Genomic DNA, 67,444 nt, shown 5'->3' with positions numbered 1-67,444 from the left:
TTAGTTCAGCTGCTCGTTTTGGAGGATTGCTATAATTATCATTGACTTCATTATAGGAGTAATTATTTTGCCGCCCCCATAGTTTAAATATCTGGACTGCTAACTGTCGTATCTGAGTTGATAAAGAAAAAAATGTGTGATCAAATGTGTGGTCAACACATGTTGGTGCACATATTTGGTTGTTTCTTTAATCTTTAATCAGTTTTTTACCCGAACCCTAATAATCATCTCCTCCTTGACCCCGTCTTATTAACTCAATCTGTAGATAATTTACTAATAATGGCCACACATAATCATCTTACAAGACAACAAGGGTTAGTCCTAATAGACTCCATCTTGAGATGCACATACATATGGAAATGAGGCCCAGCAGGGGAATTTGCTTCAGCTTCTGCTCCATATAACAGCACTCAACTTCTTTTCTGTAGAATTATTTCAAAGAGGTCATCACTTTCTTTTCTTCAGTTCAGTTTCAGGGGAGAACTGGATAACTTACCTTTTTTCATCACTAAAGACAGTTCACAATCTTTATAAAAACAATCTTTAGGTGTGAACGTTTGTGATTATGTCGACTTTTAGATGTGGCAAAATCAAACACACCTTTTTGTCAAGTAGAAATACTGATATTTGTGTACAAACTTTTACAGGAGATGTACTTTAACTTCTCGCTATGAACTGTATTAGAGTTAAAGTATCCCAATGAAGGACATTTCTAATAACTGTTACTGTGTAGATCATTCAACTTAAATCATTTTATACTAAAACAATAATCTTAAAATAAAAAACATTAACTTTGTTAGTTAAGTTAAGTTAAAGCTAACTCCCCTGTTTATAAAAACAGTGTCTCCTTACCAGCCAGTGTGCAGTCAGAGATCCTCAGGCAGGATCCTCCTCACTGTTCAAACTTAAAAACCAAAGGAGAACGAGTGTTTCCTGAACGACCTGCCTGAAGATGTCAGACTACCGACATCCGTGTCTTCATTTAATTCACTTTTGAAGACTAATTTTGTCAAAAGGCCTTCTATTAATTCTTGTTTTATCCATGATGTTTGACTTGTTTAATTTATTTTTACTCTCTCATTTCGTCAGTCATCATTTCTCTTCTATTCCCCATGTCTTCTTGATTTATTGCTTCATTGTTATGAATATGTTTATTTTAATGGTTTTATTGGGATTTTATTGTTGGGTATTTTACTGTTGGGATTTTGATGTTCTGTTCAGCACTTTGTAACGTTGGTTTTGATAAGTGCTTTAAATAAATGTCATTATTATTAATATTGTTATTTATTTTATATGTTTAACTGTTAAACAGAAAGATAGTTAAAGTTAAGTAAAAAAATAACTCATTAATTACAGATACTTGAAAGCACAAGTGCAATAACTAAGTATCTGTCGGCTTCTCCTTTAACTTCTTTTAACTTTTTGAAATCTATTCAAACTAATCAAGCAAACAGCAAACATCATTTCTTTGGCATTGTCAAAAACAAATTGTAAGTGTATCATGGGAAGAAAACTCCATCATATAAAAGAAGCAGGCGTCATTTTACGGACAAATTCATTTTAAAATACAGTTTTGAGATGCTTTTGAAAGCGTCACTGATTTTACTTCTCTGAGTCTTAGCAGGTGCAGCCTCTCCTCTCTCCTTCTTCTTTTATAAAGCCTCCTTGGTAATCTTTAGCTCTTTTTCATACAAGTCAGATGTTAGCAGGTTATTTCAGTAACTTTTCTCCTTTCACAGTCACCTGCCATTTGACCTCGGCCTTGTCCCAAGTACTGAACTAAAGCTTTTTGAGAAGCTTGGCGGATATTGAAATGCTCTTTCAGACGTTTTCTCTTTGCAGTTCTTTGTCTGAGATGTAGGAAAAGATGGAGAAGCCAGAGAGGCCACTTTTCCCAACGATGGGAGCAGTGGAGTTTTTGGGCTGAGCGGTGATTGGTGATGGTGTGGTGGTGGTGGTGGTGGGGGTGTAGCAGGAGGAGGGCAGGTCGGCTGTTCAAAGGCTGGCTTTTTGCATTGTTGGTCAGTTGGGGATTAGGGTCCTCTGTGCAGCAGAATAGCCCCTCTAATTAAAAAGGATAAGAAGGCAGAAAAATAGCGAGAGGCACGGGAGGAAGCAAAGAGAGAGGGAGAAGAGGGGAGAGCAAATTTGCAGAGAAAAGAAAAGAAAAGAAAAACTGTTTTCAGTGTCACTCCTGCAGCCAGGCCCGTCGATTCAGACTGGATTAACTTTACACTCCTCCTCCCTTTTTTTCTCCTCTCTGTCACTCTCTCCCTAAATCTCTTTCTGTCAGTCTTTCTATGTTGCAATTTCCGAGCTTTTTTCTCCACATGAACTATATTTCCTTGAAAGAACAGATAAAGAGAGCATTCAAAGCATTTCGATAGACCTTGAAACCGCTACCAAATTTTGGGTTGTATTCTCTAAACAACAGTAAAAAAAGAAGCAAGAACCCAAATGCAGAGCGTTTTTAATTAACGCTGCAGGTTGAATAAGTTTACAACATGATATTTTATTGTATTTTAGCCCTGCCTCCTGCACCAATGTGTGTGTGTGTGTGTGTGTGTGTGTGTGTGTGTGTGTGTGTGTGTGTGTGTGTGTGCTACTGCTGCTTAGTATTTGCCCTCATCAGAATGTGAATAGAGTTACTGTGTGTTGTGCCCCAGATGCCTGCTGTCAGTAGGTGGGCTGTTTGCCGTGGGGATGCCAGGTTGTGTTTTTGTTTGGCCCTCCTCTGTCCCGCCTGCCTCCCTCCCCTTGCCTGATGGGGGGTCCAGGGCTCCCTGGGGCCAGTCCCTGCTGACCAATACCCAGGTAAGAGGCTTCACAGTTTGGCTAACACTAGCCGCAGGCCGCGGGAGGTTAACGAGGTACCAGCAGGGACAAGACATTCAACCCTCCCCTGGGCAAAGCACAAGTGGTGGAGGTATCTCAATGAAGGGCATGAATTTGTTTTGATGGAGGCCGGCTGTGGAGGGGGCAAAGGGGATTTAAAGGAAACTTTTCTGCAGGTGTAATATGAAAAATCACCCTCAGCTATCCAGGAAAAATTCTCCACTAGGTTGTTGTATTAGCAAAGAGTCTCTCAGCTGACCAGATGTCAGGGTTGAGGTCACAAAAGGGTTTACATTTGGAAAATGTAATAACCCATTTGGATGAGATCAATCAATAGAGTTACTCGAGAGACTGAACTTAGTTTATCCAAGGAAAAGTTTTGCATCCAGTTCAGCTTTGACTGTAACGCACAAGTTTCTATGTTTGTCCACTGTCAGCTTGACTGTGCTGGGATGGATGACTCCAACAACTCTCTTTATCTGAACCTTACAGAAAGACATTAAGACGATAGAGAGACGGAAACTGGGGGTCAATATAGAGTTTGGTATCAAGAATAACTTAGTTTCACGAGGGAGCTAGCTTGCTCAAAGATCATTTTGTTGCCTGCGTTTATTCCTAGCTTTCAGTCAAGTGAACAGTGCAGGGGGCTGGAGTACAACAAGAACTAAGATTAGCAGCAGCCGCCATTGAAAACACTGTAGAACTGCAGCAAAGGCTTCTTCATTTTCCATCACCTGACAACCGAAGTAAAACAGAGATATTAAGATAAACTGAGTTTTTTGGCGAGTTGCGACCCTTGCATTTAAAGGAGAATCCCTCTCCTTCAACCGCTGTAGGATAAAAGTCTACAAAAGTACAAACAGTTTGATGTATTTTTTATGTGTCTGAGTCAATAATGCCCATTTGGTAAGTGAAGGACAAGAAATTCTTCATCATCTAAGCATCTGCGAGTGCTAACATTAGCTAGTTAACATGACTTGACGATGGTATCAGGCCCTGTCAGCTCTCACTGTCACTCAGTGTTCTGCGGTAGTTAGGACTATTTTTACAAGATTAACACAACATTTTATGCAAGTCTGTTCTTCTGTACCTTCACAGGGACAGTAGATCATCTAACAGCAGTAATCCTCAATCTCCTCCTCTCTGGGTTCTCTTTCTCAGATTACATTCTGTAGAAGAACAACCGAGCTCGTCTCCTCGCCGTTTAGTGCATCACATTCAGCAACAACTGAGACCAATAACTTCTCAGTAGCGAACAGCGGCCTTTGTGACGTCCCATAAACATCACATAAAAGCTGTGAATTTTATTATTTGATAGTAACTGCGAGAAAAACATACTAGAAGGGAGCAAGTATATCATTTAGCTTATACCAGCAACTGTAGTTCTCCAACTTGTCTTGGACTCCTTTCAAATGTTGTGTTTCCTCAGGTTGGCTTTGCAGGATGAAGCAACGCATGCCAAGGCAATTTTTATGACTGCCACAGTGAAGTTGTTTGTCTTCACAGATGAGTCTGCTGTGTAATCTGTGAAACTAAACTAAAACACAGAGGTATCATTTTGGAACAGACCTTTTTCCACAGCCACAAACATTGATTTTACCCAAACATGCTTTGTTGCCTGAACTCGACCAAACTTTGACAGTTTGTCAGAAGAAAACTAAACAATCTGAAAGTGTGTCGATGGTCACTTAAAAATCGGCAGGCAGTGTAGTTACAGTTGCAGCTTTGCCAGCAATAAAATGACACACAAAGGAATATGAAGAGTTAGCAGGTCGTTATATTTGAATGGAATCATGACAGGGTGAGCGAGGCGCCAACGCAAAGCAGAGGCGAGTTAGATTGCAGTTGGTTTTGCTTGCTAAGCTAAAATTGACAAGACCACTCAATGCAAGGTGCATCAGACACACTCACTGACGCTGACCATTTGAAAACCACCTTACAGGCAAAATACTGTGATTTAAAGGAGTCCCTTATACAGTCCTAGAGCCCTCCCACTACTCCTGACATCATAAAGCCAATATAATACCTAATTTTCACAGACATGTTGTGAGGGGTATCAGGTACTTGATATGGGAAAAAAGTCATTGTGGGATTATGTTCATGGAAATTCTGATTGCAATATGATTCAGGATTATTTGAGAAGGTTTTTTTTGTATTCAAGCTTCATTGAAAAACCATAAAATTCAGAAAAATGTCAAATTTGTCGGGGTCCAAATTAAATAAATCCTAATTCTGGAGAACAAGGTCTGTAGATGTTCAGTGCTTCATCACAATACTGTTGTTGTTTTTTTTTACACACTTTAGCTAAATCCACGAAAATGACAGCTCCTACTCTTTTTATCTGGCACACTGATATTTGGATAATATTTGGATAAACTGAGCTGCCATAGTGACTTAAGGTGCCTACAAATACATGCAACTCTTAGAAAAGAAATAGCCTAATCTGTGTTGATTTCCTCAGAAAAACACCTGCTGTCTAAAACTCATGCAGACTCTTCTGATAATACTGTAGTTCAATATCCATGGACGCTCCCTTCAGTTTGTTGCACAAACAACAAACCTATCAATAAATCTATCAACGTGAGTGTGCAGATGGCAAAAATCAAGCATTTCCAATCTCCAAACGAGCCCTGTGCCCTGTGTGTGTGTGTGTGTGTGTGTGTGTGTGTGTGTGTGTGTGTGTGTGTGTGTGTGTGTAACAGATGGGGCTGAGTGGGCCAAGACATTGATTTGACCTTGAGTTGGAAATCTGAACTGAAATTATGAAAAATTGAGGATAAAATATTATGGATAGATAGATAGAAAGACAGTGTGTGCTCATACAAGTAACGTAATCTGTGTGTGTAATGATAAAAGGACTGCTGTTTATTGTAATGCTCAACGACTCAAAATCATCGCCACATGTAATCTGAACAACTCGCAGGCAGCCATTACAGCCTTTTTTATTAAATATGTCTAAAGTAATTGAAAAAGCCTCAAATCATATTTGAGTTGTTTTCATGTGGTAAATGTTCCTGATTTTTGATTATTGACATATTTTATCAAGGTTTATGAATTGAATCAAGCAGAAAAGTATTATTACAGCTGTCTCTGTGATTTCAGTATTTATCATATTGTTGTCCAAAGAATCAACATTATGTCTTATTGTTAAAACGTGTGATTTACACTACATACAGAAAGAGATTCAACATTAAACGAGGAAAATAAATGTGATTTTTTAATAACAGCTGATCTAATTAATAAAACTATGTTAGTCACCAAGTGCTCTTATGATTTTAGCAATAATGTCTCGTCTACATTCATACTAACCAGTTGTACATTAGGCTAACAAAGGGCTGCAGGAGGAGGAGGACGCAAATCACTCTTCCTCCTGCCAGCCTGTACTATCACACACACAGTGACAGAGTGTTATATCTCAGTCCCACGATTCTTAGCCTTCAATTCGTCTCCCTGCAGCAGCAGGAGAAAAGCGTGACTCCTTCAATCTGCCCGCAGACAGGAGGAGGGCAGATTGCCACAGACATTAACAAGAGACTTCACCTTTTTACAACCAGCAGCCCGTTTAGCTCAAACGCTCCCCCGGGCTGTCAGATATTTTCTGATGAATTATGAATCAGAGCTGGAGATGAAAGAGCTCTGCAGGAGCCAAGAACAACAAGGGACCAGATCAGTTAGGCTGTTTGTTTTAGAGAATCTCTGAGGGAAAATACACTTAAACAGAACAACTCGGCCAATAATGACCAACATGAAGTCACAATAATTACATCCCCCCCCCCAAATGTTTGGTTTCCTGTTGGCAGCACTGACTTTGTCATTGAACTACATTTTAAACATTTATCAAGGATTCTCTCCAGCAGGTTTTTTTGTAGCAGTCTGTTCATCAGTTGCTAACCTGCTGCTTGTTTGGGAGCATCAACAACAGCCTCCAGTCTGAACTGCTGAGGGCAGGTTGGTCAAAATGGAGTGAAGCTATGTTTACAACATTGCATTAAATACTGGATTTGGATATTTAGCTTTTCAATCCTGTACAAAGAGGCTATAAGCACAAGAAATTGCTTTATTGATTATCCACCCCAAATATTTTTGTTCAAGTAGTTTAACCCAGAAAACGTTACTTTGTTGTGGTTTTCTTTAAAAAAGGAGATCTGAGAAAGTGTTGTGGGGGTGTAGCTTCCTGGGCAACCATCTCCCCCTCTCCTTAAATCTCCTTTACAGGGTTACACAGAATCAAACCGTGACAAATCCCAAAGAAGTTTTTTTTTTTTCCCACTTCTCGCTACAAAAAAATGCTTCAGTTTTGCTTGCTCAGCTTTTATATTTTTAATCTGATGGGAGCTACAGTTCTTATAATAAGTGCTAGGACCGCAATGTTATTTATCAAAATGATCTGATCATCATTTAGCCAGCCCAGGTGCTTGGCTCTGATTGGCCGCTTTAGATCAATGCATTAGACCTGTAACCATCTTTAAACCGGAAAATGTAAATGTACTGTAGCTATAAATATTTTTGGTTGTTTTTATATAATAATGTCATTGTTAAGACATGGTTTAGACCTATTGGGGATTCAGGGGGGCTTCTGGGTTGATGTTGCCTCCACAATTCCACTTTTCTCCAGCTGATGCATCCCCTCACACCTCTGCACATCATAGTTTTTTCTCTCATTTCCATTGGCTGCAAAAATTCCTCTCTCACTCTCTCCCACCTCTCTCTCTCTCTCCATAAATACTGAGCATCTCTCTGTATTATCCGCATCCAACGAACTTAACGGGAGGAAACTAACCACAGCCACAGAAAAACATAAATCTGCATTTAAGAGCGAAAGACACTTTTATTAAATTACAAGCGTCGAAAAAAACGAGGTAAGTAGCCTAATTGTTTTTCTCCTTAAGCAGACAGATGTTATCAAAGTTACTGAGAGGAATATTACACAGTGTAGTGTTTTGGAAGCAGTCAGGTTCACGTTGAGCCTGCAGGGAGGTAATTGGGGAGGCGGAAACTTTTCTGCCTCGCTCCTCTGTGATCTGCAGCGAAGAGGCATTCGAGCGATTAATAGCAGCCCACAACTTCAGATAATACTCTGCAACTGCTGCTGTTTGACTACACACTCCGTTTGTATCCAAGCATGAAGAGAATGGAGGGGGAATACACAAAGACAACATGGAATTGATTGTAAATGATGATTTTTTTAAATCGTGGATCACAGGTTCTATTGAATTTGCAATAAAGGTTCCCGTTTATTCACTGTAAATACGAGTGAGGCATTTTATTTTTTTAAAGAGATTTTATTCTTGTTTTTTGTTTTTAAAATATAGTCTCATATTTATTGTTTAGCCTACAATTCATTATATCAATATCAATATATATATATATATATATATATATATATATATATATATGGCTTAGAATTAAAGATACAATAATACAACGCAGGAGATCAACGGATTTAATACTTCAACTTTTTAACAATGTGTCATAATAATAGTTTAGTTAGTTGATAAATGTTTCAGTTTGGGAAAGTGAGTGTCAGGTTTGGTTGGTCTGTGTTTTGGGGGGGTTGGGGGGGGGGGGGGTGTCTGGCAGTCAGCTGGTTTGATAAATACAATGCCAGGCTTTGTTTTATTTTCGTGACGCAGAAAATTGCGGAGGCCTGAATGCGGAGTCGTGGCTGGCGTCCTGTAATCAGGCCAGCGCGTGCCGTCCGGATTATCTCGTTAATTTCTTACAGAAAGAAAAAAAAAATCTCATGTAGCCGATCATAATTAATGGCTGCATGGGAGGTTTTTTATTAGTATTGAACGGATGTGGAGCGACCGGTAGCTCGGGGTGAAAACAAAGTGACAGATTGAGTATCTTGGAGTGGCCGTTATTGGCTGTATAAGAACCAGAAAGAGGGGAGCACCCCGGGGTCCTGGGAACTTTATGCTACAGGTAGGTGTCACTGGAAACGTTACAAGAGGCCTCAGACAGCAGCATATGGTATAAATAGTAATTAGCTATTATTTAAAAAAAAAAAGGAAATAGGTTATAATATGGCCTAATAAACGCTGGATTTTTTTATTGCTTGAATTCAGTATTTTCTCTTTTATTGGCTTCTAGGCCTGACACTGTGCGTGTTCTCTAGAGAAAAACGTGTATAATTAATTTAATAGCATATCTGACAATATTTACATTTATTTTGGTTGCAATTCTAATAGACACATTATTTCAGATGTTCCCAATAAAGATGTCTTATCCAAAGAAAAAACATGGTTCATGATATTCCTACCAAGAATATTATTGGGTGACGAATTATTCATGAATGTTCAACTTTATATATTTATATGATAAGGATATAAAAACAGACTTTTGGTGTCTACCTTGTTAATAATATTGAAGCAATTTTTCTTGTTTTGTGATTGTCTTTTTTTTTTTTTAAAGCTTTGTCTAACTAAACACTAATGTCGTTAACAGATCTCGTTCCCATACATTTGAGTTTTCCCTTATTTAAATCTAATTTTGAAAGTAGACTATGAGAGTAAAAAGAAAGCGTTTTCTCTCGAACTGTATTTCCCCAGCCGCATGTAGATAACTGTAGATAATTGTAGTGGTCCATCTCTTTGTTTGTTTAGATTAAGATGAAGTGTTTTCCTCTAATCAACACTTTTCGATAGTCTCACCTTCCAAATCTAATTACCGGGAGCGATTCATTAGCGGAGGAGGGGGGAATCACCCCGAGGAGTGTCAGAAATATACCCAACCCACACCTCCATGTTTCGAATTATTTGGTGAAGTTGTCCTTCGTATTTTAATGTCGTTACATTTGAATGTACAAGGGTTTTAGAGGAAACCAACAATAGGCTGAAGTTATAGAAATGAAGATGCTGAGTTGTATGTGAATGCGCGCTCAGTTTGCAGTATTGGCCTCTTTGTTTGCGCCCTTAACTCTTTTGTTATCAGCATTACTTATCGGTCAACAGTGGGCTTTGTTTCTGCAAATGGCCCCCCAATCAGCTGTCTATTTAGCTTCGCCTAACCTGTGGGTATATGCTAATTGAGAGCCCGGTAGGGGCCCACGAGTGTGCGCATTTTAACGACAATGTTTTGTTTTGGTGCTACTAGGAGAGGAGTGTGCTTGGGGAGGGGGTGTTAGTGGTAAGGGGCGGGGTTATAGTATCGGTTGGTGTGTGTGTGTGTGTGTGTGTGGTGGGGGGTGATGGCGTAAACGCCAGTCAGCCAGACAGAGCATCCTCAGTCCAGCAGGGACAGCTGGGGGTCTCCACTCAGCTTTAAGAGCCCCGCGAGTCCGAGGACGCCCACTTCTCCAAACCCGCCGCCGTGCGTAAAACCAGCTCACACAGACCAAACTAAACAAGCATCCTGTTTTATGTCCTGCTGCAGGTGCGTCTGGACGACGTGAAAAAAGCCAAACAGAGACGCGAGAGGATTTAAATACATACTTTTTGCCACATTTTTCGATTTTTCTCCCCAAAGTGGTACCCCTTCGCCCGAACGCCAACATGATGTCCTATCTGAAACAGCCGCCGTACACGGTAAACGGACTGAGCTTATCTGCTTCAGGAGTGGACCTGCTGCATCCCTCTGTGGGATACCAAGGTAATGAACCATAGGGAACATCCATTGTTTAAGGAAAACGATACAGATAAGTTCGGATATTTTGTGCGTATTATGATCTAGAATTAGTAGCTCGTTTACAACATAAGACAATAAACAAAGCCTCAATACATAATTTAAATTTCTCATTTTAAACACTTCAGTCTGTGTAGATGAAGATGAAAAATATACCCTTTCAATTAGCCCCAGAAAATAAAAACTAGGGTGCTATATTCTAGATTCGACTCTTATCCAGATATGTGTTTCAGAAGTTTTTTTTTTTATTAAAATGCTAGTTGTTGAATGTTTTAATGACCATTTGTACTCAATTATTTTCAGGCACCCCTCGCAAACAGAGGAGAGAGAGGACAACCTTTACGCGGGCTCAGCTCGACGTGCTGGAGAACCTGTTCGGAAAGACCCGGTACCCTGACATCTTCATGAGAGAGGAGGTGGCCTTAAAGATCAACCTGCCGGAGTCCCGCGTGCAGGTCAGTCACAAAATACATCAAAACAGCAATGTCTTCTTTTCACGGACGACCAATAACTGTAGAGTGTCGTCTTCATTGTGAGAGAAGTGCTTGAGGGGATGTTCCCTCGGTGACTTAAAAACACTTTTAAGTTGCCCACTTTTCTATTTAAAACATTATATTAATATTAAACACGACTAAAAATAGACTATTTGATATGATTAAAAATCTCTAAATGATATAGCCAATACATTTGCAGGGGTTTGGAGTCCCTTTAATTTAAGAAATAATCAATTCAACATCCCCACATCCATATTATCCCTACTGAGATTGAAGTAGCCTAATTCAAACGCTTTTTTTCCTTGCAGGTTTGGTTTAAAAACCGACGAGCCAAACACCGCCAGCAGGCCCAGCAAACTCAGAGTGGAGTTCAGAACAAAGTTGTCAGCAAACCGGTGAAGAAGAAATGCTCTCCAGTCCGAGAGGTCAGCTCAGAAAGCGGAGCCAGCGGCCAGTTCACGCCGCCCTCCAGCACACCTCTCCCGGCTGTGAGCAGCAGCGCAGCGCCGGTGTCAATCTGGAGCCCGGCCTCCATCTCCCCTCTCTCGGACCCTCTGTCCACGTCCTCCTCCTCCTCGTGCATGCAGCGCTCCTACCCCATGACCTACACCCAGGCATCGGGCTACAACCAGGGCTACACGGGCTCCTCGTCCTACTTCACTGGGATGGACTGCGGCTCCTACCTCTCGCCGATGCACCACCAGCTCTCCGCCGCGGGCTCCGCCATGAGCCCCATGGGCGGCAGCGGGGTGTCCAGCCACCTGAGCCCGGCGTCCTCGCTCTCCACGTCGGCGTACGGAGCGGCAGGTCTGGGCTTCACTGGAGCAGCGGACTGCCTGGACTATAAGGACCAAACATCATCGTGGAAGCTCAATTTCAACGCAGACTGTTTGGATTACAAAGACCAGTCAGCGTGGAAGTTTCAAGTGTTGTGAGAGGAGAGAAATAAAGGGACAATTTCTACAAAAAAAAGCAGACTTTACAGGCGAATTCAACCCTAAAGTTGGGCGCGACAAGTATAAAGGCCCCAACTTCTACCTCCAGGACTGCAGGTCTCACTTGTTGGGTTAATTTATTGAACATAGCCTACTGACTGATTCTCTCGATCTTTGATCAAGGACACGGAACAAATGTGCTGACCAAAAAGAGAAAAGGATCAAAAGAGTCTAACTTGGGTTGAGTTTGAGGAGTAGGTCAGGTTTTCTTCTCTAAGCTCCTTAAAGACTCCCCTCTCTCTTGTCTTTTTTTATTTTGTTGGCACGCTGAAGGGCCCCTTTGATCAAAGCATGTGTGTTGTGGAGAGGGTGTGTGTGTGTGTGTGTGTGTGTGTGTGTGTGTGTGAGAGAGAGAGAGAGAGAGAATGAAAGCAGCTCTGATATGAACCTGGATGCACTATTAATTTATAAGAAATATGTTTAGAAATAAGAGACAATCAGTCCGTTTGCGTGTGCTCATGTCCTTTTATGTGTTTTTGAATTATTCCCCACGTGTTAGATTTCTTTTTTTCTTTGAATATTGTGATTCTTTGTATGCAAGTTTGACACAAAAACCCAGCTGTGAATTTGATTGATTCATTTCCATATCTTGAGTGTTAAATAAATAAATTATTAAACGGACATATTAGTTGAATTCAATAGGGAGTGCAGGTTGAATGAGAAGCAAATAACCTCTGGTTGATTTGAGCTGTAATGTGCTGTGAAAAGGCCACAAACACACTAAATGACAATAAAGACCACTTGACCTGACCCAACACTGTGACTTAAGTGTAAATCCATTTTTATCTTCTTTGTTTCTTTCACTTTTGTATGACCTATTTATTTATTTGTTGTTAATTTATATCAAGTTTATATTAAAAGTCCATGTAGATAGTGCCAAACTTCATCCATTGCAGCGCCACCAAATGTCATGATAATTTCCCCAGACTTTTTATTTCTACCAGATGTTCCTCACAGAACTGGACAGACATCACCAGAGTCCATGATTTCTGTCCAGGCTGTGAGGAATGTGAGTAATGTTCGAGCTATGTTAATCCAGGCTCGTAAAGAGGATAATCCAACATTTGTACTGATGGCTGCTCGCTGGTTGAGGGTGCACCGCTGCTCAGTTCACATGGAGAGAAGAGAAATGAGTTCTGCAGTCCACATGCCAATATAAATACATAATGAAGAAAAAATACACCTGACAGTGAGGTGGAATTAAAGGATGCTAAAATATTTATACTTTTGTCAGTTTGTGATGCAAGCAGAAAATCTGGCTAAATTTGAACTTTGTCGTCTTCAGAATCACTAGAAATACTCAAGTAGCCTGGCTAAATGTCGTGTGATAGAAATTAACAAAATCACTATTTATATATATTTTATTCATCATAAAATATTTTTTTCTGCTAATAACTTGATTAAAGTCAATTCATAGGCCTAGACATCTGTTGCAGAGTTTTAGTTTAAGCGTGAGCAGGTTCAGGGGCTCGCGCATGATTAAGGACGAAGAAGAAGAGGATGATGATGAAGGAGGAGGAGGAGGGGCTCGCGCTATATGTCTAATTACACGAGAGGCTTCTTTAACTCTTTTGTGACTTTTTGCTGCCGTTTTTTAGGCTAAGTGATTTGTTTTCCATTTGACCCCCAATTAGCACGACACACAATAACTGAGAGACAGACAAGTAGACACAAACACCGTCCGGGGTGCACTTTGTTAAACACCATAACAGCCTGTACTCAGTCCATCAGCCTACATCTTTTCTTTGGATGACTTTAAATAAGGTGATTGTAATCGGGTAATTCAGAAATCACGAAAAAGGATTTGGAAGTGGTACGAGCTTTAATACTTTTGAGCTAAAAGTGTCAAATAAATGACTAGACAAATAAAAATATAGGCCTATAAAACTGAAAATAAGGTGAATGTAATAAAGAAAACCACAGTTTATGAAAAGTAAGTCTTATTGATGCCTTTAAAATGATCCATTTAATGCTATTTAAGGGGGGGGTGCCCTTTTCTAAACCTTTAAAATTATAAAAACAGTTAGGCTAAATCTACACGTATATTTAAGCTCTTACATTTTAACTGTGACAAAGTCTGTTGTAAATAAACAGTCATACGCATGTAACTTGTTGTGCAAATGAGACTATGCTGTTTTTATTTGATCCCGTAGTGATACTGAAAGCTTCAACAGGTCCAGTAATATCTGTGCACAGAGTAAGTCGGTGTGCCTGCAGCAGGAGGACCAGGCCTCGAGTAGCCTATCCGGTTATTCGGTTATAATTAAGCACCAGCAGCACTAAAGGGGACATATGGGTCCGGCAGACGCGCTTCATTAATCCTCTCATCGCATTGAGGATGTTAAACAATAAAAAAAAATGATTCTCGGAAGCTTCTTCTTGACTAAGGAAGACACCACACATGTTGTCGGCCGTGCGCCCTGAGGCAGGTTTTCAGCGAGAGGAGCCACTTCACCCCGGCCGGGGATTCAAGGGGTTTCCTGCCGGAGGGAGAGGAGGTCCGACCGGCCTGCGGAGGCTGGAGAGGGCGGCACGTCCTCCATTGTTCACTGGATAACTTTAATCAAGATTTACTGCGGACTAAAAGTAGAATGTTAACAGGAAAACATTGAAATAGTATACCTATTTTATTATTGTTTAAGCCCAAATCATTTAACCTTTTAAATATTTATGTTAAGCCTTAGAGCATGCAAGCTTGAGTTTTTATTTTCCATGGAAAGTTTTTTAATGGGACATTGACAATCTTGTGATCTTTTTATGAATTATTATGGCCCATTTATTGACATAATAATATAGGCTACATTAGTCTAGTGATATTTTGAGTCTGGAGATTAAGTCAATTTGTTTTTAGAAATCTATTTTTTTTTCAGGCTTTGATTATTTATGGATTTTTAGATGTCCTTAATGGTGAACATTAATTTGTTTTTCATTCTCCGTCACTTTCAATACATCAGAAACAAAAATGGGTATTAAAAGAAGAGGCTACATTTTGTTTTTGTTACTGTTGATATTGCCTTATTTGGGAGTTAAAAAAATTAATTCTATTCACTTTTTCTTCTTTAGTAACATCTTTCAAAGTAGCAGTTAAATATAATCACAAGAAGCATTTTATAGAAGCATGGCTGCAAAGCTTTATCTGTTTTGCACCTCAGTCAAACTTAGGTAACATTACTATAGCTGATTCAGATGTGACTGGTTCTATGTAAATATTGTAACATCTGGTTTTAGCAGCTTATAGATGATGATGATTTTTCTATCAGACAAAAACAACAGGACTGGTACAAATCAGTATAATCAGTTATTGTGAGGACACAGAAGCGGCCTGCTTTAAAACATGCAGACATGCGGTTGATTTCAAATGGCGAGAGCTCATTTTAACAGGCTATGATCAGCTGTACAGTGACACTGACAGGCGTCTGACTTTGTCCTCCATGGGGGGATTTAGTGAAAGTACTGGGGCAACAGTGGGGCAATCACGTGAATGCAGAGCAACGGCCGTTTGGTAAAGAGGATATGGAGCCGATTTCTGCATAAAATAAACAAAAAGATCAACTGAAGATAGTTTCTTTTATGAAGAGGAGAACATGGGAGATAAACGGCCAATTTGTTGGTGAGAATTGAACTGAAGACTATTGTTATGCATGAGTACGTGTCCTACATTCCCCGAGAGAGCACGTCTATTACATATCAACACAGAAACACATACATAATTCATCTGCAACAACAACAGTCCAGGAATCTCATTTAAATGAATGAAACAATAGTGTTTCTGTACTCGTGTCAGACTGGCGGTTAAGGAATATGTTAAATGGTTAAAAGTACACAGCTGTAACTCTTTATGACCCGCTCTATCTGTGTTAAGCCATTAGAGTGATTTTATCTCCTGGATTACACAATCTGATGAGATTAAGCTCATTTCTGTCAGATGCTCACGCTAAATGTTGCCATGTGATGCTTTAATGGGACTTAAGGCGACACAAAATGTTCTTTTTAATTGCTCCAAACACTCAGCTATAGGGCTGAACCTGGAAATAGGCTCAGCTGGACTGATGCTCATTCCTAGACTTGTGTTTACAGGAAGAAAGAAGTCATATTTAACTTAGGACAAAAGCAGCTTTATAGCAGCCTAATTCTTTCTTATACTGTGTGTTAAGCTGACCAAAACACTGATTTTATTTGAACCTGATTGTTAAAAACTAATACAACCAGTCAAAATAGACAAGGACCATGAGATAGTTACCCGATGCAGTGCTTGTTTCATTAATCTCTGACGATACAAAATGTAGTCCAAAAAACAAAAAAACAACACTTTGGACTACCTTGTATCATTCAGTTGTTAGGCCCTGCAGTGATGCTCAACTTGAGGGTTTTACCGCATGTGAAGGGTCCCAATATAATTGTTATGGGATGGAGAAAGCTGACTCAGCAGCAAAAATTGTGTTAGGCTTTAAGATGCTTTATCTAATCTTTTTTTTTAAATTAAGCATTTTCAACCGTTACCTTTTTGGAGCTCATTGTGACAAGTTGGTGAAATGAAACACGAGACACTTATTCATATATAATCACAATCTGAAAGAAAGGAGCTGTAAATGTAGAAGTTTAAATAACATCCTTCTGCCTCACATGTAGAGGCATATGGAGCGGCAGGATGGAAATAATGAAAGTGCCAGAACCTAAATATTGATCTTAGCTTCGTTACACCACTTTCAAAAAGTATTAAAGGTTTTTATGTGTGCATATAGATTTACTTGCTGTCATTTTCATTGTTAATGTTTATTAATAAGTTTTCTAATTATAACACAAAAAACATGCAGCTCCCAAAATGTTAACTTTGTTGCACATCGTGACTGTTTTGCAGGCTATCCGACAGTTTGGATTTATTGTACATTTTGGATCGTGGTTTAGTGTGTTTATTACCAGGATTTTTTGGCTCTCTTACAATTTAAGATATAAATAGCTGCAGAAAATGTTAGAAAAAAAACTGGACCTCCTGAGTGTTTGCAATAATAATGGCTGCTTTCGCCTTCTGTCAGTGGCCGTGGCACACTGCGTGCATGGTTTTAATTTCTTGCAAGGAGAAGGACAATCTGCCAAACACATGAGCATTTTCACTAAGAGATATAACCATTGGTTAATAGAATTTTTCAGTATTCCGTTAGAGATATGTGTAGCATACACATAGTGCTCTCATGAAGGGCAGGGGCTGAAATGTTTGTATTCTGTCTTCAGTTTTGAGCTCGGTGAAATGTTGTTTGAGCTCTGAGAAGTATCAGTGTTTTTGAGAGGAGGGTTATGTAAGTTTAGAAAAACACTTTCGAGGTTCCATGGTGAGCAGAGTCCTGCTTTTTAATCATAAATACATATCGGATTTAAATCCTAATCTGCACAGGAGTCTCATCCAATAATAACTAAAATATTTTAACTTGAGCCTGTTATGAACGCATGCATACCACTTATAAAAGAAAACACTGGTAAAATGTAACACTCAATGAATTTTAAATTGGGCCAGGAGGATATGAGCTCTGTGTCCCACCATATGGCTGCAGTTACACATGAGAGCCAAATGAGTAATAATGCTGAAATATTGACATTTGAGGAATACAGCAATGTTAAAACACACACACAGACACACACACACACACACACACACACACACACACACATACACACACACACACACACACACACACACACACACACACACACACACACACACACACACACACACACACACACACACACACACACACACACACACACACACACGCAGACATAAAGCAGATTACAGGTTTTCAGTAAATCCATCATATGTCAGAAGAATGAATTGCCATCAGAGAATTAGTGTTTTACACAAAGTTAATGCCTAGTTAATGTTTCTTTCTCTTATTTTAAGCATCCATTTAGCGTCATGACCTTATGACCTTGGATTAAGTTGCCAGTGGACAACTAGCCAACAAAGCACTCCTGCCCTCATGAGAACAGACCATTAGCAGGAAAATCATAAATCTCCTTATGAAAGCAACAGGGAGATGTCATAATAACAGCTTACACGCGTTTAATGGCCAAGTTCACATCCGTAAGCTGAAGCTGAAAGCATTTTTTTTTTTACACAAACAGATAACAGAGTGAAGCTGAATGGAGGAAGCTCTATAGGACAGAGAGGAAGGATGGGCGGCTACGTGAACAACCATCACAAACACACCTGCATGAGGTTTATGGAGTTTGTTCAGTCAATGGTAACCTCAAACACTGGTAAATGTGAAGATGTTTGTCATGGCTGGAAAACAATTACATCTCTGGGTAAACAGGAACTTATGAGGTCACAGTTCAGTAGATTTATTTTGTTTCATTGTGTTACATTGAAACTTGGAGATGGTGATTGTATTTGTGTCCATTGTTCACAGATACATGTGTGTAGAGTTTATAGAAGAGAGGATTCAGCCACATGCAGGGAAACATGTCAGCATACCACATACAGCATACCAACACAAATGGAGAAGTGCATTAGTGCTTGAGCGCTGTGTTTCTGTTCAATTAGATTATTTCTTGATTTACTTTGTTGATTGTTTTAATTTTCTTTTTAGGTTTAATAAGATAACTTTCAAAACATATTCACGCTAACTAGTACTACATATATGTCTTATTGGATTCCACTCATAACTCCATAACATGGTGCACTATATATTGTTATTAAAGATTGGTGATATAATTTACGACAGTGAAAAGACGTATCACACTTGTTGCATCATGAACTCTAACAGACACACTTATTCTTACAGCTTTATAAAAATATAACCATTTGAGTTACATTTTGTTACGTTGGATCTTTTTTTATGGATTGTGATCACAGGATGTCTCCTGCCTCACAATGATCAAATTAAAATATAGTATGGTAAATATAGTTATTTATACCACACCATATTTGTATTAAAAGTTATTTTAAATTCTATTCCTTTATATAATGTAATGTATAGCATAGTGAGAATACCTTGAAAAAGGTCACATTCTGTGCCAACAGCTCAATAATTGGACCACTTGTAGACACACAGCGACCTCAACTGCCAAACATCTCCTGTACTGATTTTACAACACAGGGGTCAAAGGTCAAGCAGGGCCTCCTACTGCTTGTTAGAAGACCTTACAGTCGAGAAAACCTTAAAAAACAACATACATCTCCATCATGGTCCATATGTACTGCAATTAGAGACAAATGAGACAAATGAGACAAATGAGACAAATGAGACAAATGAGACAAATGAGACATGATTTATTAAGATGAATTAAAAACAGGTGAGTTTTAGGTCAAGGCCTCATAATTACAGTTTGCTCTGACTGCTCGCTCTGCGTCTCTGTGGGCAGATGGAGAGGTGTACAGTGGAGAAGGACGGATGCAGAATTTGTTGACAGATGCCCCTCTCTGTCCGCCCCGCCTTGTCTCGGCCCACCTGTTAATGGCAGAGCTGAGCTCCTGGACGCAAGCGTGTCTGCTGCGGACGCACGCTGGGATGAGGCGGAAGGGGAGGGGTGGACTGGGAACACTGGCACGTGCTTTCCTGTGGAGATCTTTCTCCTTTTACACAACATGTAACAGGGCCTTACTGTGTTCTGGGAGTGCAGCTCTAGGAGTGTGTGTGTGCGTGTGTGTGTGTGTGTGTGTGTGTGTGTGTGTGTGTGTGTGTGTGTGTGTGTGTGTGTGTGTGAATGAGTGCAGGTGTGTGTCTCTGTGTTTCCTCAAAAAGCACAGATTGTGGACTAAAGCATTGACATGTTTCTGGGTTTATGGATCAATCATATGTGTGTGAACGTGTCAGTGTGTGTGTGTGTGTGTGTGTATGTTTAGGGGAGCAGGAGGAGTGTGCCCTCGCTGCACCCCCACAGCCGCCACACGCCTGGCCACCTGCTCCGGGATTAGAGAGCATGCGGATTACACGCGTCACAATGGAGATACACAAACACAAATATACCCTCGGCCAACAAAGGAAACACACACTGGACAGCCTCACCGCTAATAGCTTATAGCATCTTCAATATTTTGATAGTTTGGGGAATTATGACTCTGGAAGCTGAGGGTGACGTGGTGGATGAGGTTACTGTTTATGTTGACAGATGCGTTTAGGTGCCAGATGAGAGATCTGGAGCTTTGATTCTTACTCAGAGTCTGTTTTGTTTATGTGTTTTTTCAGTTGGTTTATTTTTACATGTCTTGTACGTGTGTGTGTGTGTGTGTGTGTGTGTGTGTGTGTGTGTGAGTGTGTGTGTGTGTGTGTGTGTGTGAGGGGGGGGGGCATGCGTGTTCCACTGTGAACACAACACACTGTCCTACTTTCCTACTATAAAAACACTGTGACGTAAACAGAGAAACCAACAGGCGATCATCATCACCAGGAGGTCATCAAAACAGAGAGTCCCTGTCAATGACAGCAGAGCAGCAAACTTAAACAAAATCAACAACAACTACGTCACAACCGATGACGCTACTCGTGTGTGTAACTGAAAGAGCGCAGGCTCTAAGTTACAACAAAATGAGGTTAATTCAAAGACCACTCAAGAGGCCTGTAAAGAAAGGTGACTCAATGAAGCACAGCGAGTCATTTGTTTGGCTCTAGAGAGGCTGATAACTCATCTACTTAACTCTTTGGTTTGACGTTATTCTGCACAAAACCAAAAACTCTCCAGAGCTTCGAGTCAGTTCTCCACAATAACTTAAAGTGATATACCGATTTTAAGTATAAAGCCCAATATTGCCATTTGACGCTCATGGCAGCTTGTGAAAGCACTTGAACGTCTTTGAGATTTTTGTGGACATAAAATGAAACATCTTGACCTCTACACAGTCCATTTTAACCAAAGACCTATAAACTCATGCAAGTAGATAAATGAATCAATAAAATAATTGAATCATAATCATCATAATCATAATGAGGGCAAACTTTGGAAAAAGTCAGAGCAGCAAAACGTCTGTTAGAATGCATTCATTTGAACAAGATTGAGTCGTCACTTTTCAATTGTCGAATCAAAAGCTTGATAGTGAATAAGAAAAGTTTTTCAGAATAACTGACTTCAGTATTATGGCTCGGTGAGGATGTAAGTTTTGAGTGTAGTTTCAGTTTATTGGATACAAAAAGAAAACGTAATTTGTCACATATAAGGCAAAAACATGAATGAAAAATGTCACTCATGATGAAACAAAGGATTACAAACATCATCCTGAGGCTTGAGAGTAACATCAGCTGCCTGCATGTAAATCTAACAGTCATCTTTGTAACACTTGCTTTTGTGTGCATGACGTAATTCAGGGTTTCAGTGTCATCTGCACACATTTCAATGACACATCTGAACTAAACCTATCACACAAATTATAGTAAAGTGATGTAAAAGTACGCCAACATCGTGATGTACTGCCAAATGATGAAGTGCTCATGAACTACCAGCATGGTGTGTTCAGGGACCTCTCACACTTTAGGAGGGAGACCTTCTGCCACCCTCTTCCCCCTCTTCTTCCTAGACTCCTTTTGCCCCTTGGGGTCGGCAGGTTTGTTTTGCTAATGACCCCATCCCGTTATGACCTCATTCGGATTGCGCTCAGTAATTGGTGGCACACTGACACACCGCAGTGTCGGGGGAGGGGCTCACAAGCCGGGGGGGGGGGGGGGGGGGGGGAAGCAATCCCATTGTAAACATTCCTCCCTGACAAATAAGGCATTGTTATTGATGATTAACGGCAAAGAGGGGGTACTGTGAGTGTGTGTGTGTGTCTGTGTGTGAGTGTGATAATGAGGATGATTCAGGTGATGAATGATGATGACAGTAACGTGTTACCACAGATTAACATCCTGCAGTGATGAAGCTGAGTGAGATGACAGTAAATATTATGCTGGTTGATGTTAAAGATGATACTCTTCACACCTTCCTGTGTGTGAGGTAATGAGTCCGACGAACATATCAATCTGTATTTCTCACTACAAAGTCTCCATCGAGTTTGTGGCCCATGAACTTGACTTGAATATTTTCATTTGCTGCTTCTTTATATATTTTACTCTGTGGTGTAACAGTAATAGTCAGTAATGGTACTTTGTTATAGTAGTTTAGTATTTTCTGGAAGTATCTGTGTTTTACTTGAGTTCTTAAATGTGTCAACTTCCACTTTTATTGGACTATGTTTCCTTAATGTCTCCTTAATTAAGTTTCTTTCCCCTAATCTTTGTTACTCAAACTTTAATTGGGAGAAACTTCGTGGTCTAATAGTGTGTTTGTTTTTTTACTGATAAAACAGCTTTAAATGAATGAAAAATGTCTTGTTTTCGTCATGTGACCTCATATTTTAAGGTGGTAAACAGTAAAAAAAAACATTAATATTTCCCCTTTATGATTCCATAAATTACTCTATTACTTTCAATAATTATGTTTAATTCATATTACATAGTTTGAATAAGGAACAGGAAATAACAGAAACTATTACCCAAGTCATATTATAATACCTGACTGTCACTCCTACAAAAGGCATTTTCTGGTATATTTTCTACTTTAACTCGAGTATTGCTTCACTTACTTCATCCAACACTGTTTGTGCTTGTGTTTGTTAGAGAGGGAATTACTGAACATTTCTAAACCATTTATTTCACAGCTGTAGTTACAGTTACTTTTAGATTAATAATAATATAAAACACATCAACTTGATTAACAGCAATGCTAACAACTATTTATTAGTTAATAAATTACCTTATTCAAGAGCAATTATAAGTGATGACTGGGTCTAGATGATCAACTGAGGACCACAGAACTGCGAGGTGCTGCTGGTGGATGGTCTCTCTTGTTTGGAAAGCTTTCCTTCTTTGAAGACACTTTTTCTTTACAACTTGTCAGATATCTTTATCAGCTGCAGCTCTTTAATGGGTTCAGTTTTTGTTTTGTTTTCTAGTTGGTTCTTTTTTTAACTGTTTTTGAGGTTGACTTTCAGGTTCCCCTTTTTCTGACCTCCAGGCCTCAACCGGTCTGCTAGTTGGGAGAAGACGCTCTGTATGAGTACAAGGGAATCTGGTATTCTAACTAAAGCCAGTTAAATTGTGATCAAGCTTGCTTTCTCTAGATATCTGTTCATGTACCTCTGTGTGTCTTTGAAGTTGTTGCTGAAGATCTTTTGACATCCTGGGTAGAAGGACTCAAAGTTTAAGCTCCATACAAAAGAATAGGTGGACTAACAGTCAGGCATTTATGTCGTCGTCCAGAGTAATTACTTTAAACAACATCTACATATGGATGCAGAATTTCTCGCTTTCTGCTCCATGTTTGGGGTCAGTTTTGTCGTCTGAGTAGAATTGACAAATCCAGTTTGACTGGGATTTGGTTGTTTGTATGCAACCAGTCAGTGTGGAAAGCTAAAAAGCCTTCAGATGTTCCCCGACATAGATTTATCATTTTTATAAAGCTTATACACAAAAAGGTAGATAACATCCGGTTGTGCATGCTGTCTCTCGGATCAAACTCCTATTTATGTCTCTGGTTCCTAGTTTGACTATAAACAATGACCAACTCATAAAACAGGAAGTCTTGGCTTGGATAATCAGTTAACCTATCAGTTATCAAGATATGGTAAATGGTAAAAGGACTTGAGCTTGTATAGCGCTTTTCTAGTCTTCTGACTACTCAAAGCACTTTTACACCATAGTCACACCTACTCATCCACACACTGATGGCAGAGGTTGCTGTGTAAAGTGACAATCAAAAATAACTAATCCCATTCATACACATTCATACGCCACCAACGAAGCAGTGGGAGAAATTCGGGGTTAAGTTCCCAAGGATACATCGGACATGTTGCTGCAGGATCTGGGGATCGAACCCCCAACCAACCAGTTGAGAGACTCCACCAACTGAGCTACAGCTGCCCCAATATTTACCATCTACACAGGATATTCTGAAAGGAGCCATTGCCGAATGGCTCCACAGATTGGATAGTCGATCGGGTCCACAACAGAATGTGATGTTCTCTGTCAGCTCTGGAGGACACAAGGTTGCCATGGTAGGTAAGATGGTCCAAACTTCAATGTTTCAATGTGTATTGCAGGTTAGGAAACAGCTTGCTGTGAGTGAAGAAACACACACATACAGACACACTCTGACACTCAAATGAACCATCCCACTCCCTAGCAAATTGCTCATCTTGTAAAAAAAGTTCCCTTGTTTTTGTTTTTTTTACATCTTGTAAAGGTCTATTTAAGGTCACATTTGTACTATTTATATTGTGTTTACAATATAAACCAGCTGCACTTTATACAGCATGTACTGGTAGATCAGACGATGCTAATTACTGATACTGTTAATTTGACTACATTCTGTTGATTAAAATATGTCTCGTTCTACTTCAGTAAAATAGCGTTTTCATTCATTATTAGTAGATGAACTGAAGTAAAAGATCACAACACCACTGCTTCACAAAGGGAAATCTCAATATGCAGCACGAATGCAGTGGACACAGTCATTATCTATGACCGAAGTGAATAACTGTTTTCATCCTCCTCCTCTTTTTCCAAAAACTTTCATTTGACTCCCAGCTGGAGGGCTTCTCTCACATGGAAGGTAGACTAATACACTCGTAATATAGCACAAAATTATATCCTCAAGGTCTGTGTGTGTGTGTGTGTGTGTGTGTGTGTGTGTGTGTGTGTGTGTGTGTGTGTCTGTGTGTGTGTGTGTCTGTGTGTGTCTATGCATATATGCATGTGTGGTTATGTGCTAAGTGGTTAAATGTCATCTGTGAAAGTTGCCCGGAGTCATTCATGGGTTTTTCTAATGTGTCTGTTTACATGCCATTATTCAAATTAATTCAAGGGGAAGTGTATCATTGCATGTGTGTGTGTATGTGTGTTCTTTGACTTTAAACTGAGGCAATAAACCATCATTTGTACACCAAAAAGTCACAAACGATTGCTATCAGTGTTACTTATTATTAGTAATATTAATCGCTTATGTGTTAAAGTCATTATTCAAATTAATTAAGCCTTTACAGAGTAATGAGCATGTTCTATGGATTTTCTGTGTGTGTGTGTGTGTGTGTGTGTGTGTGTGTGTGTGTGTGTGTGTGTGTGTGTGTGTGTGTGTGTGCTCTGTTCAAATGGATTTGGCAGGTTAACAAAATGTTCTGCTGCTGATAGTTTCTGAGTGTCATGCAGGTGAGCACAGCAGACATGACAAAAACAACAAAAAACACGGGATGAAAGTGTTTGTGTTTTTTCTAAATAAAGAAAAATCCACATCCACACACGAGCTCATAAATACCTATAATGCGGACAGACACACACACATGCACAATCTTTTGACTTCTTTTACTTTTAGTGGGTGGCAGCAGAAGTCATCCCTGCAACCTCCCCTCCTCTTCCTCCTCTGCCTCTCTCCTCATCCCACTATCACATCGGACAGGGTCTACTTATAGCACCAAGCCAGCGAGTGGAGAATGGGGAGAGAAAGGGTATTATGACAGTGCGGAGAGAAAAGAGAGGGAGCGAGAGAAAAGAAGGGCAGACAGGGTATTATGAGAGAGAGGGATGAGAGCAGTGAAGGCATTTGGAGTCTTTATTCGCTTTCCTAAGCCACGGGCTCTGCTCCCAATCCGATTGGTCGATACGGCCAGCCATGTAAATGAAATGCAAAGCAGAGAGAGACCCTGACTTCCCTTTGCCAATTTGTGGGGAGCTTTCTCTCTCCCTTTGCCGATGGCTTCGTTCTTTTATCAGTCTGTCTTCCGTACAACGTGACGCCTTTTCTTCCTCACTATCACCGCCCGCCGCCTTCAACCTCTGATTCTTCCTCTCTCTCTCTCTCTCTCTCTCTCTCTCTGGAAGATAATGATTTGCTTTTTTTTTCCCTGTAAGAGCTGAACTCTGCACTTCTCTAATGTTCAGCTTCAAGGATTTAATCCAGTCTTTTTTATTTCCTGGGAAACTCCAGTGGTGATTAAGCATGTGCTCTTTTTAAGTTTGTGCATGTGCAAAAGCACACACTGTTTGTCCCATCAAGCTCTGAGTAAAATGTTGGCTGTGAGGCCATTTACTCGACCCATCCAGTAGGTAGCGAAGTAGCAATTGTAACAATTTACACAAATTTAACCAATCCCTGTGCATTCTGGGAAACTTGCAATTTTGTCTCGGCTTTTCCAAAATATTTTACCAATTGTCCTTGTCCCCCCCTCGCACATTGGCACTAACGTTACCCAACCAACTTCCTTTATTCAAAATAAATTTGGTTTAGAGAAGCGATAGCCATCCACTTAGCCGTACTATGATGCCTAGCGTTACGTTGTCAGCCAATCAGATGGTGTGTTCCTAACTTAGGGGCCTTTTTACAGTGAAATAGAAATCCACTGTCTGTAGAGTAGCATAACAGCAGGGAAAAAAAGGAAAAACTTACAGTGATTAGCAGATTACATTCTTTCTTCAACACAGTTTGTCATTACTACGGTCAACGTTTTGAACTTTAAACTGTTTTACATTTTTATCACGTTATTAAGAATGAATCAGGACCTAAAAAAGATCTGGCGCATTGAGGAATAATTCCCAGGTACAGTTCTTTATGCACAAATAAAGCATGTGTTGTTGTTTACAGTTACAGCATTTAAGTAAAAGATTAACGGCTGCTGTGAAATGTGCCTTTTTTAACAATCCTGAAGAATATTGTGAAAACTACTGAGGTGGTTTTAACGTTACCTGCATTTTTCCTCAGCTACATCAAGTCAAACCTTTAGTAAAATTCTTTAGATATGACTTATACATCCTCCTCGTCATTAAATGTCCCTGATGGAGACCCTCCTCCACCCCTGCAGAAGAAGGCTCTGTTGACACTAAACTCTTCCCAGGGGGTAGAGCCCCAGTAATGGGGGCTCTGGCAGCCTAAACCCCCGACTGTGAGATTTAGGTTGCCGTTTATTTATTTTATTTATTTATTTTCAAGCTCAAGCAGAGTTTTTTTTTTAACAGGATGATGACAGGGTGACAGGCCGATAGACGGGTCAGGACTGATGACAGTTTTAAGTGCAGACAAATGCCACAGTCTGTTGCAGATTAAAAATGCCCACTACCACTGTAATCCCTGTAGCGCTGCCAAATTGGTATTTCCTTTTTTTTCCTGAGCTGAGCCGAACCAAATGACCAGAGACTGAGACAGGAAGAGAATCAGCATCACATCATGGAGTGACTTTTTTGGGACTGACCCTGGTGAACTCTCTGGCCCTGTGCTTGGTCGGACCGGACGGATGAATAAAAGAAAGGAAATTTGATCAGATCGGTAAAAAAGGCAAATCCAGAAAAAGAAAAAATTAGAGAGGAGAAATGGTCCATGGGTCAGCAATTCTTCTCCAAGTCTGTTCATAATGCAAACACTGCCACCTGCAGGCAGCTGTTGAAAATGAAACTCATCACACATGCCAAAGATTCACATGCACACCAACATTCACACGCACAGACACAATCCTATATAAGAGCAAAAGAAGCAGGGGACCTCACTTAAAACATTGTTTTTTAAACAACATAAAACCTACTGCAATGACTTCTTCTTATTTTGTTACACAAAAAAATACATGAATCACTGATGTTGAATTTAAGTGCAGTGTAAAACCAAGTAATAAATAACTTAACATATGTTGTAATACAACCAACTAAAATCTACAGTGATATTCCACAATGAAGCTTGTGTTACCAACAGAGACAGTTTTCTAGAGCTAGAATGATGAATAAAGCTGACAAATATGTTGGCTGATATTAGCATACTTATATAGTTTCAGCACACATGTTGTTTAAAGAGAAAAATACAGGGGCGTCTGGTTAGTTTGGGTGCTCCATGTACAGAGAAGATTGAGGAATTTAAGAATAATTCCCCCGTTAATAACAATTGATTTAGTGTTCTACTAGTGAGTGACAAGTTGACTTTCTAAAACCACACCAAAAGATCTAAGGTATCTTTGTCAAAATTGTTCTTTGTGTTATATGCCAATTTCAAAGAATCTACTATGTGACTATGTTTTCATTATTTGACTTAGATAGTTACAATGCCTAGCCAAGCCAGCATGTCTCCAAAGGTGGGTGACAGACTGGACGCAGTAAAGTTCCAGGTATTCAATCCAGTGTTTGTATCAATGATACATAAAGTCTTAAAATGCACCTAAGAATGGTAGTTTCACTTGTTAACATCAATTTTAAGCTTTCACAAAAGATGTGCCTCACAAATTTAAGTGATTACATCATCAGTTTTAACATCAACTCAATGTGTCTTCTGTTAAAGTTAGAAATATTTATAATGGAAGACATTAAGATCCCTGAAACAAACAGCAACCTCTGCCGCTAAAAATGTAAGCCCACACAAAAGTGGCAAAAACTGCAGTGTCTATTTCCACTTGACGCTGGTTATACAGCAAGCCGAAGACAGCCATCATAAAATGTAAACTTTATATATATATATAAATATAAAGATGTTTACAGCCTGTAGTACTGAAGAACAATTTTGTCTCTACACTCTTTTTTTTTAATATACAGGAATAATTCTCATAGTGCTAAAAGTAATGCATCACAGAGTCATTCTGAGTGATAGATGCACTCTAGCTGTTTGCTAAACGACACCTCAGCAAATTTAAGTCGCTGAACTTCTTTGGTATCTACGCTTTCTCCAAAATATACCCAACATGTTATTCAGTCATGGAGACAGTTCATTTTGCAAGGGAGGTGGCTTTTTTTTTTTCCATTTGAATATTTGACAGCAGGATTATGAAAAAGCTACTCGCCTAATTTGCATGAATATTTGTTGAAGGATGAAGCAAGGTATAAGGAAGAACCAGTGAAAACATGGAGTACATATGGGACAGACTCAAGAATATTGACTGATTGGGGGCACCAGTAATCTAGTGGCTAGCGCGCACGCCCCATGTGCCCGAAACTCTCTCTTTGATTTCTGACCCTATCCACTGTCCTCTCTCTAACAAAGGCATAAGAAGCACAAAAATATATAATAAAAAATGAATTAAAAAAGGGTATTGACTGATTGAAACCAACCAAAGTTTTTGAACAGATCACAAATGATAAAGCGGTTGCAGGTAATAGAACAAAGTTTTCACTATTGATCTTGGTGTAGGTCTGCACTTTCTATATGATCTTTCAATACTTACAAAACACTTATTTCACAATCTGGATACTTCCCACCAAAACAAAGCAGAGTAAATCAGAAAAATATAGATTTTGGGAAGCAATCTCTTTTCTAGGAGCACTTTAACTTGAGTTGTAATAAAAAAAAATGTCTCCATATGTTAACTGTGCAGTGTTGATGTGGAAATGTGTGTGTTTGTGGTAGAAGAAGCTCTATGATGGGCAGCGTGTGGGAAGCTCCTCTGCAGCGTCCTGACAGGAGGGAGGAGGCCTAGCATAACACACGTCAGACACACAAAAACACACTCGCACACTCTCCTCATCAGCCTCTCCTTCCCCGTCCTCCCATCAACCCTCTCTCCTCACTGGCTCTCTCCTCCTCCTCCTCCTCCTCCTCTCAAACCCTCCGAACAGTCCTGCCAAGCTGACAGTTCCAAGCTCCGTGGAAAATGAGTCTCGCTTGCATTACAATCGCGCAGGACAGATTCCATTAGCACTATCTGAAATTGAGCGCGGGGAGCAGAGAGCGGGAGGCGGCCGCGCGTGGCCTTATCAGAGGAAGAGGGTGAGTTCCGTCGACGTCACTAATCCACCGGGTAGGACTCGGCGCGCGCGCGCACACACACACACACACACACACACACACACACACACACACACACACACACACACACACACACACACACACACACACACACACACACACACACACACACACAGTGAAAGACAACTTGGGGAAGACACAGGATGCGCACACACTCTTCCATATACTGAAGAAAACAGAGAGAAACATACCTACACACTCAGAGACACATTAAGTCAAAGAGGAAATGAAAGGCTCATAAATAAACACACATGGATACCACAACCTTAACTCTCGCATCCTACAATGTTCTGAAAAGGACCAGAATTTGCATTTAGCCAAAGGACATGATGAAACTGGTGGAAAAACAGGCAACAGATCAACTCTCACACAGCCTCGCTTTCTGTCTCTGTATGTGTGTGTGTGTGTGTGTGTGTGTGTGTGTGTGTGTGTGTATGTGTGCATGTGGGTCTTTTCCTGAGGAGTGCTGGCGGGTCTGTTCAGTGCTGCAGCTGGTGGGATTTGTAACATGTCAGTCAGTCAGTTTGAGATGAAACTGAGCCTCGCTGGCACTTCCTGTGTGATCTCTACCTCCCTGCACTGGTGTCTCCCTTCCACTTATCCATGCACACACACACACACACACACACACACACACACACACACACACACACACACACACACACACACACACACACACACACACACACACACACACACACACATCCTTGCATTGCCTCAATATATATAAAGACATTATACACATACATGCTGACACATACACTCATATGAGCATATGCGGGAACACCCCCACATGAACCCCCCCCAGTGTCCCCATCCCGATAGTTATTAACCCTTGACATATAAATCCAAGGGTATGTGGGTGTTTGATATTAGCTGCGTGTGTAAGAGAGGACGGGGTTAATCTTTATGTAGTGGGGATCTTTCCACACAAGATCACTCAATTTAAATAGAGCAAGAACACTTTGATGTCTCCAGCCCTCCCTCCCTTCTTCCTTCGCTCTCCGTCTCTCATTCACTCCTCTAATTTGCTTCATGTCGCCCCCCTCTGTGCCCCGGTGATAAGGTGTAATGAGAAATGTTTTCAAAATGGCTCTCACCTACCATGCGACACTAATTGGGTGTTTGTGCTTGATTCAGCCAGAAGAGGAGAGCTGCTCATCCTTGACCACTGAAGATGCTGAAGAGAGGGGGGGGAAAGAAAGGAGGAAGCACTTTTACAACAATCGTACAAGCAAGAGTTGATGCGCACAGTCAAATAAAAATTGGCACGTGCTTGCATCAAGCGAGTGCCACTAATAGCCCTGCCCCCTCAAAGACACAAAGTGAGGAGGGAAATACCATCTTCATTAGTTGTCATTTACAGGGAATTACAGCGATGTCACCTCGAGGCTGTTATTGGTCACGCTGAAGCAAGCGGCAAAGAAATGTCACAGAGGAAAAGAGCAAACTTTGGGAAGCTGCGGAAACAGAAGAGCATTTGGCCTACTTTCATTTAGCAGCAGAGGGACGCAGCAGAATTTCCATTTAGTGAAATGAGGAATATGAGAGAACATTTGCTCGGCTTCCAAAAGTAAAACACAAAATGGAACCGAAATGCAAACATGAGTTGAGTTTGAATTACAAAATATATTTAAAATAGGAATTACTTTTATTAACAATTCAATCAGAACTGCAGACTTGAAAAAGTGTGAATGACAAACAATACTTGGTGAGCAACTTCTCAGCTTTAAAAGTTGTTTTGAAACAAGCAGTGTTAGGCTAGGCTGTATGACAGTAAAAGAAACATAAAACAATATAAACGAGCTCCTAATATGAAAACCACCAGGTCTCATGAAATAAAAGGCCTCAGAAGATCTAATGGCTTTAAGCTATATAGCTAACTAGAATTACAACAGAACTACAATTTAAGCCATTCATATGATTACATCAGCAGCTTTTAGAAATTGTAGGTTTAAAAGAAAAAACAACTATAGTGCTCATAGTAAAGCATTGTTAAGTTGTGTTTTACTATACTTTATGTTAAAACGTAAAATATTGTTGTTTTATATGTTTAATTACCGAAGTTCCTCTAAATGACGAATCACGGCACAGGTCAGATAAGTTTGGTTCCGGTCCATGAGCAGGTGGGCGGGGCTTCTCACTGCGTCATTTATTGCATCTTCTTTTTTTTTTTTTTTTTTTAGACCATTTTTAATAACAAAATGCGTCCGAAGCTTGTTAAACTTCGAGTGGAATAAATAAGCTACTGAAAAAATGGTTGTATTAACTTTGTAATTCCTGCCATCAAGATGTTTTACTCAAAGTATCTTTGACTGAACAATCTAGTCATTTCAATAATCTGATGCAAAGCATGATACAGGAACTCCCTGCAAACTGGTTTGAAATATAGGCCTACTGTAAGTGATCACATGTGCCATGTTTTGTGTTTATGTCTGTAACTTTTAAAATGTGATGCCTGGGCAGTCTTATAAAAGAGATTCTTAATCTAAATGACGCTTTCCTGGTAAAACAAATGTTAAATTAATAAAAATAAGTATTGTAATGTAATCAAAATCAGGTTTAAAAAAGTAGCCTATAGAAATCCATCCAACCAAAAACAACCTTTTCACAGAAGTAAAGGCCTACTTTTTTATAGATCCATTGGTATTTAGCTTTGGAGTCAATATTGATAAAATTGATGTTTTGTGTTAAAGGCAGGGTTGGTAATTTTCGTAGCGTTCCCTCTGTGCTCCCTCAACATCCACACCCTTCACTTACATGCTCCAGAAGCGGACCTCAGCTCATCTTCTGCATTGTGTAGAAAGTCGTCCAATGTCTCATTCAGCGGTAAGTAAACACTGAACTTTATCATACTACTTTAAAAAATAATTATTTTACTACTACTGCCAACAACAAACTCACAGTATAAACTCGCTGTCTTTAACTTTCTAAATCCTACCATCAAAATGCACTACTCTTAAAATATTACACATTAAACTCAACAATTAACTCACTGAATGAATTTGTTTCACCCTTTGAAAAAAGTTCTGATGTAAAGTATTAAGCTGACTGTGATTCATTTTTATATCATGATAAAATCAGAATCACTTTATAAAAATGTTTATAGAGGGGAGAGTAAAGGGAGAGTCAAACCAAATCACAAAAGCATACTCTTTCTTATCTGTAAACAGCAAGTTATTGTTAGGTGAACAGATTTTCCAGATGTGATGTTTACAGCCATAAAGGCCAATTTTTTCTTAATCTGAGAACATGTCAAATTTAAATTGTTTGAATTCGATACCCCATATGAAGGTCTCATTGCTGCTTTCACCACACTGCCAGGATACCTTTACTCCTGACAACAACAACTAACCAGCCACAATTAATGGAATCTGCCTTTAAATTTCCCACCATAAACATATTCAGTAAAAATGATAGATAACATGCCCTCAGCTATAGGCACAGCCACTACCTATTGCAAACAAAAGCTCCATTTTGTAAATTGTTTGAATATGAATACATTTGAGCAGGAATTCTAGCCACATCTGGATTACATTCAAGTATTTTTGAAGTCTCAAGTGAGGTGTATGTGACAGGTGCTGAAACAGATTCCCTCTTCTGTCAGATTCTCATCCAGTCACATCCATGTTGGGCCTTCCCTTCACAGAAACAGTGATTTTTGATGAGAGTTTTCATTGGCAGCGGGAAAGGAAGAGACCACTCGGTGAGACACACGATGATCTGGATTACCAGCCTGCTGCTATAGCATCACCTCCCTAACAGGATAACACAGCATAATAAACTCCATAAAATAATCAAACTTATTACAACTCCTAACCCCTGTTAAATACACTGTGCTCAGCTTACGTGTGCTGCATTCACTGCCACAAAAGAAAACAGTCTTATAAGACTGGAGAACACAGGACAGCAGCTTGTGGTGTCTTAATATTGGGGTTAATTGGATTTGTAAATTATGTGGCTAAATTAACACTTCCTATGGCTCGGTGACTTAGTAAAATGTGTGTTAGCAAAGAAAAAAAAGAAGTGAAAGTCTTAAAGTTAATTAATCGTCTGAGGCTCCAGATTAATTAAAGTTTCCCAGTGTCTGTAGTTAATGGGTGGATTGATGGAACAATGGCCTGAACGCCCTGCGATACCTCCACAGAGAGTCCACAGAGAGTACGGAGAGGAAGATATCTGAGTTATTAACACCCACATTTCGGATGCCTTCACATGCTCCTTGCTTGTAACAGATGTGTTTGTTAGCATGCACACGCGCAGATGTACACAGTAAAGCATACACACACACACACACACACACACACACACACACAGTCCCCTTCAAACTTCCCATACACAGATACACCATTACTCTCCATTGAGGTTTCACATTAATTAGCTGGGATCAAAACCTACAAATCCCTCCTCTGAGACTTTAACTGTGATGCTAAACCTCGCCTCCATCATCTATACCAGGTCCCATGACATGCACACGCACGCACGCACGCACGCACGCACGCACGCACGCACGCACGCACGCACGCACGCACGCACACACACACACACACACACACACACACACACACACGTGCCTCAGGGCCCCTATCAGCCCTGCTTCTTACCTCTCTCTGTCTGTACAGTCTTCTAAATAAGAAACAGATTGTATATTTTTACATGTTGTAATCATTATCATCATTATCTTCAGTATAAATATGACAGATTGATTTGACAAAAGGTGTCTCAAGTTAAGATACTGAGGCAGGACTCAACTTAAAGCAGTAAGAATTTGTTTTTTAGAAGCCATCCGTGGGTTTAACTTCACAAGACGAACATCGCAGCTGCACATTTATAACAAATATAAGAAGAAATCTGGATTTATAAATGTATTACTACTACAAAGAGTTGATAAACTGACTTACATTGTTTCTCTACAAAAATGACAATAAAGATCTTTCTATCAAATAACTTGTCGAGCAGCTATGGAGCAACATTTATATTTACTTTGAGATGTGTTTCTGCCAATATTCACTCTATCTTTTTTTTTTATAGAAAACGTTCGCATGCTGATTCTGGATTTAAGGTTGATGAGATCATTGAGTGAACAAATAGAGAACAGTTGTGAGCTGAAAGATGCTTTAAAATCCAAACATGGCTGGTTTCTCCCCTCTCATGCTTTAGAGGAGATTAAATGTAGTGTGCTGCTAAGAAACCCATAAGAAAGGTGAGAGGAGTAAAATAATTCTGAACAAACTTCTGAATAAAACACCCTCAGTGGGTCTTAAGGAGTCTTTCAGCAGAAATCTTGAATTCTTTTCAAAGGCGCAAACTTAAGGCTTTGATAGTGCTATTTTAACCGAAGCATTCTGTGCTTTTTCAGCTTCTTATCACATTTGCGTGGAGATGAAGATGACTGCCAAAAGTGCTCATTGGAATGGTTGATTATTTTAAAGGGGTGATGCAACTCAAGAGCAACCTCATCATTGTGTGTGTGCTCTGCTGTCAGCCTCAGAGCTGGTAGACAGCGACCTCTGCTGGCTCATGAAAGTACAACTTCTGACTTTTTTCATCACTCAAAACGTATTCTGACTATGCTGACTACATTTAAAACACACAAGTAATACAAAACAAGAGAAGAGAGGACGTTTTTTTAACAGGTTTATTGACATGTGTATAGCGATTGTCTGTGCACCGTACGATGACAGGAGAATATGATTTAAAATAATACAAAACAGCTGTACATAACACAGATGTATGTAAAGGAATGCATTAATAACTGTGAGGTTTTTTATGCTGTATAATACGTGTCAGCTACTCACTCACCTGTTATAGGATGAGTTCATAAGTTGAGGTTTCACCATCTGGGATGAAGGTCAATTAATAAAAATATTAAAAAAGCAAAGTTAGGGAAGAGCTACTGATGTGTACTGGATGTATTTAAACAGCCTGATGCCTCTAAAATACAGTATCTGTAAAAGTCTAACATCTAGAAAACAGAAGGATATTGCATATGGACACCTATATCCCAAAGAGGGTTACAAATAATGATTAAATAAAAGGAAAAGGAATAAAAATCAGCTAAAATAAATAGAAAGGGTTTTAAAGTAGAAGCCGATGGGGGTGCTGCAACATTTCTTCCATCCACATGCCAATGTGTGTTACATTAATCGTTGTATATATCATCTTATAAGCAGGATTCACCGGATTTGGCTTGCTTAGTAAAGGCCAGCTGATCAAGATGTTTTCACAGCCTGTTCCATTCACAAGACTCTATTTATACAGAGATCTATATGTGACTGATTGTGTCGTGTCTACCCAACACAATGCCTTCTATGTTTTGGCCTTTACTTTCAATGATTCCTCACATTGATTTTTTTTTTTTTGTGAAATGATCAGTTTTCAGGCCTCACCAGCTGTGAATCCTAAATCCCTAATCCTGAGCTACAGAAATGATCAACACTACATCCATTATCCACTGCACTGCAAGGAGTTTTTCATCTTGTATTCAGACTTCAAATGGAAACAAGAATCTTTTTTGAAAACAGAAGGCTGACTTTAAGATGTTCCATGATCGGTCTAAATACAAAGTGAAAACAAGTGTTGACGTGGACATCTTTCTGCAGTGTATTTGGTGGAAAATATTAGCATAGTAGAACAAAGTGGGATTCAATAGATCTCATTCACAAACTTCACACATCCATCAAGTATTAGGATTTTTTTTAGGCTTGTTTGCTCTATTTTGTTTTTTTTTTTTCTTTTAGAGAGGTCGTCCCGACAAAATAAAAAATAAACCAAACAGAAATGTTGCAGTTTGAAAAGCCGGAAGACATCTTGGTCTGTGACAAACGGTCTCAGCATGAATGCCGGGTTGGTGATCAACCGTGCAAAGTTTTCGAGTAAGTGTACGTGTAGTGTACATACTGTATGTGAACGTTCAGCACATGCAAGCGAGACACAATTTCCATGTGAGCGTGTTTTATCAGTTATACATCTTCCATACTTGAGGCTATTATTGAAATTATCCAACCTTTTTTTTCTGACCTATATCACCAAGCTACACCATAATATTCAGTTACAAAAATAGTATCACAATATAGACCATTCAATATGAGCACCAGGGAAGGCTAAATATAGCCCGAGTATTTGGCTACATTCATTGTCTGGGCAATGTTTTAACGGTAGCAGTGTGTTGAGTGTGTTTGTTGGACACAGTGTTGGCAATGTTTTCTCACTCACAAGCTCTCCTACACCTACCACATGAGAATATTCAGAAACATACAGAACTTGCTTACACTGAGGAACAGTGGTTAACTATAACCAATCATCAGTTAGAAAAATAGTTGTTGTTTTTTTTTTTTTAACACTGAACACCTAAAAGAATTCATCCCCCCTTCCCCAAATAAATCCCTCCCCATTCCCTAACAAAATATTTTTTCTTAAAAACAACAAAAATGGTTCTCTTTTGAGGTTATACAAGGTCAAACCTTTTTGACACTCCATCATAACAACATGGACCCTGTTTAGCATTATTCAGTAACCAGAAGCGTGTTCAATTTAACACAGCAGTGACAGTCGGCTGCTGCACTCCTCTGCAGACTATACATGCTAGTTTTTGTTAGCATGTTAAGGCTAAATATGCATCTGAAATGAGGATTTAAATAAACATCAGGTATCTAATTACTCACTTTTAAAGTCTAGTGCTTTGGTTTAATCACACTCTCTTAGATCAAAAACCTAAATATTGAACACGCCTCTGGTTAAGCCCTTAACCTGAAAACCATTCAGCCATGTTTGATGCGACTGTAGACTTAACACTTGGCTAAACATAGCACAACATCTAGCTTATCTATGGGAGTGCTCTTATTGCTGTAGAGAGTTGTGAAGTGGATTTTATACCCAGTTTCATCCCTAGACCTGGCTTATCCTCGCTCCTACTTGATGATGGGGATAAGATCTGGGCTCAACAGGTGATGTCTTTGTGGTGGGATCACACAGTGGTGAGTGTTCTCTCTTGAGATGAGGAGATAATCAAATAGTCGGCACGCTTTCATTCCAACCTTATACTACACAAAGGGGTCTCATGAATGAGCTCTCTGCATAGATTCTACTATGATACATGAGGATAATGAAAACAGTGTATGATTTTGGAGGGGGAAATGTCTTAATGACTAGGTTTAACTGTTGACATGCTGAATAACAGCCTCACATATCACCTCACAACCTCACACATTTAGCCTAAGTAGTTTATATGCCAGCCTACTGAGAGGTATGACTACAAATCAGCCGGTCATTCAGAAAAGTAACTAGGAAAGTCAGCAAACCTACAAAGAGAAAGTGAGTCAAAGGTAAAGGTGAGAGGTGATTAAAGTAACAATATAAAGAGTTGCAGCATTTAGCAATAATTACAGTAGCATGTTTTAAATTAAGGATATCGGGCCAAGTAGTGCAAGCAGTGGTGTTTCACTGAGTAAAGGGCAGACAGATGCTGCAGATCACCTAAGACAAAAAGGCCATTATTTTCTTATGTGCAAAAAGCTACTCATTATTTCATACATGGCTTCTGAAACAGTATTTGGATCGGTTTTTTTAATTTAATGACAGGATATAGTTAATGAAAAATTGGGTATTTTGATTATAATGTGAAAACAATTGAGTGAAGAGGGGCAAGCAGCATCGTTTCAGCTCATTTGTGTCAGATCAGATTGTGTTGCATTTGGTTGGAATGAAAAAAGCGTCTCCATGATGGAGGACAACATGTTGAGTTAACTTTTTCACCTATTCTCCAGATCCTACGCCAATCAACAAGCAAGGATAAACAAGGGGAGGGGTTCTTCATCCCAGAGCTGCATTCAGAAACAACATTGACCAGTGTTTGTTATGCACACTGAATGTGTAACCACCTGAGTGTAGGGCACACATGCTTTGAACTCCTTATCAATAAACTATCCATACTGAACACTGATCAACGCCTGCATCATGAATGAAGCTCAGGCATTTTTATGTTTCTGTTACTGTGATAGTAAAAGTGGTTTCTGAGGAGTGGCAACTAGTCGATGGGGCCCTGGAAGATGAGCCGCGTCCAGCCAGGTGTACTGAGGGCAGTGGAGCAGAACGGGCAGATGGGTCTGAAGGCGTGCGTCCCATGGGGGAGCGGGGTCTCGGCCCAGTACCTGGCTGTCCTCTCTGAGGAGACGTGGCCGCACGGCACAAAACCATGAGTGGGAGCCCCAGCGTCCACGTACACCGCAGGCTCGCAGCCCAGCCACAGCGGCACATAGGGACCTACGGTTCTGCAAAGGGGACATTCTCTCCGGGTGGTGGAGCCCTCCCCCTCTCCTGGCAGCTCCTCCCCCTCAGATCTTTGGCCCCAGTCGTGACGTCCGTGGACATGGCCGCAAGCGAGGTAGACCCAGGGCTGACGGTCCTCAAGGCTGAGGCAAAACACGTCAACAGAAAGTTAGTGATGTTTTCTCTAGCAACTTGGCTATTTTTAACAACATCATCTTTTTATTTTTTGATAGGAAATCTTCTGGTTAAGAAGGCAGATTTCCTATCAAACTGCAACTAGGACCAATCCTCCTCAATTTGTATACTCATAGACTTCATGATGGGACGACAATAACCACTGAAATTTAAAACCAACTTCCAACAAATCACCTGTATGCGCTACATCTTTTCATTGCCACCAAAATGTGGGCCCAACAATCAGATATAACTGGATGATTTGAGCTGGCAGGGATTATACAGTTCATCACCTAGTTTTCTCAAAAACTGTAAAACAAGCTTTTCTCCTCAAACATTTTTTGTGACTCAAACCTTTCCAAAATGCATCTTCACTTCAGAATAAAATCAATTTATGACATGCGAACATTTGATTGTTTTTGTGTCTTTGCTCTTTGCTGCAGTAACACTGTAAATTTCCCCGTTGTGGGATAAATAAAGGATTATCTTATCTTACAATAGATTTCTGATCTCCATTAATACATTTTTTTTTTTTAATGATTGATCATCATGAGCATCTTAAAGAAACACCTTTCTTTAGCAGAATTTGAGTTGTTTCAAATATTGTAAATAAATGGCATCCTTTAACATCACTTTGCCCTTTATTGAGTAATCATTCTTTCTAATTGAATATTTGACAGAGGTTTGAAATCTGCTTTACATGCTTTGACAGCTACCTTTAAAACCCTAATGACTGCTCAAGTCTAAGTAGGAAACCACCTCACACTATACTGTAACTACAGGGAGCTCAACAGGCCATAAGGGGTGAAGGGTGAGTTCAGGTTCGACTGATGCTGAGAAAAAAAAAAGACCTTACATCTCTCAGGCATTGTTCTGCATTAATTAGAGACACATGACCTTAAGTTTTCTGGACACTTTTGGTCTGGGCAATTCTACATCTTCAGCAGCTATTATGAACACTGCTCATGTCCTTTAGAGAAAAAACAAAACAAACATCCTGACACAGACTTTAACAACACACCTGTGGCTGCGTGGCAGGCTGGGGAAGGCCAGTGTGCTGAGGCCTACAGGACACTGAGGTCGGGACGCGTTTAGCTCCTGACGAAGCGCTTCAAGATGACGCAGGGTGGGCGCACGCATCAACCCCTCACCTGTACGCCACAGCAGTGTGGCACCACACAGGTCAACCAGGGAACCATCACGTAACGCACTGCTCTCACCCTCCGCCTGCAGATGACAGACACATGCTTTCAACAACACAACACAAAATGTTTCCTCACAACCTTCTTCAGGATAAAGCAGCGTAGGTGTTCTAGAAGATTGTGGTTTCTCACCAGTTTGCCTCGGCTGGGTCCGGATCGTGTCTCTCGCAGGGCGTATACATCTCCGCACACAGAGATCTCCCTCCACAGACCCTGCTTGGGGTCTTCTGGGAAACCTTCTGGGTGCATCACTAACACTCCGTTTGTTGTCAGGCCATCCATATGCCCATCCGGGTTTTTCCATTTGGTTGCTTTTTCCTAGGATGGCATCAATAATTATAATGTTTGGCTTTATCTTTCTTCATAACACTTATATATTCTTATGTCCTGAACAGACACCTTTCTTGATCGGACCCCCACCCCCTTGCTCTCTATCCCTCTTCCTGCATCTTATCCCATCTCTCCCCCTATCCTTTTCCAAACCCGGCGCAGTCTAGGCCTGTGAAGACTGTTTCATCATGAGCCGGGGATCCGGCCGAAGATTTCTGCCTTTTAATAAGGCAGTTTTTTCTTACCACTGTAACTTTTGCTGCTTTGCTAAAGTGCTCATGATGGATAGGCCGGATCTTTGTAACATAGCAATAAGTAAGGTCTTTTACCTGCTTTTTGTAACCTAACAATGAGTAAGGTCTTGTTACCTGCTCTTTTGTAATGTTAACAGACAAAGAGTAAGGTATTTTACCTGCTTTTTGTAAAATGTCTCGAGATAACACTTGTTATGAGTTGACGCTATACAAATAAAAATTGATTGATTGATTGATTGATTGATTGCCAGTCCACTCACCCCTAAGAAGATATTCTTGGAGGAGTCAAAGCCGGCAGCGTAGATGCGTGCAGTGTAAGGTGGGTTGCGTTCACACACGACTCTGCATGCAAAGCGTGAGATGGTGCTTGGCGCGATGGAGGGGTCTTCCCCTTCCTTCCCCCCTCCAGAGGTATCCGTCACCACAAAGTCAATTGGACTTTCTGTGGAACGTCCAATCTGCAAGAAACAGCAGACATGCTCGCTTTAAATGATTGACATTTCTAGAAACCATTTCAACAAAGAAAGTCCCTTTTCAGGAATGATTTACAGTTGGATATGTTTATACATAATGATGCAACTTTTTCATAGTTTTAGATACTCACTAACTTCATGAAGCCCACAGTATTTAGTTTCCCCACATGATTATGGTTATTGTTGCTGTGGGTGATGTGGGGGGAATTCACTGCAATTTGATTAAATATATGATACTGGTAATGATACTACTATAAGAGCAGAACTTTGGGTATAAAAAGAGCCTTTCTTGGAGATTTTCCACAAATATCTCAATTCTTAATGTTCCACTCTAAGAATGAAAATAATCATCCGCCTATGATGGCATTACATAAGAGCATATTTTGGGTATACCTAGCTCATGCAGTCTAAACTAGGATTGTTTTTCTTGCTAAATTTGCCGTAATTGAAGGAGGGGTTATGAAACACTTGACTGTCTAGATGTATTTGACACATTACATTACCTGGAACATGTCTGTGTTGTTGTCATGGCAGTACTCCACCACCACTGTCTGGTTACGGGACAGAGTGAAAGAGATGCTGTGCTGCCCTCTGCTGTGGACAGCCTGCAACAACAACAGCAAAAAGCAGAGGTTATTCACTCATTTTCTGGAAAACTCTCTCATTCTCTTGCCAGCACATACATCAGAATAAATCACTGTGTACTCAAACAGCCAATAAAATGTAGCTACATGATTAATTGTGATATAAAAGCACCTTGCATCAGTAGATAGGCAGACAATAACACACACATACACACAAAGATGGACATCATGCTTAGTCATCCTTCCTCTGCTTCATTTACAAAAACACAAGAGGAAGTCACAGGAAGGAAGCCAACGCTACACACTGATAAAAGACACACAAACAAGTACACACACATACCTTGCTGTCCTGTGGTGTGTTGAGGATGTGCACAGCGCTGGGTTTGACGCCATTGGCCTTAGCACGTCGGTACAGAGCGAAGCGGCTCTTTCTGCGCCCACGGTCTCCAGTTGGAAGAGATCCATTGTACCTGGAGGAAGGCAAACACGGGTTACATTTTGAGCACAGCTTAATCTAGATTAGAGATAAATACAATTCATTTATTGCACCACAAGTACACAAGTTCACTCATGTTATTTCTAGGTCATTGCTTTTTATTGAGAAATCCCAATGGTGGGAAAAACCCCTGTTATCGCAAAGCCCTGTTTGCTTACTGGGCTTATGCTCCGTCATCACTTTTTGAAAAATGAAGCTATAAAAAAAAGGTTTCACAATGCTGCCAAACTGGGTGAGGAAATAACCACAATTAGAGTTCAAATGTACGGTATTTCGTAAATCTTTACCCATTCATTATGACAGATTCTTGTGAAATTAATTCAAGCAGCAAATGCGTGCATTCACATGAAACTGCTAAACTTCACATCAACAAAAAGGACAACCACTTGACCTTCCTCTCTCAGCTTGTTGAAAAGGCTCATCTCACCTCTTTTTCAGAAGCACAGTATCATTAATGGGACACCATTGCAAAAATATTAAAACCATGTGACTTTGGGTAAGAGCTCCAACTAGGATTCAGAATTCTTGTGATGAGAGTTGTTAATGTATTCTAGACCCAGATGTTTTATAATTCAATATCAACCCTTTTTAGAAAAGATGACCTCAGTTTTTCATGTATTAATAAAAGTGACCGGAGGAGCGTGTGGCTAAACTCTTTCTGGTGCTGGTGCTGACTTAACTTCAGACTCTGTCCTTGTTTGTTTTAAATCCATGTTGGTAATAGTTTACTAGTTTACTAACTGAATTGACAGAGAAGGTAGTGTGCTCTGTGCTGGTTTCACAATTTCTACCAAACAGCAGGAAACCGTCATTTTTAACAACTTTTCAGAGTAGAGCCAGGAGGAAGAGAGACTCTCCCAGTGACAATGAGAGTCTGTGCTGGTCACCAGAAACAATCAGATCAGCAGACTTCTGGTTGAGCTCATTTTGTGTGTAATAAAGATGAAGCTGAGGTTCATTTACCAAGCAGTCTTTTAGAAGGAAATCAATAACAATTTTGAAAACACAATTTATTCAATACTTCATAAGATAAAAGCCTCAATAATCTGCTGCTCATAAAATGTCCTCGTATTTCTTCATTTTATATCATTGCATTAGTGTTTTCTTTCAAGGGGAAACGTCTGAAACATCACATTATGCTGACTTTAAAAGGACATTTGTCATTTCAGACATTGTTATCTAATCATCTGACAGCATATTTCAGAGATACTTGAAGATAAAAAGAGCAGCATTAGCTTTTGATACACATTAGCAGAATCGTTAATCTAGAGAGCTGAAATAATGGTGGAAGGTTAATATGATTAATTGCTGACAAAAGTAAATATCAATATTCATTGTTTTCATTGATAACAAACAGAAAAGGCCTACACAGGGTCTGTTCTTATCAGACCCCGATAGCTTTGTATAAACGATTTAATTAGTGTGTAATCATGATTTTATTAACATGTGCAAATCTAATCTTGACAACCTCAGAGCGGACAAAGCCTCGCCTTGACCCCTAAATGTCTTGGTCTTGTCTCTAGTCTCAGGTATGTCTTGGTCTTGATTAGTGTGGTCTTGACTACAACACTACAGAGAACCCCAGGTTGGGAACCAATGGTCTGAATGATAAAACACATATCATTATCTACTGGGTACAAATATTTTAGATCACCCAAACAAATCCCTATAGGAGGTAAGGAACCTATTTATAGTTCAAGTTTGTTGCACCTTTACAAACAGCAGTAAGTGTTAACATGATTTAATTTTTTATATCTTCCACGCTTCTTTCAACAAGATTTGGAAAAACAAGTTGTTTACAAGTCTAACCAGATAAGACACCAGCTGAACAGATGGCAGGGAATTAAGAGAGAAACCCGGCTAATCATCAACATTTCTGACCTGAGTTATAGCAAAAGCAAAGTGTTAATAGATGTACCATTTTTTTCCCTCTTATTACATAATATTATCTTCATATATGTTAAACTCAGTTCAAATGCAAATGTGTGAAAATGTGGGTGTCTAAGTAAATTTTGTTTACATTTTGCATTTTTTATGAGCTATACTTTCATGTATCCCTGGACCAAAAATGTATTTTCTGTGGGAAAAACCCTGAGGCCAGATCAGGGCAGGCAGTCAGCAGGATGTTGAAGAGAGGATCAAGTATGGTATTTGGAAAAACCCTTCAAACCGAGGAAATTTACTTGTGATATGAGTTAAGTCACAGAGGATGACTCAGTGCTACCTGCTCCCTGTGCGGCCCTCCCTGTCAGCTCAAACTGGACCCCATCTGACAGGAGGAGTACTGGGTCAGGAAAAGAAGACACACAACGACTGGCTTCAGCCATCTCTGCTTAAAAGGCAGAGGAGCGAGGATAAGAGGGCACAGGGAAAAAAAAATCAGCTTATGAAAAAGGAAAGCCAATGCCTTGACAGAAACAGAAGACAGGGAATGAAAGGAAGCAAAGGGCAAGGTGCAGGAAGAGGGGATGCAGAGAGAGAAACTGAGAGAGGGACTGAGGGTCCAGGGAAGAGGCTAGAGGATGAGCTGCTCCACAAAATGTGATGTGCACGGGCAGTTCTGGCCTGCAACACGCATGTGCATACATCATAAAGCACAATATGAAATATTCACTCCTTCTGCCCCTCGACACAGGGTTTATTTCTGTTAAAGGCAAGCCACCGAAGAGGCCTGGCTTTGTGAAAGTTAACACTCAGCAAAACACTGCAAAAGACCGGGTGAGAGACAGAGGACTGCGACAGAGACGGTGTTACGGGTAGGATAAAAAAAAAGAGGTGTGGGGGAGATAAAAAGAGACCAAGAGGGTGTTTTTATAGTGATGGCAGTGGGTTACGAGGGAGTCAAGCTACTGGACAGTGCAGTGCTGTACATGGTGTCCAGGGTAACTAAGGACAATGAGCGATGGCAGCCAGGCAGCCTCTGCAAAGATCACATGGCCTGCAGTGAAGCAGACATCGACCACACAGGACATGTGATCACCCTCATGAAGACTAAAAGTTGCTACGTTTAAGCACAGTGGCACCTAAGAAGAGAGGAAAAATATGACAGGAAGCAGCAGAAAGAACAGCCTGTTCTGACACTTTGAAACTGCTGTTAAAGTCACCTGCTGTTTGTGTGAGGATGCATGACAGATTAGAAATCCCACTGATCTGGATGTCAGTATTGACATTGTGTGAGTTACAATTGCATTTAGATGTAGACATTGTAACAAAACACTAACTAATAATAAAGCATGCTGTTCCCCTTCATTACGCAGCTTTTCCTCAGAACCACAGATGTGATACCTAGAATCACCTTCAGGCCTCAGAACAAGACCGCAAACCAAACCTCAATAACTATAGTTTGAAAGTAAGCTCATTCAAAATGCATTTTTCCGCCATCACTTAGCCCCAGTGTGAAAGTTGTACGCCCTAAACCTCAAAGTACGCATCAAATAATCACTCCCTTCTTCTGATCCGAGAATGTGAAGGACCGCTCTGTTAAACAGTCAAATGACGGGGACGACTCTAATCAGTATTCCGATGCCTGTGGCCCACAGCCTCCTCGCTCCATGTTCAGCCGGAGGGGAAGAGATAGGCCATTAGGTCAGTTATCTTTGGCATACACAGGAAGCTCCACAGGGCAACAGGGAGGCCTGTGTAAGCCTGGATATGACTGTGTCTGGGTGTGTGTGTGTGTGTGTGTGTGTGCTGTGGCATTTCTGCTCCCTGCAGACCCTGCACACTGTGGAGCTGCAGGGGTGGAAATGCTGTGGAAGCTGGTGGCTGTCATCAGCACATCCTGCCTACTGCGTGCGTGTGTGTGCTGGTGATGTAGAAGGGGCTTTTCTCCTCCTCCTCCTCCTCCTCCTCATCTTCCTCCTCCTGCCTTGGCATGGATGGTCATCTGGCTGCGACGTTTATTAATTAGTTATACCTGAGGCTTCATGACTAAATAACACGCGCAAAAAGCACATTTCAGACAACGATATCAGCCTCTGTGCTACTTTTATGGCAATCACAGATCCAGCATAGTATGACATCATTGGGAATTTCAGCCTGAGCAATCCAGCGCTGCTTACCCACACTACAACCATTGATGAAAAGCGGCTACATCCGTAGTAGCCATATGTGCTTTGACTATAGCATGTTTCAGCTGTAACATCTGAACGGACCATACATGTTGCGTAAACGTGGCATATAGTTTAAGAACATGTGCTTTCATTTGAAGCATAAAGTTAGTTTACAACATTACTACACAGCCATAGACTGCCGGTATACGACGGCAATGTTAAATAAAGACATAAATATCTTGCTATCATGGATTATAAACCCTAAGAGCATCGATAAAGAGCATATGTGTAATAAAAAGGGGGTGGATTAAAGCTAAACTCACACGTCATCTGTTGGTTTATTGTGCTGATGGTGCCGATGCATATTAAAGGTTAATTCGCCGCTGGAGGGTTTCTACGTCCCACACAATGTCTGTATCGGTTTAGTGTTTAAAGAGACTTACCCCAAAATGACCAACTCGCCGTATTTTACCGGGTCTTTAACGGGCACATCATCGTCTCCGTCTTTTTTCGGTGAATTCATCAGACTGGACTCCTCCAGAAGAAAAAAAAAAAAAAAAAACCGCGTCCAATGGCAATAGTGGGGGAGATAAAACAATGCTAACAGACTCGAAACTGGTGAGAAGTTATTTGGGTTTTAGTGTATTAAAGTTTGGACATAGTTGGGCAAAGTTTTTCCCCGACTTCTTCTGGTTTCTTTTATTATTTCAATCCAGTGCAGGCGCATCTTTTCGTTGTGAAAATCCCAGTCTGACGCGAGTTAGTAACGCAACATATCTGCTCCGCGGTAGCATAGGGGTACAGCGACGGCTAACAACGGCTAACGGAGTGGAGCATACCATTATTCGTAGGGGTGGATGTTCAAAAAGATATCTCCAAATAATTGTCAGTAACTCGTCTAAATAAAGACACGTGTGCTTGTCGAGTACTTTAAATGTGCTTAATTATGTGCTGGTGTTTTAATGTTAAGACAACACATTTATAAACGAAATGTACAATTGCATGCCGTCGTACACCCTACTATGAAAGACGAAATGGATGAAACCTTGGAGAGGAGCTTGCTCCCACTGATAGAACAAAATGAGGCATTTCGAAATCCAGAGAAAGTGCCCACATCTTCTTGCGGGTTGAGGCGAAATGGCACATTTAAAGTGAGATAATTGGACATTACATATACTGTTTTTTGAATCATATAGCTCTTATCTCGCGGGTCGTTATGGAGTCTGACGTAATGAGATGCTTAGGGGGGGGTGTGGTGTAGCTAGGATGTGGGTCACCATTGCGCCCCAGACGAGACACCTTCTTTTCTTCTCGTCTGCATTTTCATGTGGGAGTTGGGAGACATAAATGGGCCGGCTGGATCCCAGACTTCCATCTCTCTCCTTCTCACATACAAACACGAACAGCAGTGTGTGAGCTCGGTTCTCACAGTGGGCCTACTGTGACCACTTGAGGGCAGTGCACCTCAGTCGCAAAGATGAACTTTCTAGGCTACTCCATAAAGTAGGCGTACAGCCACTGTAGGTCTACACTGATTTTTGAGACTTTCTTAATTTCTAAATTGGCCTATTTACATCCCTTGTTTTCTCTGATGCAACACTGGAGTTGAATGAATAAGGCTATATGAATGGGACCAAGACATCCAGTCAGTAAAAAAAAAAAAAAAGGCACATTCTTCTCCAACATCCTGATTGCTGTTCATTGTTATTTGATGAGATTGAAAACAAAGCCTTTCCTGCAGGCCTTCTTGGACAGAACTCGGAGCTGGGGTGTCAGTAACATAATCTGCACATGTCGCCACACAGACATGGCTATCTTCATCTGGAACAGTAGCCCTTGGTGTTCTAATAGAGGCGGTGTAACATGTAGCTACTTGCATGCAGTATTCTGCGAGAGTCTGCAGTTTGTGGCGATGTTAGCTCTTGTTGTCAGATAGGCTATGTCTGTGTCATTCAAACATTTGCTTGTGCAAATTTACAAATGATACATCAGTGATATCATAACAAATTCAAATTAGGAACAGCCTTGCACATTCTCTAAAGTTCTTTAACTACAGAACATTTTGAAAAGGGCAATGAGTCATGAATGTGCTACAGCAAAAAACAGAAAACAAACAACCACACCCTAAATATATGAATGACAGCCCACTGCAGGCACAAAGTAACTAATTAACCAACTGCAGTGCTGACTCACCTCATAAGGGTCTATAACAGTGCAAGAGTTTCACCGGATGTAGAAATTTAACCCCCAGCATATTTTCCCTCTGAGATACAAAGTAGAAACTGGATGGACCAGATGTGTGCCTGTGTATTTCTTTCTTCCCCACTCTGGGATTAAGGTCACACCCTCCTTACACTCACAATCTCTACGTCTCACATTTTCCCTTCATCCATTCCTTTGCCCTGTCTTTTCTGTCATGCAGTCTCTGTCCATTAATTGGTTGAATTCGATCATAAACTAGAAAATATGTTTAGATTCCATCATGCAGGAGGAATCCTCATAGCTCTCTGCAATTTACATAGTTTATGGCCATAACAATCAATCAGCAGTGTGAGGATCCAGTGTGCACTGGGCGGATTATTAATTCACTCTCATCGCTCCAGGACGTTATACAATGTTAAGCATGCTCTGAAGGAATAAAATACAGTCCATTTCATCAGGAACTCGTAATATTTAATGATTATATAGTACTTTAGTTATTCCCTTAGCACAGAAGAATTCTGCCCATAGCTTTTCTCTGAGGTCAAGTAGGGAAGTTGCTCGTGCTTACAGAGTTGCATTTCAGTTCATAATCTATATCTTATTATAATACTATTCAACTTACTCAAAATCAAAGGTAAAAAAGGATGTAGATGTTTTTTTCCCATCATTTCATCAATTCTGCCACCTCATTCTGCTTACAGTGAAAAGGAACTGATATATTCAGTCCAGAAGATTGGATCTGGCAGTTTTCAATTGACAGCCACTTTGTTTTATTAAGACCTCATCATCCAGGCAAATTCTGGAGCTTGTCATAATGGCCTTGATTGGCTTACTGCTGATTAATATTTGCCTTTACAGAAATAGAATGTACAATAAATGCTGTGCAGTACATTAAAACAACGAGTCAGCAGAACATTGTATTTTAAAATCTCCATTTATGGCCACTTGCGTCGTTATTTATGGCCCCAGCATGGATATGAGGAATCAAACCAGGCAAATTGGAATGCAATTTGTAGCCTTCTAATCATCTCAAAACCATATTTGGGGAGTTAATCACAGATTGTTTGTGCCTGATTGTGAACATGTGGACTGCATTACCTCTACTCTCATTATTCAGCTTTTGGCTGAGTGCACTTCAAGTCAAGCAAAACAAAGCAGAGGAGGTGGACACCGATCATTTAGAAGTGCATTCCCATGCAGAAAATAAATAAAAATTGTTTTGATAAATGTTCTGAATAACAGATGACTTCTCTTTATACACACAAATATAAAAAAAATACTGCACACAAAACTATAAACACAAATGTAAAGGTTAGGGGACACAAATAAATGACATTATCAAAGCAAACAGGACAAACAGATTGTAAAACCTAACTTTGAATCACACACACACACACACACACACACACATACTAATGAATGACAGACTTCATGATGAAAGTGACTTCTGGATTGCTTCTGGGTTGTTCCTGTGATTTATGATCATTGTGAGTGTATCTGTTATGATATGACTTCCTCAATCTGGATTTAATTGATGCAGGATTAAAAGCTGGAAAACAATTTTTTGGTAGAGCATTTGTAAGAAAGGGATGAACCTCAAGACGGTCAATTTAAATCACTTAGATGCGCCACAGCCATCTGCTGCTGAGTCTTTGTCGATGTTGCCATAGAGACATGAGCAAACAAAGAAAAGGTATTTTTGTCATTTAGACTCACACAGCTCTGTCTAGTTAAAGCTTAGATGGACCGGTGGAGCAGAATCAAAGATATTTTGGTATGATGAATACCAACTAGAGCAGCAAGACTATACAATCACCTTACAAACCCTGATATGATCTCTGACTCTGCAGAGCGACTATTATTGTCTGCTTGTGTGAGTCCTTGTAACAAAGAGACATGTGTCCTACCTGTGATGCACAAGTGCACACATGCCTGCAGGGTGTGATGAGGAGGCAGACTCCTATATCAGACATGATACTGCAGATGGCTCAGCATATTCCCTGTATTCTGTACAAGCACACAGACACAACAGGCTCTGCAAGTGATTGTGGCTCCCTGCAGGGAAGACTAATTGCATACACAGGCAGGTTTGTTGCAAAACACTGGAAATAAATGGTGTTAGAAATGACGGTAATTGTTTGCATAAACTGTAGATAATGCCTCAAACAGATTGCACAGCGTCAATTGTTTTAGACTATGTGCTCATTTTGGTTGCACATAATTGTATTGTGGGATTATCACCATCAGTTGAGCAACAAAAGGAGAGGTGACGTGAGATCATGTGAGAAGCAGGAGGTGAGGAAGTGATCATCTGAGCCAAATCCCAGTCAGAAAAGGGCCAAATAAAGCCGCAGCACATGTGACAAGATTAATTTTTGAAGCCAGTTTGCTGGGCAATATACTTTATGTATTCCATGGTTTCAAGTTGAACGACCAACTGGTTCAAAAGTGTTATCTGTGTTAACTTAAACTGACACAGAGAAAGTTAAAAACAGTTTACTCTTCTGAATCAAAAATCTAGTGATCAACTTTACACGTTTTAACAACAACAAGACATAATATAACATTACTCTTCTTTTAGCTTCTTCACTTTAAATTTACTGTTTAGTTTACTGATCATCTTTTCGGGTTCTCGCTGGCCTTTTTCCCTGCCAATCTACATCCCTTGTCTTCAATGGATAATTGTACAGAGGCTCTACACAAAAGTCCCTCCTAAATTTGTACTTTTATAGAAAGCTCTTTCTTGGTTTTAAGTACACTTTTATTTTAACTGCATTTTATTTATTGAATATATTTGTTGTTTTGTCAATTTTTCTTGCCATACACAGAATTGACCTCTATTATCATACAATTTTACAATTCTTCTGTTTTATTTTGCCACCTTTGCGAAGCCCTTTGTGCCTTGGATTTAGGAAAATGTGCTCTAAAATAAAGGTTTTCAGTAATATTGATGCAAAAAGATAACAAACAAAACAGAAATAAATCCAGTCCTTGTTACAAACTGTAATTGTCAAAGAAACAGGAAACATTTTCCCAGCGTGAAATACTAAAATGCCTTTTTTTTTGTTGAACAACAGCAGCTCAGCTTAAACACAGACTGCTGAGCCGAGACGTTCTCCTCTGATAGCTCCCAGCACACTGAGTCCTTTCACAAACCATAGAGCTGCATGCAGCACCTGCCAACAACCTGCCATACATGTACATGACCCGAGCACAAGGGCTACACACACAGCTGCTGGTGTATGTGCTTAACAAAAGCAGATGGCTCCTCAGACTGGTCATTAATAAGAGCCTGTGGGGAGGCTGTGTGTGGTGAGTTATTTTTGGATTCAGTGTTGTGTGTTATTTAGGGATGAAAGTTGTGTTGGTAAGCCTATTTCTGTGCGTCTAAGTGGGAGGTTGACAGCGTGCACCAGAAACAGAGCGACATTTAGAGTAATTGGCTCCCTGTTCGGTGTGTGATCGGTATTCCACCACCGACTTATTAATAGTTAAACAAAGTGTGAACGGCGATCTTTGACCTCACTGCATCAGGTTTTATCACCACAGCTTTTAAAGTGAAGCCTTGTTACACTTGTTGATTGTTTAATTATCACTCTGAAACTCAGATTTAAAGGGCTGCCTTATCTGGAATGTACCTGTCTTGGTTTCATAACAAAAAGTCACCTCAGGTACAATCCATTTTATTCAGACGCATCATTTCCTTAAGAAAAACTCCACTTTAACCAAGTTTTGTCCACTGTTTAAAACATGGACATGGTCTCCATGAGGTCATTCCCTGGTTCCTGAAAAGGCCCAAAGATAGCATCACCAGATTGGAAATGCTGACCTCTGCTAACTTCTGGCTAATCAAAAAGACATCGCAGAGGTGGAGTTGAGGCGGGCTGAATGATTATGTTCACTGAAACATGCCCGTCAATCTTGTGAAGCTTGTCTTCCAGCTAGCATATTGCAAACAGTGAAAACAACACAAACAATGCAGATAATTTAAGATGAGTAAGTATTTAACAACACCGCCTGTCAGTCAATTCGTCCATGCCCCTAAGTATGACTAACTTATCTCTTAACCTTAATATAATCAAAACAGATTCCTTATAAAATAATCTTTCCATGTACAGTTTGTTTATCGTTAAAGAAATCAGCTAAAGATAACAAAGAACAAGGTGGTAAACCTGTTTATATCTGCTGTAAAAAAAACAACTTTATTTTACCATGGGACGGAACGAGGTTTCGTTAGTTTTTGGAGCCAGCCTCAAGTCAACACGAGGAACTTCTTCTTCATTGGCTTCCTTTTTAACACCGGAAGTTGATGCGCTGTTTTCAAACTTTTATTTCAGTCTGGTACAGTTTTTTTATTTTGTTAATCGAGTTTTATCTAATTTACCCATCTGTTGATGTGGTTCACCATGTGTCACACAGGAAGGTGGCTGCATCACTTCCTGTCATAAACAAAAGCACAACTCAACATGCACTAATCACTTTAAGTCTTTATCTACAATGGAGCAATCTCTTCATTATTAGAAAGTCATGTATAGCCTCCTGCTTTTGATTTTAAATGTTATCTTCTATTGAAACAAGATTAAAGATGATACTTTTCATGAGAAAGGGATTTGTTTTGTTTTACTGTATTTAAAATTGGATGTTTCCTACCTCATCAGTGACATAAAAGTCTAGGTTAAATATAACAAATGCATTAGGAAGTGCAGAGTCAAACATTGTTTACCAGGCCAGAGTGTATTTCTTCATCTCCACCTGCTCTTATTTTGCTTTTTTAGGACAGTGATGAAGACGTTGCTGGAACAATGTGGTTTTTTCGAAAGATGCAATGCTCTAAATTCAAAGCCTCCATTAATTACATCTGTGAGCCCGAATCATTGCTGCAGTGCACATCCCTCCCACTGCACAACTTCTTCAGCACATGCAAACACAGGCCACGGGCTCCCTGTAATTATTAGCACATTGTCCGAGGCGGAGGGAAAGGCAATGTGCGACAGATTCTGAGGAGCTTACAACTGCCTGTGAGCTGAACGTCTCTCTGCATGCTGCTTTTTGATACTGTTTGAACAGGCCCCATGACAACAGAGACACAGAGACTCTCTAAACTGCACATCCAGTTGGTCCATAAGTGTCTTTTGTGAGTGTTGTGAGTCAATCCAGGAAGACGTTGGACAGGAAATGCTTGCGAAGACAGGCCCACAGAAAATCATTCATTGAAAAGACACTGGGTTGAAAAAAACGGAAACAAAAGAAATCAGAGCTCGTCTCCATGATGAGCTGAACAAAATCGAGTAGGATCAAGGTTAGGCAGGGGCGGGTTTAAGGAGCACAATATTTTTTTTTTCTTCTGTTGCCCATGGCAACTGGAGGATGCACTGTCCTGGGTGAGAAATGCCCAAAGGCTGACAATGTAAAGGGCAAGGCTGTGACAATGTGGTAAAATACAAATATGCCAAACCTCATGTTTAGAAGTGATGAACATGAAAAGTTTGATTTTGCATTGAATATTTGCGTTGAATTATTCAATAAAATATTTTTTGTTGTTGTAAAATTTGATTTGTGTCATGGATGCAATCTTTGTGTGATTTATGTGTTTTCCCTAAAACAGATCAGACTTGCACTTTTATGATATACAATATATTCTGTCTCATTATGAATAGCTGTCTGTCTGTAATCCCAGTAAAGTTTGAAGAAAATGTTTATAAAGTTAAAATAAAATAGGTTTAAAAGATTAATGGCAACAGGAACTCTCAAAAACTTTAACCATGCTTTACCTTTTTACACTCTTAAATTAACTGTGTTTTTAGATTTAATAGGCCTCAATCACACCACATTTCTTAAGTTCCTCCTTAGACTTTTCTCTTTATGATTCCTATGTTTAGCTGTGGGAGATAACATGCTCTGTTTTTCTATTTCCTGTTAAGAAGTTAGATGAAGCTAAAGCTAACAGCCCGTTAGCTTAGTCCAAAGAGTGCAAACATAGGAAAACCTGCTGTGCTAAATATAAAGTACTCCAACATATCATTTATTACCGTCACAGACAACAGTAGTTAAATGCTGGTGGTCCGCACTCTGAAATTACACTTTCTAAATGTTGTCAAAACTTGTTTACCTGTTCACTTTTAATTCGGATTGTGTACATATCTACATGTAACATTTAAACGTGTTTGAACAAACATGATGAGAAACACTTCAGGTTGAAACTCTCACTGAGTGCTTCTCTTGGCCTCTGACTCTTAAAGTAAAGTGAACATACCATCTGTGAAGTCCTCAGCACTATGGAAACACGTGGGCATAGACAGACAGTGATTGCCTGAGGTAGGATGGAAGAAACTCAACTCTAGATTTCACTATATGAGTGTTAGCGTAGGCTACGTGTGTGTGCTCTGTAGCTAGCATAAACCCAATCAGTGCTTCTTTTAGCAACTCAAACCCTGATTAGACCAGTGTTATTTACAGCAGCTTGACACACATCAGCCAAAGAGATAAATATGCCCTATAAAGCATATATGATAGTTTAATAAACCCATGTTTATGTCTCTTTCATGCTGACATGTCACTGTCTATTTCCTGGTTCTCTGAATAAAGAGCTGTGGAGAGATACAAATCAAAGAGAAACGCCTGAATACACAAACAACAGAGGAACTGCCAATAAGCTCAGTTTAAAAGTATTGTTTGAAACCAGCCCCTTCAAAAGGCGTACAATAGTCCAGTCCACCCCCCCACCCACAGATACACAATGGCAGCGCTTGGAGCCCAAAGCAATGCGCAACAGAAAATGAAGCAGGTCTGCTTTTGGTCAATCACTTCTGACTTCCTGATGTGACATTTGAAGATCATCGGAAGGGACTGAAATGAATGCCTATCATACATTTTGACATCCACAACATTTGAATATATGAATTCTACCTGTCTGAGCATAAACTTAAATCTTGTGCTTTAACTGAGGGCCACAGGTGATACTGACAACGTTTGACAGTCGTCAATAGGCTATGTGCAATGCATCTGCTGCTGAGTTCACTGACAGCTGTACAAACGGCCTCTGACATGTGCAGCATAATTCACAGCCTCAGCACTGATGTAATGTCAGGAGCCGTTTCAAACTACCCTCCCTTCACACACACACACACACACACACACACACACACACGCGCGCACCCTCTGAAATGAAACACGCTTGTAGATTTTACCTTGGATTTCACAATACAAGTCATGAATGGTACATTACAAGCAAACAAGACCGTGTCTGACACTGCAGGGGGGGCTGCCCTCAAACGTTCAAAAACAGTGCTTTCATGAGAATTGGATGCTTTGAAAAATGCAGGAATTCCTGCAACAAACAGGGTGGTTTCAGGAGAGATAAAAGGCTGCAACATTTGTATGTCTATCTCAGCTGTACTGCCTGTCCCTGTCCTTCACACACACACCGCTTTCAGCACAGCAACAGGTCAAACTTCAAATCAGCAGCCACAGAGCAAACAGTACAGAGCAAATACGAAGAGACAGAGAACAAGGATTCTTGCCGCAAAATTCCTGGACTGTGGCTCTCCTGAACATTGTTATTTGATACCTTTTAGTTACATCTTCTTGGTAAATCATAGTGATTATTGTGCTTTTACTTCTTCACACCCAACGTTCAGAAATAGACACAAGCTGGAGCAGGAACTACCATTTCTGTGTTTATCTTTACAATTCAACCTGACACTTACTGTGACTGTTTTTTAATCAGAACCAGCAATTTCCTTACAACCATTTTTTCTCTAAGCTTGATGTCATCACCAGCAATACAGATCACACACACACTGCCATCGTGCTTGTTGTTTTCTTTTTACAGCTTGGTAAACATTAAACTGAAAGTACAATATAAAGTAGAATGGCATTGAAATGTTGGCCTGGTCTCAAGTCTATGCCTTATGCTGACTCACATATACCATGGGGCAAAGATGCCTTTTAGTGACGCTGTCAAACTAATCTCAGAAGTTACACAACCGTGAAGTAAAACACTGCTCTCATCAAGTTCTCAATGAGCCAGTCATTCTGCTCACAAGCAAAATGTTCACTGTGTAAGATGCATTCATGATGACAGTATCCACAAAGTTTGTAAGGAATGTGTCACATCCTGCTTATGAAAGTACCAGACTTCATTTGAAAATGTCCCTTTGTTTTAACAGACAAAAGTTGGTTGGAAGTCACACCATTTTTTTTGTATCCTCTCCAAAGATGAACCTTGTTGACTTATCCAACGGGTTTCCTTTGTGTGATCAAAATCAAAATCCATTCTCCAATTTAGCTCCCTGTCTGTAACGTCAAACTGATACTTTAAGACCTTCGGCAAAAGCCCGGTTTATCTGACAATCACTTCTCTGAAACCAGAGATGTCATCATTTATTCACAGCTAGTGAGTCACACATGCATGTGCAGAAAGGAAACAGGCCAGGGCTCACTTCACCTCACAGTTCACTCCAACCCGTCCATTTTTTCAAACCTTTTTTTAACGCCTTCAACTCTCACTTCCTCTTGTATGTTTTCAGCAGTGAAATATACGTTACGCTTTGAAAGCAGCTGCTCGTCAAAAAGGCGACAGTTCTGTACTGATCTGGATATATTTTTTTATTTCATCAGCATGGCAAAAAAAATGGAACAAAAACAAAACAGCAGAAAACTATTGACAGAAAGCTGGTATGTGCAGGTGTCAGAACCTGAAGATGATTTAGATTTAAAAAAAGAAGAAAGAAAGAAAGCAAAACATAAGAATACGCACCTACATTGGAGCTGGAGGGGGGGTTGGGGATTTTTTTTTTTACATTTGCTGGGGTCCGAAAGTCAGTCAAAATGTGCACACACAGCTAGCTGGTGACCCCACCCCCCTCTTCCCCTCCCAACGTGCAAACTCAGCAGTGAAACATACCTTCAGCTGTAGTAGCTGTCTTGAGTTTTTTGGGCACCTGTAACCTCCTTTAAGGCAGCTGAAACTAGAAATACTCAAGAGTAATGGAAGCTCAGAGAGGGCAAAAAGGTGATAATAAGACTGGTGGTAACAGACGGAGACCCTGAAACAACAAAAAGTATATATCCATATCACAGTGTGTGAATATCCAGCGTCCTCATAGTGTCTTTTGAACAAACCGCCACAGCAGACATGATGGATGTAATCACTGCACAGGGAAGAAGCACCGACACGTTTCCTCATTCACTCCAGTACAATCAATTATGAAAACAGTTATTTAATGGAGGTGCTAACACATCCAGAACACACATTCTTACAAAGTACAGAGGCAGTTTGTACCACCAAAGTGATGTGCTGATGTAGGCAATGTTTTTTCTGGACTTCTCCATCCTTTGGATATGTAGCTGGGTTGTGAGAATACTGAATGGAACCAGACGTGTATGTCCATAAGTCCTTAAGGAAATATTACAAAATAAAAAGTAGGAAAGCAAAAGAATTTGCACTAAAATTAATTATTGTATTTTTAAGGAGAACTGATTACACACAGAATGTGATCAGAAGCAATCTAGAAAAAAAGAAAGCCAGCTAAAAATACTAGTATTCTGTTTAAATGAAATTTGTGATTATAGTGATATCAAAAGGAAAATAAAGAAAATATAATCGCGGCTCTCTTCCATATCCACTCAGCAGAGAGGTCATGGTGTTAATTGCTTCAGATTGCTTTTTTTTTTAACTCTTGATTTCATTCTCAGCTACTTTTTTTTGCCTCCAAAAGTCCAAGCTGGTGACAGGAAACATTTAATATTTGTAATTTGAGGTAAGCCAGGTGAGGCCCTCGTAGAGTCCATCCCCTGATGTTGCACACGAGGGCTGAACGTACCAATTCCTATCCCTGATCCGGGTCAGGCCCAGCTTCTCCTGGATCTCGTGGGGCTTCATGGCGTCCGGAAGGTCCTGTTTGTTGGCGAAGATGAGGATGATGGTGTCGTTCATCTCCCGGTCGTTGATGATCCGGTGAAGCTCCTGCCTAGCCTCGTCAATCCTGTCCCTGTCGGCACAGTCCACCACGAAAATCAGGCCCTGGGTGCCCGTGTAGTAATGTCTCCAGAGTGGCCTGATCTTGTCCTGGCCGCCTACGTCCCACACATTGAACTTCACATTCTTATAGGTGACCGTCTCCACGTTAAATCCAACCGTGGGGATGGTGGTGACTGACTGTCCCAGCTTCAGCTTGTATAAGATGGTTGTTTTACCAGCAGCATCAAGTCCAAGCATCAATATTCTCATCTCCTTGTTGCCAAAGATCTTTGACAGCATCTTCCCCATCTTGTTTTCTGTACATAAATACTTTGTTGGAAGGAAAACGAGGCGTCTCTCAAGAGAGCAGAAGTCAATGGGAAAGGGAAGTTATAGTGAAAGTGCTCCACGTGATGGCAGAAGCGGGCTCATACAAGTGTCAAATGTTTTTTTTTCTCCCAAGTTTGCACAGTTCGTTAACGGATCGCTACAATTAGATGCAGTACCGGAATGATGTGACCTGAGAGAGTGAGCTTTCAGTGGGAGCAGTGTGTGTGGAGCCCTCGCTGAATTGGGTGGGGATATATTTTCATGATCCACTGCCCTCCGGTGTAGAAAGAAAAAAAATGAAATCCCCTTATTTCAAACTTCCTTCGAAATCCACATTTTTATCACCGCTATCCCCCCTACCAGACTCTCCGTTCTGCTGCTTTATCTTTTTTTTTTTTTACTGTACAAATCAGGCCCTGTCCAAGCCCGGGGTTCCCACTTCCTCCTTGGCTGCCGGGCTGTCCACACTTGCCCTTAACCGATTCCAGTCGATGAATTTCAAAGCGCAGTGTTATTCTTCTTCAAAACGCATTAAAATATGCGCCTGTTCCGGCCCCGTTTCTGCGCCGGGACTTCCAGAGAAAGAGCTCTTCAAAGGGTCATTGATTCATCCGACTTTCTTCTCTTTTCCCTGTGACACAAGAGCGGTCCAGAGAAGGGAGGGGTGTTAGAAAACAGAGGACAACTTTGGACCCTAATAACACTCTCTTCGCGGGAAGAAACGCTACACAGAAACCAAGAGGCTAGAGAGCGGGATACGTACCTTCGTCTGCGGCAATCATCCTCCTGTCGCCGGGCCGTTTCTCCCCGCTCTTGCCGCTCTCTGGCTCTCTTCCTCCCTCTCTCTCTCTCTCTCTCTCTCTCTCTCTTCCTCTCTCTCTCTCTCTCCAGTCGTTCAGTCACAGCGGTGGCAGTGCTGTGTTACCGGAAAAGGTGCGGACCCAGATCAGCCGCCACTTCCTCTACACAGCTCACACACACTAGTGCTGCGTTCAGGGGGCAACTCTTGAGCTCCGTCATCTGAGGATCAAACAAATATCAATCTGTCTGTGAGAGGCCTGGAGTTTTATTTAATTACTTTATTACACATTACCATTTTTTAAACTTGATGTTTATTTAGCCTCTCTTATTTTAATAGTCATTTTGATTATACTTGCCTATGTGACAATAATAGATTTATTCGAATCTAGTGTTTTTAATAACAAGGCTAAATCTATTTAAAACATTGGGCTTTTTTTTTTTAACCCTTTTTAAAGTTGACATGTGCTTCACATAAAAACTGTAGCTCTTCTACAGATGTAATGTCGGGGCTGTAATTATTGATACCTTTGAGTTTCTGAGGACTTCATTAGGCCCACTCAATCAGCTTCTTATACTCTTCTTATCTTCACAGATAGCAGGACCCTGATTGGAAAATTAGACATAATATACTAATGTACACCAATCGATTAAGCAAAATTTAAATCATATCTAATGACAGTTAATGGTTTTTCTGTCAATTTTTCTAGGGCATTTCTAGCTGACTCATTGTTTAGGTGAGCCTTGTGATTAGAAGATTGAAGTCTGTCAGCCCTCACCAGGTTGTGATGTCATGCTGTATGTTCATCTCAAGTGGTGTACTTGCAGAAAGGTAAGGAGTGAAGCCCAAGCCTTCGCAAGACGTCTGGTGTGAAGTTGATAATTACATTTTTATTTTGTCAGAAGTTATCAGTTAAACCCCTATTTTTGATTAACATTGTTATTATAACACATGTAACTTCAGGTTATCACATGTACTTGGTAAGTCTACATATTTCTTGCAGTATGGAGTTGAATCCACATGACTGAGTGCACTTATTATAGTAGCTAGCCTATATGCTACCTGTGGGTTTTAGAGTTATGAAACATAATCAATTGATATATCCACTATTAAAAAACAAATTCTTAACGTCATCTTAAATCATGGCTACACCCAAACCACGTGCCATGGCGAACAAATAGGCCTAATGTAAAATTTAAAAACATTCGGACTGTACCTGAACGCCGCACGCGCCATTTCGCATGCGCGCTTTTACAAAAAAAACTGGAACTGCAGACTGATCCATTATCTCATGTTGACGCCATTTAAGCTTTCTTTATGTATTTAATCACCCTTTAACTCTTAATCTTCCACAAGAATAACATAAAGGCTACTTATTAATAACTGAAACAGACCTGTTGGGACTATTAGAGAGGGGTTTTCAGGTGATTCTCTCTTACAGGTTTTGTCATTCATTCAAAACGGTTCATATGATCAGTCTGTGACGTGGAGGTTGTGAGTGGGCAGGGCAGCAGGAACTACATTTTCTCATTGTTAAAAGCAGCTTATTACTTGACACCATCTTAAAACTGATTAATAACATAATTAACTAAATATAGCCTATAAATCATAACAAATGAAGGACTTGCAGGCTAAGCCTTATGAAAACGCCTGTAAGAGGAAATTTAAATGTATGACATGATTACTATATAGTGACCTTCAAGATTTAGTAACTCCACTATGTTGGTGTTTTAAACTTATATTTAACTGAAAACTGTGCTCTTACAGTTATTCAAATGATTCACTGTGTGAAGACAATGCCATATTTTTGCACCGGCTATTAGGCCTATTGTTCCATTTATTTCCGGCAGACACAAATACTGATATAAGGCAGGGTTACAACATTGACAACAAATAGCCATGTTGACTGATTTTTTTTTTGTTGAATAGCTAAACACTGTCTTAAATTATTATTATGTCTTGTCAAGGCTAATCAGGTGCATTTGGGGTTGATAAAAAAAATGGTAACACGTTTTCACAACATTTATAGCAAAATATATTATTAAAATAATATTAATAATATATAGGCCTTCCACCTGTTGCCTATTCACATAAAGTTATATCTCCCCATGAGCCCGGTTGATTCATCAGTTCCTGCTGTAATCGACAACTGTTTAACAACATGCAAGTCCACATCGCTGCTCTGCAAATATAGCCCACTTTGGGGAGAAAAACAAACTGCTTATCACTCATGTAACCCCCACCCCCCTTACAGGATATTTCAGGTCAGAGAAGGCACACATAACTTGGGTTAAATGCTGATATCCAGTGCAACTTTCTATTAACTTTCTTTAAGTTGAAATATAGAAAATATAAAACTTAGGAAGTGAACGCACAACAGCTAACAAATCCCTCACTACATTAATAATCTCTGAATCCTACATTGAAGTGTAAATTATTAAATATAGGCTGTTCTACTCTTGACTAAACCAAATATTTTCCCTTTTTTTGGTTTAGTTTTGCATCTATAATCTCGTGATCACGTTGTAAAAAAGCTTCAAGAATGTGTCACCAATACCGTAAAAAAAACAAACCAAAAAAGTAATAGGTCTGTCTGTCTGTACGAGCGCGCGCACAGGCAGGCGGGCCCAACTCTGAGCATGCGCAGTGCGCACACTCTGCCCTCGGCTCCAAGTGAAGAATAGTGGGCGAAACGCGGCTGATTGTAGTAGGTTAGTGACTTCGAAAGCTTCAAACGAGTTCCCAAGGTGGACTCAAATTTCATGGAAAATACTGGTAAGGTCACGAAACTTGTCTTTATTCTTGAATATTGTGTTCAATCGCCATTTCTTGTAGCAATTGTACCTTGTGTAATTGCCAATGTTAGCCGACTAGCTAACGCTGAACAGCCGATGGTACCGACTATTACCTGGGCGTGGATGCAAATGCTTAGCACGTTGTGGTTGTGCTTGTCGACTCAGGTTTCAAGGCTGTACTTTACAGTTAAGTGTACTTTATTGACATATAATTATATCTGAACTTAAACGGAAAGTGCTGTTGATTAAGTAAATACACATTTTAAGTTCTCCGTTCACTGAAATGAGCGCTAATGTTGAGCTAACAGCCTCAGCTTACTTTAGGGCCGTGTTACTTATCAGGACATAGATGGAGTCAAGGCCCAACTTCAGAATGAACTTTGACTGTGCAAACAACCTTGCTGCTCCAACATGGTGTAAAATAGGCAACACAACAATCGATTTTAGTGGAATGTATTAATAACCTGGGATCATTTAAAGTAACGACTTAGTGTTATTAAATTAAGAAACGTATCACGTGGATGCATTATTTTTAGCAGGCAACACACGGGTTTAAGCTAAAGCTGGCGTCGTTTTAATGTTTGTACAAGGAAGTGAACTGTAGCACCAGCTGCTACTGGGGTGACCTTTTTTAGTAGAGAGATTCTTTCATTAGAAGTTAATGTTTGAACGACCAATAGTACCCACATCTAGTAAACAATGTCAAACTTTTTATCAGGATTACCAAGTTATTACCTTGATTTTAAGGCTGTTACCAATGTAACACATTACAAAACGAGTTTTGGAAAATTCCCTGCTCATGGGAAAAGATCTTTAGGTTAATTAACATGGAGTAGGACAGTATGGCTCATCATTTATATTCATTGATATTTATATTCACTCATTTAAATAGTCACACAACCAGTATTGTAAAAGAAAAGAGAGGCTTTTCTTGTCTCCCTGTAGTAGCCTGTTATAAGACCGCTTGAATTTTCGACTTTTGATTAATCACATGGTTACTATCTTGCTTAATTTATAATTTTCCAATTATAGATTGGATCAATTCAATATTAACCGCCCCCCCCCCCCCCCCCCCCAAAAAAAAAAACCTCCCCCCACAGATTTATAAAGTGTTTCTGATTCTCTAAACAAACGTGCCATGTATATGAACAATTTTTTTCTATCTCCAATGATAACTTGACTTGTTTTTCATCAGGCCCACAACTCTCAGAGGACACAATAACTGGAATGCTGGACGCTGAGTCCCCTGCCATGGAGAGCAACGGGGATGCCTTTCTTCCTGACCTTCCTGTTCTAGGTCAAGCTGCTGACTGGTCCTTGGACCAGGTTGCTCCTGGACCTCTTACCAGCATTTTGCCCGAGGATTCCGATGCGTCCCAGGATGCTCCTGAGCAGTTACCAGACCAGCAGATGATGACGACAGGACTGGGTGCTGTTGAGAAAGCTGTGGAGCAATTTCAGCTGGCCAATGCTCAGCTCTTCCAAGAGGAGCAGCCACCACCACCTCCTCCTCCTCCTCCACCGCAACCTACAGAGGAGCCAGCACAGCCACCAGAACACAAAGCAGAGTCTGTGGAGGATCAGCCAGGCAGCGTTGAAATGAGTTTAGAACCAGAAGCTGCTGTTCAAGATGCCAGTCAAGGTAAATAGTCAGTATAGCTTGCCGGTTGGTACCACAATTCCAATATGTAATATATATATGTTATATAATAAAATAAAAACTTCAAAAAAAAATCTGGTTAAAATGGAGACACTAAAATCCCCTCTTGTCCTATTAATTAGCCCTGTTACCACATTTAGGAGCAAAACCTTTTTTGCTCTTCCACTTGCTGCTTTTTGTAAATAATTAATAATTTCTCCAGATGCCACAGAGACACCACATGTGACAGAGGATGGCATGGAGCTGGAGGAACAACCAAAGGACACAGCAGAGGAAACAACTGTTCCTGCAGAACCAGACCTGCCGAGTGAGTTTGAAAAGCTTTTTAAGGGATGCGAGGAGAACCCAGAAGACTTCAATGGATGGGTCTACCTGCTGCAGCAAGTGGAGCAAGAGGTAAGATAAAGAAAAGCAAATCAATTGTAAACTGTATATTATAAAACGGGAACCGAAAGAGGTCAAGCTTTTTTTTTACATTATTAGAAACCATGAAATACACAATAACAGTTAGTTGTACTAAAAGTGACCAATCTTTCCTGGTACTGTTCTTTTGCAGAATATCCTTGCAGCTGTGAAGAAGGCATTTGATGTATTCTTCCTGCGCTATCCCTACTGCTATGGCTACTGGAAGAAGTATGCAGATATTGAGAAAAAGCATGGCAATATACAAGTTGCAGAGGAGGTAAGCATATTATTAATGGACACAAATTTTTGCTTTCATGTAAGACTGCTCAATCTTAACAAACATCTGGCTGCTGACCAGCATCAATGTGCTGTCATTGTTCCTTTTCTATATCTGATTAATGTATCATGCACAGAGTCAAACCATGCGATTGTCCCTAAGCCTCCATTCTTAGTGAGTGCCTACTGTAACAGTCAAAGAAAATAAGGCAAAGGGACAGAGAGAGCAACTTCGATGAATGTAGTGAAAAAGTTTGACCCATGGACAGGCTTCTAATTTATGTTTAATTTAATTTATTTGTACAACTCCTAGGTGTACAGACGAGGTTTGCAGGTCATCCCTCTCAGTGTGGACCTGTGGCTGCATTACCTGACCTTCATCAAAGAGAACTCCGACCCTGCTGACCCTGACACTGAGGGACGCATTCGAGCGTGAGTAAATGTCATATTTGTTTTTAGATTCCCCCCCCCCCCCCCTTCCTTCCTTCCTTCATATCTTTTAACTCCCCAGAAATATTTAACACAATATTACATAGTGTCAAAAAGAAAAACAGTTGCTTATAAATTCACAATCAATTATTTATTTTTTGCTACCATAGTGCCTATGAGCATGCAGTGCTCGCAGCAGGCACAGACTTCCGCTCAGACCGTTTGTGGGAGTCCTTCATCACCTGGGAGACAGAGCAGGAGAAGCTGGCTAATGTCACCGCCATCTATGACCGCATCTTGGGCATCCCAACTCAGCTGTATTCCCAGCACTTCCAGAGGTAACTTGGAAAACAGAATAAAATCTCAAGTTGTGTCCTCTGTTATACTCCCAAGACATATTCTGTATAGTTGAGATTGTTTGAATATAAAATGATTGTAGCATTGATTTGTAAGAGCTCTCTTTCTATCAACACAAAAGAGACTATTTTTTACCTGTCTTAAGATGTTATTGAAATGAGACCTGCATGTAATATCTTTTTAAACTTTCTAATAATGGAATGTTACATTTGTCACAGGTTCAAAGATCATGTGCAGAACAACAACCCCAAACATTTCCTGTCAGAAGATGAATTTGTTCAACTGAGACTTGAGCTCTCTAAAGCCAGTCTGACGCCGATGATCAGTGAAGAAAGTGAGACCCCTGTTCCTCAGGAGGATCTGCCGCCTGGAACTGAGGATCTTCCTGACCCTGCAAAGGTAAAAAACTACTTATCCTGTAGGGGAGACACATTTACAAAAAGTACAGTTTTCAGGGGGTCACAGGAGCTTCCTATTCTCCATGATGAGGTGAAAAGATAGCTTTGCTCAGGTTTGAATAGGTTTCTTCATGTCAGCAGCCAAGCCAGTGAATGCCAGGGGGGATTCAAGTTGGCATCCAGTCAGGGATTCGCCCTATAACAACGCTGGCTGTTGACCCCAGCACCTGCACCCAGAGGCTGAAATGCAGGGTGCAAACATACCCCCTCTCCCCACAGGCTTCTTGTATCTGGCGAGCTCATGGTGATGTAAATCCTCAGCTGCAGGACCAGAAGTTTTGACATTAAGTGGAGAAAGTGATGCGTACGTGACTGTTAACCAAGTGTTTTCTTTGTGTGTCTTTGTGTAGAGAGTGACAGAGATCGAGAATATGCGCCACAAGGTGATTGAAGTGCGGCAAGAGGTTTTCAATCACAACGAACATGAAGTCAGCAAGCGCTGGACATTTGAAGAAGGGGTGCGTGTCTGTGTTTTTGGAAATAGAACATTTATTTTTGTATTCTTTCCACTGTAAAACAAATAATTATGTATGCCTTTTTAATTTTTTTTTATAGATCAAAAGACCATACTTCCACGTCAAAGCCTTAGAGAAGACCCAGCTGAACAACTGGAAGGAGTACCTGGACTTTGAAATCGAAAACGGGACCCCAGAGCGCGTGGTTGTGCTTTTTGAACGCTGCCTCATTGCCTGTGCACTCTACGAGGAGTTCTGGACCAAGGTACCGTGAGCTTTAACCTCTCTTTCACTCCTGCTATCTCCCTGCACTTCCCCAACAACGATGATATCACAACGACACAGTAAATCGTCCTGCACTCTCTTTGCGTGTAACGTTGATATTTGACTGTATCTGTTGTATTAGGGGATGGCCAGCTTGCCACACAAGATTTGACTGCAGCATTTGCCAACTACTACGTTGCATCTTCTTCGTCTCCCACTACCTTACAGAAACTTATCTAATTGGTTCCATGAAGGTGCTGATGGGTTTACACAGAAAATTTCTAAAAACGATCTTGTCAATGAAGAAATTCACTGCTTCTGTCTACTGAAATTTTAGGTTTAAAATGCCTTGTCTCTTTTGCCTTTCTCTTTCTCCTCTGTTCTTTTTCTCTTCTATCCTCTCCTGCATCTCTTCCAACTCGCTTTCTCTTTTTCACTCTGAAGTATGCAAAATATCTAGAGGGCTACAGCACTGACGGCGTGAGACATGTCTACAAGAAGGCGTGCACCGTCCATCTGCCCAAGAAACCATCCATCCACCTGT

At 40.3% G+C, this 67,444-nt stretch overlaps 4 protein-coding genes across 4 annotated transcripts in view; 2 read left to right on the top strand and 2 right to left on the bottom strand.

Annotated features, from left to right (window-relative positions):
- The first annotated feature begins 10,038 nt into the window (after window positions 1–10,038).
- LOC132985171 (homeobox protein OTX2-like) lies at window positions 10,039–12,705 on the top strand. Its single transcript, XM_061052398.1, has 3 exons — window positions 10,039–10,428; window positions 10,765–10,916; window positions 11,264–12,705. Exons 1-3 carry the CDS (start codon window positions 10,332–10,334, stop codon window positions 11,888–11,890), a joined length of 876 nt encoding a protein of 291 aa, XP_060908381.1. The 5' UTR covers window positions 10,039–10,331; the 3' UTR covers window positions 11,891–12,705.
- A 23,061-nt stretch (window positions 12,706–35,766) lies between these two features.
- Window positions 35,767–47,317, bottom strand: LOC132985170 (E3 ubiquitin-protein ligase pellino homolog 2). The gene is made up of 7 exons (XM_061052397.1): window positions 46,953–47,317; window positions 42,302–42,431; window positions 41,881–41,982; window positions 41,165–41,362; window positions 40,453–40,638; window positions 40,140–40,345; window positions 35,767–39,087 (listed from the first exon to the last, which is right to left on the bottom strand). The coding sequence occupies exons 1-7, from the start codon at window positions 47,030–47,032 to the stop codon at window positions 38,703–38,705; spliced, it is 1,287 nt and encodes a 428-aa protein (XP_060908380.1). The 5' UTR covers window positions 47,033–47,317; the 3' UTR covers window positions 35,767–38,702.
- A 9,983-nt stretch (window positions 47,318–57,300) lies between these two features.
- On the bottom strand, window positions 57,301–59,940 carry arf6a (ADP-ribosylation factor 6a). The gene is made up of 2 exons (XM_061052396.1): window positions 59,766–59,940; window positions 57,301–59,633 (listed from the first exon to the last, which is right to left on the bottom strand). The coding sequence occupies exon 2, from the start codon at window positions 58,979–58,981 to the stop codon at window positions 58,454–58,456; it is 528 nt and encodes a 175-aa protein (XP_060908379.1). The 5' UTR covers window positions 58,982–59,633; window positions 59,766–59,940; the 3' UTR covers window positions 57,301–58,453.
- A 2,485-nt stretch (window positions 59,941–62,425) lies between these two features.
- prpf39 (PRP39 pre-mRNA processing factor 39 homolog (yeast)) overlaps window positions 62,426–67,444 on the top strand; it is a 7,596-nt gene continuing 2,577 nt past the window's right edge. Inside the window, exons 1-10 of the mRNA XM_061052395.1 lie at window positions 62,426–62,576; window positions 63,792–64,238; window positions 64,459–64,652; window positions 64,813–64,938; window positions 65,251–65,369; window positions 65,537–65,704; window positions 65,942–66,122; window positions 66,532–66,639; window positions 66,737–66,901; window positions 67,345–67,444. The exon at window positions 67,345–67,444 is cut by the window's right edge and continues 27 nt beyond it. Coding sequence (XP_060908378.1) covers window positions 62,564–62,576; window positions 63,792–64,238; window positions 64,459–64,652; window positions 64,813–64,938; window positions 65,251–65,369; window positions 65,537–65,704; window positions 65,942–66,122; window positions 66,532–66,639; window positions 66,737–66,901; window positions 67,345–67,444 — 1,621 coding nt within the window. The 5' untranslated portion in view covers window positions 62,426–62,563. The remainder of the gene's footprint in view (window positions 62,577–63,791; window positions 64,239–64,458; window positions 64,653–64,812; window positions 64,939–65,250; window positions 65,370–65,536; window positions 65,705–65,941; window positions 66,123–66,531; window positions 66,640–66,736; window positions 66,902–67,344) is intronic.

The sequence above is a fragment of the Labrus mixtus genome, chromosome 12 (assembly GCF_963584025.1).
Source record: "Labrus mixtus chromosome 12, fLabMix1.1, whole genome shotgun sequence".
Lineage (NCBI taxonomy): Eukaryota > Metazoa > Chordata > Actinopteri > Labriformes > Labridae > Labrus > Labrus mixtus.
Note: the sequence above shows the minus strand (reverse complement) of the source record. Positions and strands in the feature narration are given on the sequence as shown.

Coding starts and splice junctions, on each gene's coding strand:
- LOC132985171 (XM_061052398.1), top strand. CDS start 10,332: ATGATGTCCTATCTGAAACAGCCGCCGTACACGGTAAACGGACTGAGC. Junction 10,429..10,764: donor TCCCTCTGTGGGATACCAAG/GTAATGAACCAT, acceptor AATTATTTTCAG/GCACCCCTCGCAAACAGAGG. Junction 10,917..11,263: donor TGCCGGAGTCCCGCGTGCAG/GTCAGTCACAAA, acceptor TTTTCCTTGCAG/GTTTGGTTTAAAAACCGACG.
- LOC132985170 (XM_061052397.1), bottom strand. CDS start 47,032: ATGAATTCACCGAAAAAAGACGGAGACGATGATGTGCCCGTTAAAGAC. Junction 41,363..41,880: donor ACAACACAGACATGTTCCAG/GTAATGTAATGT, acceptor TGTTTCTTGCAG/ATTGGACGTTCCACAGAAAG. Junction 40,346..40,452: donor GACCCAGCCGAGGCAAACTG/GTGAGAAACCAC, acceptor TGTCATCTGCAG/GCGGAGGGTGAGAGCAGTGC.
- arf6a (XM_061052396.1), bottom strand. CDS start 58,981: ATGGGGAAGATGCTGTCAAAGATCTTTGGCAACAAGGAGATGAGAATA.